Source organism: Amblyomma americanum, chromosome 1, assembly GCF_052857255.1.
Source record: "Amblyomma americanum isolate KBUSLIRL-KWMA chromosome 1, ASM5285725v1, whole genome shotgun sequence".
NCBI lineage: Eukaryota > Metazoa > Arthropoda > Arachnida > Ixodida > Ixodidae > Amblyomma > Amblyomma americanum.
Genome location: NC_135497.1, coordinates 41767964 through 41840052, shown reverse-complemented (window position 1 = coordinate 41840052; position 72089 = coordinate 41767964). Strand labels below are relative to the sequence as shown.

The 72089-nt window shown below is 48.0% G+C and overlaps 1 protein-coding gene across 1 annotated transcript; it reads left to right on the top strand.

Moving 5' to 3' along the window:
* Nucleotides 1-39315: 39315 nt before the first annotated feature.
* LOC144115300 (uncharacterized) lies at nt 39316-64340 on the top strand. The gene is made up of 5 exons (XM_077649636.1): nt 39316-39340; nt 39715-39788; nt 52108-52186; nt 58570-58710; nt 64181-64340. Exons 1-5 carry the CDS (start codon nt 39316-39318, stop codon nt 64321-64323), a joined length of 462 nt encoding a protein of 153 aa, XP_077505762.1. The 3' UTR covers nt 64324-64340.
* The last annotated feature ends 7749 nt before the right edge of the window (nt 64341-72089 follow it).

The window sequence follows — 72089 nt, the reverse complement described above, 5'->3', positions numbered from 1 at the left end:
GATGCGTTCTCGCTTCCCAAAGTTTCTCCGTGTTGAAGCCTTCGGTGCGAGCATCATCCGGTCACACCACCGGCCACCTGCTGTTCGCATTAAACTCACAGAAGGAAGAAAAGGTAACAGATTGCAAGCGTCGAACACGAGCAGAGCGGGGGTGATTTCGAATGGCGCAAAAACAACGCTGGGTGGTTGCGTGGCATACTTCCGCCAATCTCAGGTCCAATTTCGGTTTTCCAGCCACTCTGCAGTTTCTGCGGCCAGGAATATGCCATATGCCTTTCTTTTTTTAGTTTTTCGTTAGCAGTCTTAATCATTCTTGATGGAAGGTCATCCGTGACTAAAAAGCACGAAAAACAAACTTTTTAACATGGGCATTAACTTCCCGTTTGTTTTTTTGCCCGCACTGCGGCCGCGTCTTCAGAAGAGCATTCATAGACACCTTCAACAGCCTACCACCGCCTCATGAAGAATTAATTTTCTTCTTTTTTTCTACTGAGATAACAAGGAAAATTCGTGAGAATATTTTTCATTAAACACTCTAAAACAACACAAACTTAAAAACCGCATATTTTTTCCGAAAATCAAAATTTTAGCCCGGCATCCCACCTTAAGCCTTCATTCACCAAGTGTGCCGACTATTTTATGACTTTCGTTCCCGCTTCTTCGCCGTTTTACCTTCACCTTCAAATCCTAGCTGTGGCTGTTCGTGCGCGCTTCCTTTGTTTGTTTTATTTACAACACGAGCACTACGAGAAGGTGTGCGGCTCCCCGCCTTTCGTGTTCGCCTCGTGTACCTCCTTACGGGAACCTTGGCCTTAAAAACTAGCGCTCTAAACGGGAATCCATAACGGCCTGCAGATGCAGGAAATGTTAGCCGGGAGTACTGTTTGGGGCCCCACCCTCGTCCTCAGTCCATGCATCATGCCCTCCTTCGCCCTCACCACATCATGTCTTCCCTCAATCGCCCTCACTTCGTCTTATCTTCCTCACCCTCACGAATTTCCGTGCGCCGATCCTCCCTCACCTCACAAAGTCAGATCCTCATGAGGTTAGTGTGAGGACGCTATCATAATGGCTCGCCCTCATGAGAATGCCCACCTCTGGCTACAGGGGTATTCGTACATATATGGTAATGCAGTTACATCAAACCGTGGCAGCAGCACTGCTTGAGCTAATGGCCTTGCTCTTCTGGAATATGGTGCCGCTTCTTTAGGCCGTATGCACTTGTCTTGCTCTAAACAATCATCTGAGGAGTTCTAATTCAGTTGTCATGTGTGCATTAATGCTGAAATATTGCCCTTTGAAAGAGTTTGATTCTGCGCAGTACCTTCAGTAATCATGTTACCTTTCTGTTGTTCATGCTTTTTGCAGGGGGAAATCCAGACCATGTCGCAGGATGATTTCGATGAAGTTCTTGCGCTACGAACCATCATCGATGAGATGAGGGAACCCATCTAGCTTGCATCACACCTTGTATATACCCAGATGAATCTATAATAATTTTGTGTTTTCATAATTTTGTGTTTTGGTGAATCTTTAGTAGATATGTACTTATTTATATGTAGGCTATTTTAAGTGAAAGTAGCCTGTTTTTATATTTTCGGCTTGTAAGGGAACAGTGCAAGGGACAAGGCACAAGGAACGAAACATTGAAAGACACACGGGTGCTGACTGTTTGGATTTTTATTTCGAAGTGCAGAGAAGATGTAGCCAAGAGAAAATGTGGCGGTATGTCGATAAGAGGGTTGCTCGGTCACCGGAATTAGAGAAAAGTCACATCTTGAGTAAAAAAATGTTTTTGTGAAAGAAGTGGCGCTGAAAGGCAATGAAGGGGGACGGGAGGGGGGTAGTGTCCTGCCGTGTAAATAACACACTAATAGAAAGTGAAGTGACGGGTGTTAGAGGCTAAAACCTATAAAAACGGAAAGCTGCGAGGTGTAGAGGGCCTTGCAAGTTTTCTTTTTTATAGATTTAGCCGCTTTTGAACACTTCTTACACCTTCCATTAGTGTTTAACCGTTGTTCGCGCGAGGGCCATCCACTCTTCACTCCCTTCCCCATTTATCACCTTTCACCACCACGTCTTTCACAAATACAAGTTTTACTCAGATGTGACTATTCTCTGAATTCCGGTGACTGATCAACTCTCTTATCGACATAGCGCCCCCTTTTTTCCTACGCTATATATTATCTGTACTTCGGAATAAGAATTTGGTTGATAGTGAGCACCCGTGTGTGTCTTTCAATGTTTCATTCCTTGTCTCTTACCAACTAGCCTGCCAATCTTCTCTTAATAAAATCTTTACATTTTTTAACAGAACAGGTGCAATTTGTTTTTAAAGTGATTTTAATTTGCGAAAACAAAAACATTTCAACTGCTTTTGCGTTGTGAATGGAAATTTTATTGCAGGGGTTGCAAAGTGGGAACAGTGTGACAATGGCTGTCGGGGGAGGGTCATTTGCTCTTGAGATCTTTCATGAACTGAACGTACAGGTGAACGTTAAGCTTAGAAAATGTTTGTTGTACTAAATAGTAAAACCTCGTGAATGCGTTTTTTTTACAAAATTGCAGGAAATGTATTATGGAAACTTGTGATCCAAACCGCCTAATTTTGAGAAAAGTAGCTGTTTGAGAGCTACAAAGACCAAGTTTGCTTCATAAAAATGATTAGCATTCCTTGGCACAAGATCTAAACAGATCCTTTTCTAGTGCTGGCAGAATTCAATCCGTGTCTGCACATTCTTAAGCGCGTGAAGTAATTTCATAACTCATCCAGTCGATCGATGACATTGACAAAAGTGACCAAAATCGCTGCCTCGTGGTTTTAAAGTGCTTCGCCCTTCGGCAGGTAAGTACTGAACAGAAGAAACCTCTGAATTTTTTCTGTTCATATCGTGTCCCCGCAAAAACTGCACTCTTGAATGCTAGCTTGCAGTTTTTGTTGTTGTGGATGGCGGCGGTGGTGGTGGTAGAATCACTTGATAATTTATCTTATCCAGTGTCCCTAGGTGGTAGGGGAATGCATCGCATCCTTGCATCTAACCACTGCAGAGAAGCCATCACGGCGGGTCACCGCTGCCACGTTCCAGCTTTTCATGTTGCGTGCTTTCAAGTTCAGCCCACTTGTATGGTTGCACATGAGTGGTTGGTCAATAAATGTGTTATATGACCACAATTTGTTCAAATTTTAAAGGTAGTATCCGGGAAATCATGTTATCCGGAAACATATAAACCGGGAAATATAGAGCGTAACTCTAGGGGACATTTTAATGTCCGCGATTTTGAGCTGACGAATCTGAAAATCTTGTCAACCGAGCATGTATCAACGGGGCTTTGCTGTTATTCAAACCATTTCTGCGCAATATTGTTATATGACGGCAGCCGATGAAGTCGGGAAGACGGCGGATGGTGAATGCATGGTTTAAAAGCGGACGGCCTGGCACAAGCACACTCGCCCGCGCTACTGCCCACTCTGTAGTCTTATATTCACGTACACAACCTGCATGCCGGCCAACTATTCCCAATTTTCCGTAAAATGCACGAATTTTGACCAGTCTTAAGATTTTAAAAATCTTGCATAAAATTTTATGGAAAATATGATTTAAAAAAAGGTCCGTACAGCTATTAACACTATTATGGCACCCTTCGCCGCCACGAGAGGGCGATTTATATTCGTGATATCATCATCAGCAGCGGCAAACGCAACTTCCTTCGTGTTCACATATTTGGACGACTTCGGGCGTTGACCTCTGTTTTTGTGTGACCTGCGGCCGCATCCGACGCAGTGCGACTCTGGTGTTTTAGCAGTAGTTTCGCGGTGCAATGGCGGGCTCAAAGGCGAGGCAGTACTTCCAAGTATTTTTGAAGTCGTACACTTCAGAATATCCAAGCTTCGTGCCGTCTAATAAAGAAGTGCGGGTTTTTCACCATGTGTGCCTGTGATCTTAGCATTTCACATGGAGCCAAGTTTGACATCAAGGTCCTCATAGCTTCGAAAATGCACCAATGATACGTGTGAGCCGCGGAGAGTCAGCCAAGCCTGACAAGTTTTGTACTCAGTGACAGCGACCTCGGCATGATTCGTGCAAAATGCCATTTTACGGCGTTTTTAGTTGAACACAACATGCCGCTAAGTGTCAGTGATCACGATGGACAACTTTTCCGGAAAATGTTCCCCAGTTGCGAAGAAACCAAACGCTACGCTTGTGGTCGAAGGAAGACGCCTGCAATTGTTCGTGAAATCGCCGCGAACGCAGAGACTCCTTTGCTGGATGCCCTAAAAAGCAAGTATTTTTGATTGCTGTGGACGCAAGTAACAATAGGGATACGCAGCTTTGCCCTATTTTTGTGACATACTTCGCTAAAGAGACCAGTAGAGTTCTAAGGCGCCTTCTTTGCCTCGGGGCAATCCAAGGAGAAGCGATGGGTCATAATATTGGAAATGTGATTCTGGACGAAATGAAGTCCCGACGTTTGCCTCTTGAAAACCTGTTGACATTGTCTTTGGAACTCCGCCGATTGCAGCGAGGCAAGCCGCCGCGGGACTCGCCGACTCGTTGGTTGACCCCTCCTCCCTATTAAAAAAAAAGGCGGGAACCGGTACGTTTAATCCGATTTAATTAGAGTAATGGGCAGCACTGGACAACAAATCGAAGTTTGTAAGAATGTCCGGAACGTGTAGATAGAGTTCGCGCAATAAAAAGATGAGTTCAGATTCCTCTTTAGTGCAACTTTAAGTCGTTTTACAACATAACAGAGGCGAATGTGGCAACTTGTCCCTAAAGGTGCTAAGTTACCTCTGCTCTTTATGATGATACTCGTGGATACAGCTTGAGTGTGCCCATCCACTTACTGAGCACAGACAAGAGCTAGAACTTTTGCAAAATATTTTTATTCCCAATGCAGGGCGGATGACTGAACAGGCTTAAGCAATGACAGACTTTGGGAGATTCCCACGCGGGACAAACCATCCTCCACACCGCCGTTATCTTTGTTCAGCGCAGATTCATAACGGTCTCTTCAGGGAACAGCCAGACTTAACTGAACAAACCAACACCACTATATGAAATAAGGGGCAAATATTTTACATAACGAACGTATGTAGAAGACTATGATTCTTGAATGACAAAAATATCGGTGTGCTCATAAAGTGCATAAATTATCGAAAACAAAACAAAAAATGTTTGTTCGGAGCCCATTTAGCTCACGTTCATTTCATTGGCATGCAGCATAAGAGGAAAGCTGTCGCCATAAGTGTATGGGCATTTGTAGTTGCATATGACAGCCATAAGGTAGCCCATCAGTAAAATCTTCATAGCTCACTCTTTAAAAACTCTCTCCAAGGCTGGAAACCTTCCTCACGACCAATTATTTCCCGGTCCCCTAGTCCCAAGCCTGTGTTACCACAACTCGGACTCCTTGTTGGCTGAAGGCACATCGAGCATGCGTGGAGAGTCCGTCAGTCTTGCTACCCGCTCCCCTTCAACCACATCCCCAAAGATCCACGCTGGGTATCCATCCTGCTGCTCAATTTCTTTGCAATATGCTTCGGCATTCTCGTTTGGAAGGCACATCAGCAGCCCACTCGAGAAAGAGAAAATACAACTCACTAATGCCATACATTGAAGAGGCTGCACTTTTTAGCTTTTTTTGGATGAAACAAAAAAAAGTGCAACAAGTAGAGCTTGTTTTTGGAGTTGTTCCAGATTCCCAAGACTTCTCTACAAATCGCCAAGAACCCTGCATCGACTCCAAAGACGGCTGCACACTTTCCCACGGCTGCTGGAGGTGTTGAAAAAAAAAGCACCGACGGCGATGGATCTTCGCTAAAAAGAAAAGGAGTTCATTCTGCACCACAAGAAACATTATAAATTGTCACTGCAACCTATGAAATAAACTTAAAATGAAATAGCCGCTGTTTTACCGCAATTCCTGTATTACCGCTAAATTGCTACAATTCCTGTGTTATGATTATATATATATATATATATATATATGCACTTTTCATGCACTCCATTTCTTATCTAATGCCCGCAAGCGCCTTGAAGGAGGTATTGAAATAAATAAATTCTATGTGCTATTATATTGCCAAGAGAATTTGAGAAAACACCCAAAGTGATGATTTAACACGTTCATTGCATCTTGGGGGACCGGTGGGTGATGCAAGATACTGAATCGCGCGATGAATCTGTCGCTATGCTCTGATTTATCAAAGAGCCTGTGGAAAGGACACATGCCATGTCGCTGTAGCCATTTATTGGCGTTTCCAGGAAGCTGGCATTGGCAAGTAAAAAAATTGCTACAATAGTACTAAGGGCAGCGCTATCTGTGTGATGAGAAGAATTTTTCTCTATGCTAAGGAGCCCCCGACGGCGGCGGCGGCTGCGGCAAGCGCCAAGACGCAGCTGCAAGGAGACTCTCCGGAACTGAACAAAAGAATTCAATAAAGTTTTTCATTCATTCATTCATTCATTCATTCTATGTGAAGCCTCGAGAAGTTCCAAAGAGCTCCCTACTGCACCCTCCACAAGAGCCATGCAGCCATCACCAACCCGCCTGCCTCCACACACCAGAAGCCCATGCAGCAGCAGAGAAAGAAATGCAACAGTAAAATCAAATCTAAAGAGACAGTGGGAAAGTCAGCTGCCCTCCAGAAGCATCCCGAACAGGCCACAGCCTCTCCATGCCCCCTAGCTAGGGGGCTGCCAACCTAGACACCTTCAAGAAAAATTCTGTTGCGTGTACAAAGCCTCGGCTTAAAGTTAAAGCAATAATTAAAGTAAAAACATCAAAGTAATCACTGTAGTGTTCCGGTGATGACGTTCTTCTCCTGCTCGAACGCGAGCAAGAGCGCCTCACGGAAAGACGGGTAGACGACGATCTCCTTGAGGCGCTCCAGCGCCCAGCGGCTCCCGGTGACCATTAGCTGGAGAAACCACTCAAGCATGCGGTCCGTCTTGAGGTCGCACTGGATGTCCTGCACGCCGGACCAGTTCTTCATGATCTCCGTGAAGGTGTCCTCGTAGCGGCGCAGGATTTGGAAGAATTCTTTGTCCTCCCAGTTGATGTAAATCCTGGGGGGATAGCAAACAGGTTGGCGGAATACAACAAACGTATTTCAGGATACTGCGGTGAATACAAATATCGATGCACTGCGAGTAAGCGTGCTTTAGAAAAGCTGTAAACTCGCAGCTTGGATTTGCGAAACATGCAGTATCTGTTTTTTTAACTTCCTCAAAAAATGGCACAGAGACGGCGTATGCTGATTTTGTAGCACTTCTCCAAGCATGCAGATAACGTACACACGTAAGAAACGGCAGTAGAATAACCCACCAATTGTGGTTCATGGCACGCTTCGTTAGCATTTCGTTAGAAAACACCTCAAGGAAAGCCTGAAAGCAAGGCATTGAGGTGGGTAATGTATATGTGACGATTATCGCCGATTCATGCAATATCTGATGACTGTGCGGTGTAATCCCACGCAACTAGGCCTCACCAATTGGCCTACATCTTTGCTCTCCTTAGACTCCTTGTGAACTGCGGAAGTATGCAGCGGTGCGCACGGAAAAATGTTCACAGACTCACGGACGTCTTTCCTGTGTGATTGATGTTCTACGTTAATGTTACGCAGAACATGAGCACAACGTAAGTCCGAAACAAAGGTGACGCGAAGGTTTAATTATCAATTCCGGGTTTGAGTCAATAGGAGAGAGGAGCATTACTGGTACAGAATTCCCAGCGGTACCCTTGCTCAAGACAGGCATCGATGCCTCCTTTGCTGCCTGGAAATCTTTAGAAGCTGTCTGCTGCGTATTTTGAGTGTTTTGCAATTTAAAGGGTAACAGAAAAAATGCTGTGTCAATTTCTTTGCCTTGAAAGAGGTCCACAGGCCTAGTAATCCTGACAACGAGCTCGAGACACCGGTGCGCAGGGTCAATAATTATTTGCAAACGATTTTGTACAGGCAGTTTCGGTCTCCGTCTGAGGCTTAAGTGAACCTCGATGCCAGGATTGCCCAGCCATCCCCGACGTATGCACTCCTGATGATGTCGGCGACGCCGGCAAGCACCAGAAACTGGCTGTCACAGGTTTCACAGGTGAGTTCGGTAACGTCACAGCGTAAGGGGCAAAGGTACCTTGACGTTACCGGATTCATTCAGTTCTTCAAGCGACGTCACTCCAGTTTCGAAGAAAGGTGTGAAATATACCAGATCAGCCTGCGCGGGGCACCCGAGGGGTGCCCCGCGCAGGCATGCCACGTTGCCGGACATGGAAAGCAGGTTGAGCGTGATCAGGGCTAGGTGTCCCAGCCGGTAGCGGCGTCGGCACTCCTTGGAGATGACCTCCCCATCGCTTCCGCCCTGGAAGATCTTGAGGCACCATGCGCACGTAAAGCGCAGGCACAGGATCACCAGCCTGTGTGGCGGCATGTCCCTCGAAAGGGAGCGGGACACCTGCTAAGGAAGGTGAATAGTGAGCCTCCGCCGATAACTGCCCCACGCTGAGGATGGCGAACAATTATTTAAGTGCATTTATCTATGAATAAGTTTTTCTGGGTAGAACGACGACATTCCCTTACTGTGTTACCACATAGAGTCGCCTTCACTTCGCAATGGGAGCGTGCGAAATGTCTTGAAGGACATTCGGCACGCTCAACCTACTTAAGCTCTCGGGACTTTCACAAAATAAACCTCAATCCCGGTTAAGTGCCCGATCGTGTGCATTTCCCCTTTGTTTGATAAAAAGCCGAACATAAGGCAGGAAAAATCGTCAGTGTAGGTTGACTGTTATTATTCTGTTATGACAGCGGAGACGTACTATCCCAGTCGAGATCGTACCAGCCTGTTGTCTAATGCAGGTTCGTCTACTTTACCGCTGGCCAAGCGCAGCTTATCCGGTACATGCGCAGTACGTAGGTGCTATGGTAAAACTTTATATTCATACCAACACAAATTGATGGTTATGCCGAGTTACATGGTGATCATCATCCTGGTAGACCTACGACGCAGCTGTGAGGTCAAAACACGAGACAAAACGCCAGCACTTCGCAATCTTCCGATAAAACAGCGCGTGGCGCCTCCTTTCAAAGCGGCCACATGTAGCTGTATGCTACGTTTCTGTTTAAAAAACAGACTGAGTTTTGTTCGAGCAGCCGAACCACATTGCTGCCTCTATCCCGCTTCTTACGGCCGTTGGATGGTGAACTAAAGCCAGCAACGGCGATGCAGAGAAGAGCCTTATGCACGAAGCACATAAAGGAGCCCAGCCCTCTAGCTTGTAGGTCTACTCCTTGGTCTCGTAGCCCAGGAAATCCACGCAACGTAGCTCTTTTGCTGGAGCCACGCACTTTGACGCAGGCCTCGCGCATAACTCCTATGTGTCCTTGACGAAGAGGAAATCGCGACTGTAATCTATCCAGTCGTACATGAGTCTGAGCAGGTTGGTCAGCACCTGCGTGTCGCCGTGCTGTGCGCCGCCCTGGTCGCCGCCACCAGGGTGCGGCACGCTAAGCAGCAGTGGCCCGAGTCGTTGGCTGGAGCTGTTGTGCGATGCCGGCACGAGGAGGCAAGAAGACGTGTTGACCACGATGCGCATGAGCACATCGGACTCCACCCAGGTGAAGCTCTGGCTGCCACCTTCGGAGGACTGAAGCTCGTACGTCCCCTGCTCCCCAACCCCGCATAATACTTTTTAAAATTTGTCTTCCACAAGGTGTTAGCCTTGAACTTGTCGCCGTAAGGTGTTGAGTGTGCTGTCGCGTCGAAAGAAACACGCCGAAGCGAGACCATGGACCTTTCCAAAACATACATCGCAGTGAAATATCTTCAGAAAACGCAGAAAATTTTGCGGAGACACTAAACCTCCACCTCTAAGGGTGTGGCGTGACAGCCGCTCCTTTTTTAAACGCAGACACGCACACTCAACCGCAAATAAAAGTTAATTTGTAATACAGATCTAGCGCCTCCTATCTTGAATTGTGACGCCGCCCGCAAGCTTAACGCGATTTATCGAGCGTGTCGTTTCGAGTGACATCAGCACAATTAATAACGATAGTGACGGCAGGCCATCCTATGGCCACCCGTTTTCGTCAGCCACCGCAAACACACCATGCAACATGGTCTCGGACGTAACGTCCAACGCTCCGTGGCACTGGGGTCAGTCCTCCAAGTCACGCGCTTCACCATCCGCGTTAAATCTGCGGAAGCTAGTATCCCTCCCAGATATGTTATTTCGGCCATTAAGTTCTACATACGGCTAAATAACAATGCGAAGGACAAAGAAAGTGACACGACTACAACACTTTTACCAAGATAATCAAGCGGCAGCCTTTATCGTTGCGTTCCTGAGCCATATCTGTTTTCTGCTCGTTTGTTCGAACGCCCAGCTTCCCTCAATATGCACTGACGACAGCACAGCTGAATACCAGATTGAAAGCGCTGTACGCCTGCCTTAAGGTTCTCGTGAGCCTCCTCGAGCTGCTCAGAGAATAACTCCTCCAGCTTTCGGCGCACCACATGCTCGACCTGGTTCTCGAGCACAATGACTATGTCCTTAGGGTCGTTCGCCCTCATATATCTGCTGAGCTTGGACACAGCTCCGGAGAGAGCCTCGCTTTCGCTTTCAGAGCGGTACGATTTCAGCAGTGCCCGAATCTTCTTAGCGTACCTGGAGCAACGGAAAAGGTTGAAGTACTACCACTGAACTGTGATTTGTGCGTGGATACGGGGAGGAAGAAGAAGAAGTTTGCTTGGCTGACGTGTTTTGCTTGCAGCTGCTGTTCTCTGGTTCTCCTGGTGGTTCCGGATTGTTCGTTGGTGAGCCCGTACTACGTTGGGGGGTTTTGGCCAAGGCGTAGGTTAAGGCGCAGTTCATGTGAACTTGATGGTGCGTTTTGTTGAGAGACGTCGCTGACCTCCGCAGGTGAAGTGTTGGCAGTTTGGTTTGCCAGCTTGTCAGCCCAAAGTCTGCCGCTTGAGTCCTCCAAAAAAAAATGGCATTGATGCAATTCGCGTTGCTCTCGTCCCAATCGGTGAGGGTGCAAACAAAATGAAAACCCCCAAACTAATTCAACAAGAGCTAAGATCATTGACAGCCCATTATCTGAAGATCTAGGAAACGCGTCCATTTGGCCGTTGAGGAATGGTGTGCAAGTCCTAAGGCATCGCTTGTGTTGCTGACTTGCTTCAGTGCAAAATTTTCAGCTCATTTCCTGTGAAAGCATTCATTCCCGAAGAGCTTGCATGCGTCAAGGGAATCGTACGTGGGGTCGACCCAGCACGATCCCCGCAAGAAATTCTAGAAGAATTTCAGGATTCAGGACTTGGGGTCCTTTCAGCCTATCGCTGTAGTAGAGAGGTAAATGGCTCGCGTGTTGCTGCTGAGTCTCTAATTACAACTTTTGCTGGCTCTTCCTGCCCTGCTAGGCTAAAGATTTGGCCGATTGTTTACCTTGTGGACCCTCTAGAACCCCCACTCTTCAGTGCACCAACTGCTGTCGGTTCGGGCATAGCGGCGAAGCATGCAAGTCGGAGACCCCCTGCCGTTTATGTGGAGAAGATCATTGTGCTGATAACTGCACTTCAGAGACCCCTCATTGTTGCCTCTGCAGCAAAATTCACTCAGCTCATGATGTCGACTGTGCAAAACGTAGCGAAGAGCGTAGCTTGCTGGACATTGTCAAAGAGAAGCGGTGCTCAAGAGCCGATGCTTACGCTGCTCTTAAAAGGAAAAAAGACTCATACGCTACTCATGTGCGCGCTTCTGTTGGAGACATTGAGTCCAACTTGATGCCTAAAATGTGACCACAGTGGAAAAGGTTCTTAATAAAATGATTGAGCGAATGCTGAACACTTTTTGTGAGGCGTTGGCTCAGTGTGTTGCAGTTCAATCTGCGTCAACATCAACATCCGTCCTGCCAGCAACGTCTGCATCTGTTTCAGCTTGTGCAGCTAGTGCTGGCTGCTCATCAAACTCCTGATGCTCCCCAGGTCCCTCCTAACATCTCTGTTCCTAGCAGTGCATGTCGCACTGACATCTGTCCACGAATGTCGAAATACCGTGCCCTACGCACAAGCGCCGTGTTTCCTCGTCACCATCTAATTCTAGTTCTCCACAGATTAAAGCTAAAAAACGACCAGCCAAACTTCTTCCTCATGTTGATATCGTTAAAGAGGCGGTTTCTGCCTCTTCATTTGGTCGGTTTCCATGGCAGGTATCAAAGTGCTACAATGGAATTGGCGATCCGTATTGTCTTCTCTTCCAGATCTAGAAATACTTATTCACAAACATAAACCTGATATTCTGCTTTTACAAGAAACTTGGTTATCACCTTGTAAATCATTTTAATGCGAAACCTTCGAGTTTTCAGGTCAGATCGAAATGTTGGCAGAGGAGGCGGATTGGTAGCCATGCTATCTACACATTTATGTCATCAGACATCTATCTCTAAGAAAATTCCTCTCCCTAACTGTGAGCTTTTAGCGATCAAAATTTCATTTCCACATTGTGCCGATATTGTAATTGCTAACGTCTATTTTCCTTTAGGTGCACACAGGACAGACCCTTTAGACAGCTTGGGGACTGGCATAAGCAGTGCAATCATCGCAGATTTTCTCACCATAGTGACAGGGAAGTCGTACTGATTCCTGTGACAAGCTTCTCTGGTCGTGGCTGTCTGTAAATTCTGTACGCTGCTGCAAATATAGAAAGATGACCTTTAAGCGAGGGGTTGATCGCTCAGTCATTGACTTAACAGTATCAGCAGCTAGGCTAGAAGTGACTGACTGGTCGACAGAAGATTCGGGTACATCTAGTGATGACCTTCCTATAACAATCACTATCCGGTTATCTCCGCTCAAAGCTAGTTGTGTAACCCACAAATTTTTCAGCCACAATATTTATAAAAACCTGATATCCGCCTCATTTGCCTCTATAGTTAGTACAAGCCGGAAAGACAGAGCTCAGTAGACGGTTTCGTTTTTGCAAAATGCAGTAGAACCCTCCATATTCTCTGTACCCGCAGCAGCTTCTAATACACGCCGTCTTCTTAGTGGACAGAAGAATTTGAGAAGGCCTATCGTCGCAGAAAAGCGGCCTGGAAGAGGATATCCTGCAACCAGAGTGCAGCTAACTGGTTAAATTACAAATTCTTTTCGGCATCATTCAAAAGAACAACGCCAAAAGCCAATGAGGAGTATAAACAATATTTAAACACATATCTTAAAAATCCTAGCAATCGAGAGACCCTGTATAGATTCATGGCACATAAGAGTCCTGCAGTCTATCTCCTCACTAGTTCGACAGTGTTATCACCACAAAAGGCTCAGGAAACCCAGGAGCGTATTGCTTAGGGATTGGCGTTACGCTTCCAGGCGCAGAGAAATGTCCCTTTGTGCTCAATCTCACCCTCTTCGAATTAAACCGAGGTTGATGCATCAGAGCTCCTCAGTCCTGGTAATGTTGCATCCTGCAGCTTCAGGACAAGATGGTGTCACTGTTGGTACGATTAAAATTTTAGCCCAATATCTTACAAGCGACCTCTTATATATGGTCAATGCTTCGTTGGAAAATGCATGGATTCCAGTAAAACACGTTCTTGGGCAAGTTGGTTCTTAGCTTGATTAGATGAAGCGCACAAAAACACAGCACACAGGAAAGTAAGACACGAGACAGGCGCTGGATTCCAAGCATTTGGAAGACAGTGAAAATTATTTTATTGATGAAACATGCAGGATAAGGATACGTCTCAGATAATATTTGGCCAATTGAGCTGACTTCAAATTTAGTCAAATTTATAGAAATAACAGTAGACAGACGCTTCACAAAACATGTTCATGACGTCAACGGTCTCAGCTCAGCGCAAATGGGTCTTCGCCGCGGATGCTCTATATGGTCCGCGCATGTGGATCTAGAGAGCAGAATTCGGCTTTCGCTACGCAGAAGGGAAGTTTCAGCTTTGATCACTCTTGATGTAGCAAAGGTCTATGACAGTGTAGAACATACTTTTTAGCTTTACAGACTTGCTCTGTAAAATCCTCCAGCCTACATTTATGCGTGGATATCTGAATTTCTCAAGGACAGATACTTTTATTGCACTCAGGAAACCCTATGTTCTAAAACATATTATCAATGAAGAGGTGCGCCGCAAGGATCGGTGCTATCCCCGCTGCTTTTAATATTTTGCTCAGTGGCATCCCCATTCGTCCTGATATAGCACTTTTTGTGTATGCGGATCACATAGCTTTTTTCGCCTCGTCCAGGGATATCCATTCCCTTTACCACATTCTGCAGGGATATTTGGATGCTTTTGGAGGAAAATCGAAAAAAACGCTAAGGCGCCCGTGTGCTGTGCGATGTCAGTGCACGTTAAAGATCCCCAGGTGGTCGAAATTATTCCGGAGCCCTCCACTACGGCACCTCTTCTTCCTTTCTTCTTTCACTCCCTCCTCTATTCCTTCCCTTACGGCGCGGTTCAGGTGTCCAACAATATATGAGACAGATACGGCGCCATTTCCTTTCCCGAAAAACCAATTATTATTATTATGCTCTTCGAGTATGGTTCCAGGGTAATAATTTATTCGAAATGACCGGCGGAGAAACAGACGGGGATCCGAGAAGAAAAAACACTGACGACAGGACGAGCGCTAACATCTCTTTAATTTCGAGAAAAGCCCAGCATAATATATGCCAAAAATCAAGTGACAATCAGGGGGCCAAAGATTACAACCTAATACACAGTCATCAAGGGGCGGCCAACATATGTATGAACCAGGAGGAAAGAAAACCACCAAAAATTGAAAAAGGGCGTGAAACTTTATGAAGTGAAACGATCAAAAGCACTTGAGCCAGCAAAACCAAAGAAAATACACGTGCAAAACGACATCGTGGCCGAAGGGCGGTGTCAAGAACACGTTAACAGCAACAACGACCGAGCCTAAAAGGGCCCAGCAAGCGAAGCAAAAGCAGAGTCAGAAATCTAAAATCTGATAAAACGTCATGCAACCCTACGGATGCCACAAGAAACTAAAAACAAACGAATACAACCTAAAACTGAGCAAAAAACTTGTCAACACCAAGAAGGTAAGAGGTAAAAACAGTCTACATGTAAAACACAATTTGAACGATTACCGTCCACGATTGAGCCGCACCAAAAGCCTGAGGAGAAGAATGCGCTCCGGCTAACATAAGAAAACTTCATGAGCAAACGGGAAGTGGCAGACGAACATGCAAAATACATGTATCCATGTATCCTCTAATATAGGTTTAAATTTGTGGCGAGGCTGGTTGCAGTGGTATTGCTAGGTTACCTCCAGACCCTCTATCTACGTTGAGGAAGTGCTCCCTGGCCCTGACATTAAAGCATCTTCCCGTTTGGCCCATGTACACACTACCGCACGTTAGGGGTATCTGATAGACAACCCCAGCCCGGCAGTGTGCGTCAGAGAAGATCATGACATCGTCGAGATATACGAGGCACGACTGCCACTTCAGGCCAGACAGCGCGGTGTCCATCATTCGTTAGAATGTGGCATGCGCCGAGCACAAGCCAAAAGGGAGCACCTTAAACTCGTACAAACTGTCAGGAGTAATAAAGGCGGTCTTCTCTCAGTCGCGTTCTTCGACCTCCATTTGCCAATACCCACTGCGGAGGTCAAGGGACGAAAACTAGGTGGCATGGCGCAGGCGGTCTAGGGAGTCATCAATTCGTGGCAGAGGGTGCACATCCTTTTTCGTGACGTTATTGAGGCGTCTGTAATGCACGCAGAACCTGAGAGTGCCATCTTTCTTCGTGACAAGGACAACAGGCGATGCACAGGGACTCGGGAACGGTTGTAAGACGTCGTCCTGGAGCATTTGTGTAACTTGGCGGCGGATAGCGTGACGTTATTTTGAAGACACCCGATAAGGGCGCTGACATAGTTAGTGGTATTTGGTCGTCAGCAACGATAATTCCGTGCTTTGTGAGTGGCGTCTGTCGCACCTTGGAAGTTGATGCAAAACAGTCGCGGAAGGAATAGATGAGGTTTTCTACATAGCGTTTCTGACTGGCCAAGAGGTGCGGGTTTACACAGGTCGGAATGGCTGTAGCCATTGCATCGTCTAGGTCTTACGAGGTGGACAATGAGCACTGCTTGGTACACTCTAAAAGATCGTCAAAATAAGCGACGACCTCTGTCTTCGTTAAATGCTGCGGCACACGGGTGAAGTTGGTGACTAAGATGTCAGTTCAACCGTTGGCAAGTTCTACTAGGCCTCGAGCTACACAAACTTACCGAGCGAGGAGGGGCGACATGTCCGCTTCAGCGATGCCAGGAGTGCCGGTGCTGTCGTTACACTCGACTGTGACGAACTTGCTGGCTCAGGGAGGTATTGCTATGTGGTCGTCACATACGCGTAACGTTACTCTTCTGGGCTCGGTGTTGGTGTCAACGGCTCGCTGGGCGGAAAAAGATACCAAGAGCTCGCGAAGTTCGATGGCTGCACAGTACTCTTCAAGGAAATCCATGCCCAGAATGAGATCTTTTGAACAGTGACGTAATACGGCAAAGGAACCAGTGAAAGTAAGACCGCGGATCTGGTTGGGACAGGTGTAGCTGCCGCACTACAAGGCCACCGGTGGTGCGGATCACGGATCCACACAAAAGCGCCAGAACCTTACGGAGAGTTGTGGCGAGCTGCCTGCTCATCACAGAAAAATCAGCGCCGGTAGCGACGAGTGTGTTCACTTCATGACAGTCGGCAATTAGTCGCCGACCGATTTTTTGGATTGAAGGGACCCGAAAAATGGTCCGAATAATTGAACAGTCCCAAAAATTTGTGAAGTAGAAAAAAATCACTTTACTGAGATAAAATCGGCTTAAAAATGTCACTGATTTTACCTCGCGGCAAGTTTCTCTTGCTGGCGACAATTTGCGCCTGTATTTGCGCCAAACTTGTGCTTTCACTGTACATGCTAGACAGCAAGGTCACCGAATTTAGTTGGAATACTTCCCAGGCTTCTTTGACGGACCTAGCGGGACCATGTTGTCCACAACCCGAGTGTGCACCACACCGCTCATCAAACACACGCAAAGATAAGGCTATTTTCGCTCAAAGCGGCGGAACCGCCGGACGCAATCACAAAACGGTGAACGGATGTAACTTCGTGAAGACTGAGCGCCACTCGGTCGACGCGGTAAGAAAAACCCAAGTGACGAAACGGCGAATGGCGAACGTATGGGACCCGCCGCTGTGGCTCAGTGGTTAGAGCGCTCGGCTACTGATCCGGAGTACCCGGGTTGGACCCCGGCCGCAGTGGCCGCGTATCAAAGTAGGCGGAACACAAAGGCGCCCGTGTGCTGTGCGATGTAAGTGCACGTTAAAGATCCCCAGGTGGTCGAAAATATTCCGGAGCCCTCCATTACGCCACCTCTTTCTTCCTTTCTTCTCTCAGTCCCTCCTTTATTCCTTCTCACCGAGATGTCAGAAAGCATCTGCACAATTTCCTGCCCCCGACAACCAATTCTCAATGGATGCGACAAGCGATAACTGCCCGCGACAACGTCGGTGACAAAAGCAAGTTCACGGCGATGACAATCTAGCTGACCTCGAAGTGTCAGAGATCGCAGGGACCTCTACTGGGAACAATGAGGTGCAGAAAGTATGTCAAGCCAATCCAATGGCGCAGCGTAAATCCACCTCAATCCAAGATGGCGCTTTTTGCGCCGGCGACAAGCCGATAAGATGGCCGATTTTGGCTTGCAGGCGACTGAAATTAGTCCGAAAAATCGAACTTTCGGACTTTGGAAGTCCGAAATATACGTCGCGAATATGTATGTGCTTCAATGTGCCGAATTACACGTCGGCTACTGTACTAAAATTTCAGCAGAAACTAATCGTTCGCAGCACGTCGGTGAGGTCGTCACACCGGGTCGTCGCCGCTCGGGCCGTTGTGTCGAATCGTCGGGTGCAGGCTGTTTACTCTGTGCAGTGGCGGCAGTCCTACCCCCAGAGGACGCCGTTTTCAGTTTTCCTAGTGAGGGGACGTGCCTCTGAACTGACCATAGGATGAGGGCCGACTGGGCGAAGCAAAGCGCCTCGGGGACGGCAATCGCGATTGGCGCCGCTGCGAGGTCGGGGGCAGCACCTGAGTGGCCAGGTATTCAGGTGAGTAGCATGGAGTACATTGCCTGTAGAAGGTGTGCTTGCTGACGGAGTATCCAAGTGGACGTGTCGCAGTTCTTCGCTTACAATGCTCCGCACAAGCTCCCGCAACGCCTCGTCCCCGGGGGCTGGCAAGGACGTGCAGTAGTGAGCGGCCGCTACATTTGCCTGACGTCCGTATTGGGCACTCCGTTCCTGCAGCGAACATTCCATGCTCGTAACTTCCTTGGCGAAGGCAGCGACGGTTCTCGGAGGGTCGTGCATGAGGCCAGCAAACGGCTGGTCCTTTACCCCCACGCATAAGGTACCGCCCCTTTGTAGCTTCGGGCATGGCCGGGCAGGCCCGATTGAAGAGACGAGTCATGTCCTCAATAAACATGGCCACGCTCTTGTTGGACTGCTGTGACCTGCAGCGAAGGGTAATTCCAGCATTTTCCTTTCGCTCGCTCGAGCTGAATGTGGCGAGCAACTCACGGCGAAAAGCGGCCCAGTTGGAAAAAGATGCCTCGTGGTTCTCGAACCACGTTTTCGCCATGTGTAGCAGTGCGAAATACACATTAATCAGCTTCCGCTCGTGATCCGATTGGTTGAATGCAGCAGCACGGTCAAAACAGGCCAACCAATCTTCAAAAACCTCGAACCGGACGCCATGGAAGTATGGTAGCGACCGCGGTGTGAGAATGCCGTACGGCGGGGCACTGCCGGAGTACCGACCTGTCTGGCTGCCAGTGGTGGAGGTCATATCTTGCACAGGCCTTGTCAGTGGCTCAAACTCGGATTGCAGGCCTCGCAGGCGACGGCTCGCTTTGTGCACAGGTGTGGCGTCCGCGCGTCGTGGGGAATTGTGAAGGAAATCGTTGGGGTCAGCGTACATGGGATGGCACCCAGCGCCTCCACCAAATGTCACCAACAAAAGTAGCGGGACGCGGGAAGCACAGCAGTTTACTGGAGCAAGGCTTGCCGAACAACCGTGCTCATTAAAGACAAAGAAGACGTTCTGCCAAGCACTAAGAGACAGGTTCAGCTACCAGGTGGCGCCGGCAGAATGTCAGCAGTGTGGCAATATGCCTATTTTCTTCTTTTTAACGTTGACTGCTAGCCGGAGTTGGTCGCGGTGCCCACAGCGCATGCATTTCGAACGCTATCCTCGCGTGGGTCTTGAAAAGTTGGGTGCGGCCTTTACATGGATATTATTTCTTAAATATTTCCTGCCAGAAAACGGGGTGCAGCCAATACACTGTTGCGGCCTTTACATGCGTTTATGCGGTATATTGCAACGGACGTAGCTGCTAGCGTCGGCACGCACACTGCCACTTTTGGTTCACACTGCTACCGAAGATGGTCAACACATCTGGGATGATGATGATGATGGTGGATTTTTATCGCACAACGGCATCCGTGGCCAAAGAACGCCATGGCACAAGGTTTCTTCTACTCAGGGTGGGGGGGCGGGGGTGTGAAAGACCCGTTTCCAAGCATTTTACCCCAGATAAGCCGAGCGCCAGGCCAGGGGAAGGCTTGTACCCATTATACTATCACTGGTGGCTTCCCAGCGGCACTGGGGATCGAACCCCATACCTCCCGCATGCGAAGCGGAGGGTGTGTGGTTTGATCCCTAGTGCGCCGGTCAACAAATCTGTGCACTTAGCGGCAAATAACTGCTCACTACCCTACCAAACGAGTTTGCAACCACTTGAAAAGAAAATAGCGATGTTAATGCACGACTCTTGAGCCGGTGCTTAAATGCGTGCACTAACACAATGGCACAGAGTGGACTGACTTTCCAACTTAATTTCGATTGCCGATTCTTGCCATCATCAGCACCAAACTTAAGCGAAGCGGAGGACATGGTAGGCGTATGCTGGCGCTGCCTGAAAGTCACCACGTTTGATAAAAGATGAGCAGTGCAAGCAGCGCAGCTGGTAAAGTTTGGCTCTTTGAATTCCACTCTGAGAATCATGACAGCTGCACCGGTATTAAAGTACGCATAGCAAACGCTGCGCCAGCTCGACGAACCCGACTGCATCCAAATGGAAAACAGAAGCTGTGGACGTGTTGTTGACAGACCACCATGTAGTTTCGCATGTTGTCTGTTCGAACCTGAGTGGTATTCTGTACTTTATTTTGGACCTTGTAGAACCTAAATTTCGATTATTCAGAATAAGTAAGCCGCGAGCGATCGCTGCTGCCACGGTCGAGCCAGCTCTTTTCCACCGAAGAATGTGCCATTCCGGATTCTATGTGCCAGTGCAACGGCTTAGGTAAAATGGCAATTTCTGTGCCTCATTGCTGCGACTTGAGGCAGTGGTACACGCAGTGTTTATTTTAATTCCTGTGTATTTCTAGCAGCAGCGCAAGCAATACAGCCTACAAAGATAGTGCTCTGTCGAGCCAACAACGCAACTGTGGGAACATTCATTACAGCTCGGAAGCCACTACCAATATGGAACAAAGAGTGGAGAAATGGGGTGAAGGGTTGTTGTAGCCGTCAGCTTTCTGCTTGTTTACTCCTGTGAACATGGCCAGGCCGCCGTTGCCCTTGGTATGAACTCTGTAGTTTGGACTTATTCGCAGACAACAGTGCAACGGCTTTAGGACAAAGATACACAGAAGGAAGGGCTGAAAGTACTAACACAGCGCTGCGTTCGTCCTTTCCACACTTCCTTCCGTGTATTTCCTTCGACCTAAAGCCATTTTGCTGTTGTCTACGTATATGTCAAATCTACAGTACCGACAAGCCGAAAAAGTAGCACTTCTGAAGTCTGTCCACGACTCGCGGAAGAGTGAGGGGATGCCGAAATCTAGCATTGCAGAGAATGTACAGCCAGGTGGCAAGGGGCGTGCGCTACAGCACAGTAGCACAGAATTCGTTCACGACCTAGTTCGTGGTATGGCCTGTGGGCCGCCCGCGCAAATGGTCTCGGTAGCATGCGGTGTGCGGTCACACCTGCACATTGGGCATAACATAAGCATAACCCCATCTCGAATACAAGGTTCATTTGATTCACTTGCACTACGTGTACTGGCTCTCGAGCCGCTGCACTTTGCCATTCGTTTCAGCGGTGCAGCACGACACTCTCTGCACGACTCCGTTCATTAAAAAAATGCTAATGTCGTGTGGGTCTACTTCAGGAGAAGCTAAAGAAAACTGTGCTCCTCCTCAGTGTTCAGTGCCGAAATCATGCAGATTGTGGAGTGGAAGTATGCTATGGAAAAGCCGGAATTGGGTGCACCCACGCTAGCACCGCATTTCCTAGTGGTGATGCGCCACCCGCGAGGCTCGGGCACTGGCGGAATACGTGCCATAATAGCACGCAGTTTGTTTACCCACCACGGTGGCTGTCGTTCAGGCGGTTGTCTACCAAGCCAGAGTAGCTGGGTTTGAACCCGACCGTGGTGGCCGCATTTTTTGGATGCAAAACACAAAAGGCGCCCGTGTGCTGCGCAATGTGTGTGCACATTAACGATCCCCAGGTGATCGAAATTGTTGTGAAGACCTCCACTACGGCACCTCTTTCTTCCTTTCTTCTTTCATTCCATCTTTGATCCCTTCCTTTACAGCTGTTTGGTACCCGTGTACGAGATATGTAAGACAGTCACTGCATTGTTTCCTTTCCTCAAAACCAATTTTCATTTTTTACGCAGTTTGGTTGGTTTCGCTAGGCCTAGCATGCTTCACTTCGAAACCACAATGAAAGTACTCTGAATCTTGTCAAAGTTTATGATAAAAGACCTAACCTTGTTACCAGTTTGCTGCAATAATCTCGCATCAAAATGAACATATAATTGATTTCCACAAGGCCTTCAACTGTGAAGCGTGCAGAAAAGCAGGCCAGGCGGAGGTCTCCTTAAAGCGATTGCCGCGTGTCGCACGCATGGAGTTCCGCTCGAACCGTTGGCCAGGGCATCATTACTGACATTCAAGCACCGGATCTTTGCGAGGATCATAAGAACTTATATTGACAAGATGCTTCCTAGTAAAGTGATCTAACAACCAGTTTTACTCCGGGCGGTTAATTCGTGCTGGCCGTCAGGCATGCGTCCTGTCATCCATACTTCAGTGCATTGTGTATTTGAAGGATTTGCTGGGGCTGTGCTAATGCGTCAAAAGTGTTTCTCAGCATAAAATGGGTCGCGAATTGGGGGGCCCAACTGTAGTCGGAAAAATTTTATGAAAAAATGCTGGTCCCATGTAAGGGCTACACCCTGTCAAAACAACGAAGAAAACATTGGCCACTATGTAAGTATATACGGTACATTTCGTGATAATGTTGCTATTTTCTGCTTCATGTTGGCCTTACCGTTATGATACTGGATAGCATAACAAAGATGAGAGTTGAATGGCACGTGAGGTACAATGACTTTTTCAAGACTTGTGTTTTGAATGATTCAGGCCTCACTTAAGTAAATTGCTCCAAACTGAAACTTTTGTTTTATTGTGCTCTGAGCATTATTTCTTGATGAGGCTCAGAAAGTCAACTTGGCTGAGCTTGAGATCTGGAAAAATGTTTAGTTGTATTTAAGAGTATGGTACTCCATGAAATATGTATCTACGTACAGTGCCTTGATGCAGTTCGCACGCATAAAACGCATGTCTGCTGTCCACTTTGGGCACAGGATTGTTGGCGCACACGCACCTTTTCCACATGCGGCTGCCTTCAGCAGAAGTTCGGACACTCTCTAAATCAGCAGAGGAATGATACCCCATGAGCGTCAGTAATAAATAAAGGGCAGCGGCAATAAAGGTTGAAGTCAGCTTTCGCCAGCCTCTGTAAGAAAATGCCATGAAGATAAAAATCAACTTTCGCCTGCCTTCGTTACTATCACTTGAAGAAATAGAAACCACGACAGTGCATCAGAGCAAACCATTCGACTCATGAAAGATCGAAATCTGTTCTTTCTCCACTAAGGTAGCATGAGAACTTCTTGTTCACTCCAGTAAGCTTGTATATTCTTTAGGGCATGAAAATTCAATCACAAGGTCGGAACCGTTGCCATATGGCAAAAATGCTGGGGCACAGACATTGGTCACGGTATATGAATGGAAAAACCAACGAAGGGTTAAGGCAGTTCTGATTTTGTTCTATTACCCTAGAAAGGCAATTTATCAGTGCCGAATTAGTTTTTTAAGTATATAGCCCCTGTAACGATCACTGATATGTTGTGCAGCGGTACTCCAGCTGCGCCATTTGTGCCATTCTGATATATCTACATTTTGATGTGCCAGTCTGCTCCAAAAGTGGCAGATTTGTCATTATTGCACCTTAGCTGCGCAAGAAAGAAGACGCAGTGACGGAAAAATTTGAAAATTGAAAATTGGTTGTTGGGGAGAGGAAATGACGCAGTATCTGTCTCACATCTCGGAGGACACATGAGCCGCGCTGTAAGGGAAGGGATAAAGGAGGGACTGAGAGAAGGAAAGAAGAAAGAGGTGCCGTAGTGGAGTGCTCTGGAATAATTTCTGCCACCTGGGGATCTTTAACGTGCACTGGCATCGCACAGCACAGGGGCACCTTTGCGTTTTGCCTCCATCGAAGCGATGGCCGCATTTCGATGGAGGCGAAACGCAAAGATGCCCGTTTGCTGTGCGATGTCAGTGCACGGTAAAGATCCCCAGATGCAGGAAAACAATTATTTTTGGAACCATTCAGGCATTCAGTTGGCAACCTACTAAACGTTTCTGCAGTTGACAACTTAGGGCGCTGGTGGGCTAGCTCGTGGTGGAATATAGCAGCCAGTTTATTTGCGCAGATGGAAGAAGGAAAGCATGCGAGCCAACTCTTCCGATTTTTCCGTAAAATGTATGAATTTTTACCCGCCTTACTAGTTTACGAATCTAGCGTAAAATTTTTCGGAAAATAAATTTTATTTGCAATTTAAAATTCTGCAAAAAAAAAACACCGATGCCGGTTGTAACCTTGCACCGTCAAGAGAGAGGGAGATGTATACTCTGTGAAATTAGGAGCAGCAGCTGGAACGTTTCGCAGTAAACAATCGTTAATTCAACCCAACTAAAAAATGTTTATGGTGGCTCCTCATCCCGGGTCAATTCAGATAACCTTGACTGCCGCCACAGTCCCGCCAAATATCTGTGTAAGACTATGGCGTCGGGAGCTCGTTTATTCGGACGCCCAGGAGCTGGCATCAGTCAATTATAACGGCTCCCAAAGTGGTGCCGTATCAAGCTATGGCATGCTGAACTAACCGATGCCCAGATATTTGTCCCCAAGCCTGAACTGCATGTCACATTGCTATCAGTGCCCCTTCGACATGCACGCGCCGCTGCAGGTGTTTTGAATATCAGCAGGCCTCTTGTGGTAGGCCGATAGTCTGGCCGCATAGTTTCGTTTTCGGAGCTTCGTCGCCAGCCTGAAGCGGCGGCGGCTATCGACTGCGTTTATCAGTCAGTTAGCCAAGCTACCCGCTGTGCAGAACAATGATTGCGTTGTCACGGACATTTTTTGCTTGTTTATTTATCTAAAACGTCTTAATTGTCACTGCGGCAATGCTCTAAAACAAATGCGCGCTGCCCTCGATTCAGTCTGCGTGATATACTTGCGTTCTTTCAGCGCACCAAAATTCCAAGCTCGTCAAGTGCAGTTCGCTGTTTCTGCGTGTCTTCACGTGCGACGCCACATGTGAAAAAGGTTCATCGCTATCGCGTCTTGTACTGGCCGCAACATTAAAAAATTTGTGTGCTGGCTTGGCTGCAACTCCCCCACCTCATGGCGAAGGTTTTACGAATTAAAAGCCTTGAGGTTGGAAGGTATGGGAAAGAACTCAGGAGAGACTGTACATCACATTTTTTTGAAGCGAGATCCCCCTGCTCCCTTCCTACTTGGCCGCCATCTCATTGCGCTTGCAGCAGGCATTATAGCAGACAACAATGCTGCGCCTATAAAAACTATTGGATGCGCCAATAGTTGTTGCAAAAGCGCGTGACTTACAGCACACTTTATGGCGTAAAGCTCTGATAGCGAGGGCCTCTCCGCAGTCTTCCTTCCTCTATGTTCCCGCATCCTGTTGGTTGCATAAAATGGTTGCAGCATGTCTTTCAACCCTGAAGAGGGCTGAAGTATCTTCTGGCTTGAAGGACAAAACCTTGGAGCAGGTCCAACGAGGTCATGCTTTATTGGAAGGTGGGAATTTCCTCGTTGCTGATACACTTCGCCAGCTTGATGAATTTGTAAAAAATTATTTGAACCGTTGGGATACTAAAGTCAACATAAAAAAGTTTCAGTGAACATGTTCTTCGGACTTTTAGTCAAGCACGTTTGGCAGAACTTGTGTGAAAGACAGTGTCGGCATTAATAAAATGATTTGTCACTGTTTTTTATGAACTACTATCTTGTTTCTTTCCTTCCTAGCTACACATGGCTGAACCTTAACTCGTTAGGAACAAACTCTTTTTTTACTCCTTTATTCCGTCGCGCTGCTCCCAGGTTGTTTCAGGTTTGTAGTTCGGATACAAAGGTGCTCCAAAATGGATATTTTTCTGCTCCAGAAATTTTTCAAAAACTTGAAATGGCTGCATCAGCATTCGTTGTGTATTTGTGTGTACATGTGCACATTGCGCACTTATCTACTACAAATACCGTATTTACTCGAATGTAACGCGAATTTTTTACCGAAAGTACAAAAGGAAATGTCATCCCCCGCGTTACAATCGAATACTAGGTTTAAAAACGCTATGAAGAGCACCAAACACACACTTAAAATCATTTCATGTGTCAAACTTGAACGTTGATCGTACTGGTCATTCGAAATCACGCACTCCAACTCGCCGGTCAACCAGTACGCGAATCACAAGTCATAACTTCTAGGACAAAGCGGAAACCTAATCGCAAACGCAAAAAAATGACGCCGGTGAGAACAAGCCAATAAGAGTCGACGCCAGCTTGAGTCACTGGATGAATGGATGGAAGGTAGGAGCGTCCCCTTTCAAACGGGGCAGTGGTTGTTGCCACTATGCTCAGTTTTTTCCTTTATTTTTGTTTACTCTGCTCTATGTTAATACAATTCGCCATTTCCTTTAAAAAACGTCTTCATACACTTTAAAACTTATGTCACCTCTCTGCTTTTGTGCCACCAATCCTCCAATCGCTTTTTGCTAATTTCCACCGCAGATTTATTTACATGGCTATTGTTATCACTAAACCGTAAGGCCTCAGGAAGAGTGACTGTGCCTGCATCGACATCGGGATGGATACCATCGCATTTTAAGATGAGGCGTTTTATTCTTTCTTCAGATTTACCACACACAGCACATGTGTCATCGTCTTTGTTAAATTTTTTTCTGTAGCTGCGCCTTCTAAGACACCCTGACCTAGTTTCAAAGAGGAGGGCACTGCCTCTTGAGTTATCATAAAACGTTTCCTTCCTGATCTGCATTTTCCAGCATCGATATAGTTCGACACTATGCAACTTTTCCATTGAATCTATCCAATTTTTACCTTCGACGTTTTTAACCTCTCGTTTAATGCTCTTTCTTTCTCCTTTCTCATCTCTTGCAAGCTCACTGGCCAGCTTTCCATTTAGTTTCCGCCACTGTGTGTCAAAGCTCTTTCTGTACAGGTATTTATATACCTTAGCTGCTCGCCTGTTATCATCCAATTTCCTCAGGCGTTCTTCGTATAGTACTTTACTCTGAACTTCCCGTGCTTCGAACGTTGCCCAGCCCATATCCCCCTGTACTGCCTCGTTTGTGGTTTTCCCGTGGGCACCTAGTGCTATTCTTCCGATAGTTCTCTGATTTACTTCTAATCGCGACTGAACTGCAGCCCTTAAGCATAGAACCGCATTCCCGAAAGTAAGCCCCGGTACCATTATTCCTTTCCAAATACCTCTGAGGACTTCATACCTGTTGTGCCCCCCCAATGCCCTGTTTCATTATCCCGACATCTCTTCGCCCTTTTGCTATGAGAGACTGTTCGTACTTTTCCGTCTACATATGCCCGTTGTTTACCCATACCACGAGATATTTGTATTCGGACACTCGGGGTATTTCATGCCCTTGTGTTGTAAGCTCCTGATCAGCTGTGCTGTTGAAAACCATCACAAATGAATTTGTTGCGCTAAAACTGAACCCTAGACTGTCTCCTTTGTCTCCACAGCAATTCACCAAAGTTTGCAAATTTTCCTGGCTAACAGTACAATATCGTCCGCATACATCAAACCCGGTAGACGTTGCTCAACAACCTTTCCGCCTAATGTGTATGACAGATCATAACCTAGATTGCATCCTTGTAGCCTTTTTTTCATACTAATCATGTAAAGCATGAACAGCAGCGGTGATAGAGGGCAACCTTGCCTTAATCCTTTGTGTATCGGGACAGTTGTTGTACTCTTAATTCCTTCCCATGTTATTTCAACTTCATTCTCTCGATATATTTCGTGTAGAAAATTAATTACCTCATTAGGGAAATCTTCACCTTTTAATATGTTGCACAGGAGTTCCTTGTTCACGTTGTTGTATGCACCGCTTATGTCCAAGAAGGCTAAATACAGAGGTCTGTTTTCCGCCTTAGCTATTTCTATGCACTGGGTAAGCATGAAAAGGCAATCATCTAAGCGCCTACCACTTCTGAACCCGTTCTGATGTTCTCCGAGTATTCTATTACTTTATACCCATGACTGCATTTTTATTTTCACCGCCTGCATCGCCAGCCTGTATGTAACTGATGTTATCGTAATCGGTCGGAAGGATTTTATGTTCGTCTTATTGCCTTTTCCTTTATAAATCAAATTCATTTTTTCTGTTTCCAGCTGTGCAGAATTTGCTGATTCGTTATGACTGCCTCCAATACTTTTATCAGCGTTTCCTTGCCTCTTGGGCCAGGTTAATTGATTAGCTTGATTGCAATTTTGTCGATCCCTGCTGACGTAAATCTTTGAATATTTGTTTCCGCCTTTTTCCAGTTAAGATGCGTCAGTTCCACGCTGTTTTCTATTGCGCATTCCTGTGTTGCTCCCTCATTTGTGGTGATTACTCTATCGTCTTTCCTAAATGACTCAGCTATGACTGATGAAATGTAGTTCACAGCGTCAGCTCCCTCTAAACATTTTCCTTCGGCATCGTGAATCTGTTTCTGCTTTCTGTGATTCGCTTTGCCCAGCCAGCTTATATGGTTCCAAAATTTTTTTGGCCCCCCTTTAGTTGCATCGCGAACTTCAGCCAGCCAGTGATCAGAGGACTGCTTTATTTTAGCCTGAACGAGGACGTGCACTGCTCTTTCTTTTGTCGATAACATTCCCATTTTCGGCCCATTTCCTCATCAGATAACTGCCCCCTCTTTGCTTCTCTTTGTTCCCGTGATGCCAACCGTCGCTGTTCGGTGGCCTCCCTAATTTCCTTATTCCACCAACTTCGTGGCTTCCTCTTTCCTCTACAGTGGTTTACTCCTTTTACTTGTTTTATTTTTGTACTAATGAGGAGTTCTAATTTATTATAATCCCACGTTTCCATGGGATGTGTCTCTATTGCTTCCTCTATGAACGCCGCTATTTGCGCTATTTATTCGTCATTAAATTTTCCGCGCTCTGTTTGGCTCCCCTTCATTTCTCTTTTGAGCAGGGCTCCAAACTGTAAACTAATATGCTTATGATCACTACCGAGGCTGTACTTCCCTCTTCGTCTATTTCCATCATTGCGAGCTTGCTATACATCCCCTGCGAGGTTAAGCAGTAGTCATTGGTCGTTTGCCTGTTACGGGATTCCCACGTGATTTGTCCCTCACACTTAGTTTCTCTATTTACAATAACTAGGTTGTGTCGCTCACAGAAGTCTAGCATCATCTTCCCGTTATAATCTGTGTATCCATCCAGATCCTTGATGCGGCCATTCATGTCCCCAACAGAATAATATTGGCGCCTTCTCCAAACTCCTTTATATCGTCATTGAGACACTTAACTAGATCCGTGTTCTCTTGCCTGCATTATTCCCCTGTCCCTAAATAAACTACTTCTAGCCATGTCCTTTTACCGGCAATTGCACCCGATACCCAGACATGTTCTTTGCAAGTTGACTTTATTCTTTGCCAATTTGTTCCTTGATGTATCAGCATACCTCCTCCTCCTCCCTTCCTCTCCGTTGTTGTTCTGTTGCTCCCTTCCCAGACGTAGCCATAAATATATGGTGGGTCTTCTAGATTCCTGAGGTGTGTCTCGCATAGCGCGTATACACCTATTTCTTCGTCCTTCAACTGCTGTTCTATCTCTAACCACTTCGCTCTCTTTCTACCGCCTTGCATGTTTATGTACCTGATCGTAGTGTTAAATTTCTTTTTTGTAGTTTTCTTCCTGGACCTACTAGTGGCCATTTTATTGGCGTCAGCCTTCAGTGCTACACTTTCTACTTTGCTTCTACCTACCCCTATGTCTTGAGCCGCAGTGGGCCCCCTAAAAAAGCTACTGCCCGGCCTGCCAAGCGCCACCCGATCTCGGCTCCTAGCCTTCTAATAAAGTGGATGCCATCTCGTGTAAAGCATCCGCCAAAGCCTGCTCTATGCACTTCCCTGTTTATGTCTGCCACTTCAAAGCCTTTCTCCTGGCTTAACTTCCATATCTCCCGATTAACAACCATAACGTACTTGGCAATTTCTCCGTTCCGTCCTTGCACTTCCGGCACTGTGCACACCACGATCTGGACTTGCTGTGCTATCGCCCTTAAATCGTCAACTACCTCCGCTAATCTTTCCGCTACTTTTTCGGCTTCACCATTCACGACATCATTTAGTCCCGCCGCTATCACTACCAAATTGCGCTCTTGAACATTCTTAGAAATTTCATTTTTTGTTTCGCTCAGTACTGCATCCATTTTCCTGTCTGGGAAAGCCCCGACTGCTTTCCTACCCGCTTATCACCCTTTACACGCTCCATTATAGTTCTTTTGCAGCTACTCATAGTTGAGTGATCACCGATAAGTACTTGGGTACTCGCTTCCTCCATCCTAACTTCCGGTTTATTATGCCGCCTCTTATCTGTGGCTGCGACCTCATTCCTGGAAGTTATCTTGTTCCCATTCTCTCCATCTCCAACAGACTTCCTAGCTGCCACGTGTGCGTAGCTGTTCCTGTTTGAACCCGCCTGACCTAACTCCTTATCGCTGTCCATGCCAGCGCGGGCCCCATCCACGTGGCTGGCGCTGGAATGTCCGCCAATGTCACTTCGCTTGGCTGTGTCCGCCATTTTTGCTCTCAACAACTGATTAAGCTGCTCTTGGAGTTTGCGTTTCTCTGCCCTCTCTACCTGCAGCTCTTTTTCTAGGGCATCCATACGTAGCGCTAGGCTGGTGTTTGCTTCGTCAGCCCTGTCCAGGCGTGCACCTAATATGCAGCATTTGCACATAAAATTTGCGCTTTCGGCTTCCTCTACAGATTCGAACTGCGTTTCTTTCAGATTCATCAACGTCTCACACTCTTTGCATTTAACTTTCAGTTGCTTGACCATCTTAGCAGCACTGTATTATTCCTACCAGAAAATTCTAGAGAAGAAAAAAAACCACTTGCAACCACGTGTTCAAATAAAATTCTGCCTACCGCTAAAGCCAATCACCTATGAAGTAATACTAACTACCTGTCTTCTACTAACTAAACGAATACTAACTACCTGGCTCACAAGTGAGCTCTGCAGATCTATAGCTGTCAGCCGGAAAAGACCCGGCCGTTAGGCCACTGACCTGCTCTTTCGCGAGCACTTCACCTAACTAGCCCAGATCTAAAACTAGCCTAAATATAAGCTCTCAAAATATTAAACGAAAAAACTCATCGATTTGTCGTAGTCACGCACTCTCGCAGTCGTCCGTCCGTCAGGTCCCGGCCACCACGCGTAATCCGAAGAGCACCGAGACAAGCGTGCGCACCGCACGGTTGTCAACTGTCACTGTATGGATGGATGGATGGATGGAAGGTAGGAGCGTCCCTTTCGAAACGGGGCAGTGGTTGTTGCCACTATGCTCAGTTCTTTTCCTTTATTTTTGTTTACTCTGCTGTAAGTTGTTAATAAAATTCGCCATTTCCTTTAAAAAACGTCTTCCTACACTTTAAAACTTATTTCACCTCTCTGTTTTGGTGCCACCAATCCTCCAGTCGCTTTTTGCTAATTTCCACCGCAGATTTATTGACATGGCTAATGTTATCTCTAAACGCTAAGGCCTCAGGAAGAGTGACTGTGCCTGCATTGACTTCGGAATGGATACCATCGCATTTTAAGATGAGGTGTTCTATTGTTTCAACAGATTTACCACACACAGCACATGTGTCATCTTCTTCGTTAAATTTTTTGCTGTAGATGCGCGTTCTAAGACACCCTGACCTAGCTTCAAACAGGAGGGCACTGCCTCTTGAGTTATCATAAAACGTTTCCTTCCTGATCTTCCTTTTCCAGCATCGATATAGTTCGACACTATGCAACTTTTCCATTGAATCTATCCAATTTTTACCTTCGACGTTTTTGACCTCTCCTTTAATGCTCTTTCTTTCTCCTTTCTCATCTCTTGCAAACTCACTGGCCAGCTTTCCAGTTTGTTTCCGCCACTGTGTGTCAACGCTTTTTCTGTACAGGTATTTAAATACCTTAGCTGCCCACCTGTTATCATCCAATTTCCTCAGGCGTTCTTCGTATATTACTTTGAGCTTCCCGTGCTTCGAACGTTGTCCAGCCCATATCCCCCTTTACTGATTCGTTTGTGGTTTTCCCGTGGGCACCTAGTGCTAATCTTCCGACAGTTCTCTGATTTACTTCTAATCGCGACTGAACTGCAGCCCTTAAGCATTGAACCGCATTCCCGAAAGTAAGCCCCAGCACCACTGGCGCGATGAGAGGGCGCCACCTCTTGACGAATGCTCGCAACCTGTAGCAAGTTTGTGTGGCCTCCGTGACTGCAAAAGGTAACAGCCATCTCGGAGACAGCGAGCGCTCGCAATCTCCGCCAAGACGCCAGTAAAGGAGCAAGCGATCCCATCGCCATCTGTCTGTTATTCCTTGCAACTGATGCAAAAACGTGGCCACGTGACTAACAGGCAGCAGGGCATGGAGGAGCGCGATTTGTTAGCTCTTTCTCGTGTTTAGTGCCAGTGCGTGTAGTTGTGCGTTCCGTGCTTCGAGTCTTAGGCCTATCCCCATCAAATGGTCGAGTTGTCTTCAAGCGCAATGGCGTGCTCACGCGCTCAGTATACAGTTGGCTTCAAGCGCAACGCTATTATGCTTGCTGAGAAAGTGGGAAATTCAGCGGCTGCAAGTTGTCTGGACGTCAACGAATCGACGATCAGTGGATGGAGGAAACATCGCGAGGAATTGTTTAACTGCAACAGCCTGCGAAAAGGCTTTCGGGGAACGAAGAAAGGCCGCTTCCCGGAGTTGGAGCGTCGCCTAGCAGAGTTCATTAGTGAGCAATGTTCCCGACTACTGGGAGTAAGCATTGAAATGCTTCAGTGCAAAGCACAGGAGCTTGAGCGGGACACGGGTTTAACCCAGAACCAGTTTAAGGCATCACGAGGCTGGGTGCAGTAGTTTATGCGAAGGGCCGGGTTCTCCCTTCGACGCACGACTTCTATTTGCCAGAAGCTGCCCGGAGACTTCGAGAGTTCCAGCACTACGTCATCGATCTTCGTCGCTCTACCAACATGCCACTTCGACATATCGGCAAAGTCGACCAGACCCCCAGGTATCTGGACATGCCTATGTCCAGAACAGTGCACAAGTCTGGTGAGCAGGAAGTTCGCCTTATCGCCTTAGAAGCACAGACAGCGAAAAAATCGGATTACCGTTATGCTGGCATATTTGGCTGACGGCCGCAAGCTCCCTTCATTCATCATTTTTCGCCGGAAGACGATCCCGAAGGAAATTTTCCCGAAAGACTTTATCGTGCGCTTTCACGAAAAAGGTTGGATGGACTAGAACCTTGTCATGGATTGGTTTCAGAACGTGTGGGACCGAAGGCCAGGCGCATTGCTGCATCCGGAAACAATATTGGTTCTGGACTCTTTCCGGATTCACCTGACACCCGGCGTCAAACAAAATCTACAGCGTGACCGAACGCATCTCGTTGTTATACCGGGTGATATGACCTCCATTCTCCAGCCTCTGGACGTTTGCATTAACAAGCCCTTAGAGGATCGCTTGCGACAATTAAACTGGGAGTGTATTGAAAGCGAATCAACAACAACGCCTGCAGGTGTGCTGAAATGCCCAAGCGCGTCTACCGTTGCCCACTGGGTTTCAGCAGCCTGGTACGGGCTGCCTCATGATTTGGGCTACCGCGCATTTAAGAAATGCTCAATTTCAAATGCTCTAGACGGAAGCGAGGATGACCTGCTGTGGGAGGCAGCTAATGAGAGAGAAGAGTCAAGCTGTGATGATGACAGTGACGGCGACAACTGCCGTGAGGATGAGGGTGTATAGGAATGCCTGTTTGGCTTGTATTTCAATAAAGTTGTCTTTGACCCTCAGAACTGTGCGATGTCGGTTCCTCGCATCCCATTCGGGTTTTTTCGGTTCTTCTGTCGCACGCCCGAAGCCTACCCTCGGGTTACAATCGTAATTTTTTTCCCCTTTTCACACTCGAAAAGCCGACCCTCGCGTTACAATCGTGGTCGCGTTAAATTCGAGTAAATACCGTATTATTGCATCGTGGATTTCAACTTCTTGTCTGAACACCAGATGTAAAGTGGCTGGCTTTCATCAATTTGACAGTTTTGTGTAGAGTTCCGAGCATTTTGCAAGCTTAAAAGTTACTTTCTCCTTCAGTCTTGCTCTCCTATTGAGACTCGTGCAGTAAAACCTCGTTAATTCGACTAGATAATTGGGGCCTTTGCTGGGGACTTGAGCAGCCATGCCAGTCCATGGCTTCGGATGCTCGCTTATTCGGGTGGTACTAGGGTCGCACCGTTTAGTTCGGACGGGCTTCCAAAAAGACAGCGTGTGGAGACATGACCCGCTCTAACTGATCATCCAAATATCCACCCTAGGGCCTGGATTACATGTTCCATTACTCCCTGTGCACCTTTGACGTGCATGCAATGGCTGGCGGAACCATGATCGGCAGGCACCGATCACTACTCCGAGGAATGCGGTTTGTTTTTCATAGCTTTGCCACCGACTCACAATGACAGTGGCTATTGGTCACTTACAGGCCACTCTGCGTGCGTGCCAAGCCCAGCTGCACGCCTTTTAGAATGCCGTCTTGCTTGTTACTCTCAAAACGATTTTTTGTTTAGGAAAGCCTCCTCACACGCGATGCCACATGATAATAGCCGCCGCAGTGACCCAGTGGTTATGGCGCTCATCTGCTGACCCGAAAAACAGGATTGATCCTGGCCTCGGCGGTCGAATTTCGATGGAGGCGAAATTGTAGAGGCACGTATACTGTGCCATGAAAGTGTGCACCCCAGGTGTTCTGAATTTCCGGAGCCCTTGACTACAGAGTCTCTCCTAGCCCGAGTCACTTTGGGATGTTAACCTCCCCATAAACCAAACCAAGGCACATGAGAAGAGCCTGTACAGAGACTGCGTTGCACTGTGAAAGAGGCCGCGGAGAGCATTATCATTATGGAGCAGTTCAACCTCCGACACTCCTGTTAGTATGTGCGCATTAAAGCGTTTGATGGAACAGTGAAAAATCGTGATCGCTGTGCACTTTTAGTCTCAAAAGCGGGCGATCTTTGCACAGTTAGTTACTAAATAAATTTGCTCTCATGCAGATGAAGTTTATTAGTTTTTTGGGGGCCATTTGATGATTCGACCTTTGCATATTTAAGATGATTGTTTTGCTGCATTCAAGTCGGTATCAGTGTGGTTCTACTGTAGTTCATGCTGCACAATTTGTGTTTATATATTTGGCATCATTGAATGTTTTGGTACAATTTGTGCGGTGTTCTTTGTCATGTTTGCCTGTTTGTTGTGGTGCGTGATGTTGGGGGACTTCATTTGGCTTCGCAACAATGGCTCGCAGGTCCTTGTCTGGAGCAAGGAGATGCAGGCGCTGCCCGCTTTCAGTTCGACCTGGTAAAACGTGAGTGCAGTTGGGGCACATTACAACTCTCGTCACATCACGGTGATGCCACAAGCCTTTTTGTATGCACATTTGTTAGGCGAGGCTAAACAGCCATCATCTTGTGACGTCACTGTGATGTCATAAGTTCGCATTCATAGGCGGAAAGAAAAAAGCTGCATTTTTAAAACATTTACTGTGGCAGTGATATTCGTAGCCCGAATCCCTGTGATTATTGCCACCACTGGGCACCCCATAAATTTTCTTGGGCACGGCATGGCCAACCAGTGAGGCACTGGTGAAACCAGTTTGAGCTGCCACTGGATAGGAATCGGGACCTGGCATGCGTGCTTTTCGCAGGCTCTTCGAAACTTGCTGAACTATCCCACCATTTTGTTGTGTCATTTGGTACTCGTGGCCACACAGATTGCGTGCACGACGTGATCCACTGGTGATCAATTCCTCAGTGAACATGTTAACTTCTCTCGCCAATAAAATGTGTTTCACTGCTGAACAAATACTGATGTAGCCACAGAAAGGTGCACAGTAAATTTTTAAAAAGAACGAAAATTATGCAGAGCTGTTTTGTGTGCTCTTTGGGGACTGCCTGTGACATTATTCTGTCAGGCACTGTAAATCAGATACAGTCAAATTTATTTAACATCCATACCAAATCAGAGGTTTTTAAAAATAATTTTCATACATGTTTGCAGTTCGAACCCTGTTTTTCTAGTTAACTGAAGCTCCCAGCCGTAAGCATCAGCTAAAGTGACCGGCACTGCACATCACATAACGGAGTAGCGGTGGAGCAGTGACTGGTGTACCTGCACACAGTGCGAATTCGACAGATCATCTCGAGGAAAGACGATAGAATACGTGAGACGCAGAGGCCTTCATTTCATGCTATGAAAGTTTGGCAGACTCCCTCAACGCCCACAGTGTTGCCGCTGTTGCATGCTAATTACACTAATCTTCTTTGGGGACATGGAAAGCTTGGCGTTGCTACTGCACGAGGAAAGGCACTCTCGCTGTTTTTTTGGTATCGGTATCTAACGCATTTAAGTGACATCAAACTCGCATGCTGCAACGCAATTTTCCAATGCTTCCTCGCATGAGAACTTGTTTAAATGTTGCCGAGAACAAAAACCAGCATTCGAGAGACATCACTTGCTGCGCAGTTGAGTGACTAGGAGGAGTTTCTTTTTCGCGACAAGGATGCTTGACATGGTTGACGTGGTGATGGCACGGTGGAACTCTATGCTTATCTTCGTCTCTCTCTTTTCTATGTTGTAATTATTTGCGCGACTCTCTTTAAATGGAAGGGGCATTTGAAAGCCTCCTCTTATACACTTTTGTTTGTAAACCACTATCCACTTTTCATGTACTCTGGCCTTGTTCCTCGCATTAGATTGTTGTTCTTTCAGTTATTTTCCTTTACGCACCCGCAAAGTCAGACCTTATGTTACAATCATGGTCACATTACATTTGGGTAAATATGGTGCAGTAGAACCTCAGTTATAAGACTTTCAGGGGATCGCGCGAAGCCATCGTGTAATCGAACATCTCGCACAAGTGACGCAGTTGCATAATAAACACATCCGCTACTCCGGCTTTCGAAAATTAGTTCTTTTCCCTGTACTTTATAAAAGCGACCATTTTCATTCTGCAAGTATTGATTCTAAGGTCGTGCGCAGCCAGGCTTTTCGGCACTGAAGGGGTGGCTCTAGAAGAGGCGCGCCCGCAAGCTCCCGTCCCTGCACATGAACTCATTAATTTTCATGCACTGAAAACGTCAAATAAAAGTTAGACTTCATTATTAATGGCTCTTTGATTGCAAAAGAAATGACATTCATTAAACAAGAATTAGTTACATTGTACTTGATTTTAGGTTATTTTTATAATATGAGTGCCTAAGGTCCACAAAATCATGTGCTAACACACAGGCGCATGCAGCAATTGAAGTGCAAAATTCAAAACTGCTGTCATCTGTTATTGCAGCAGTACAACCACACAAATTTCACTGTTTTGCGTTAGTGCTAGCTTCTGCACGACTATCTTTTTACAGGCCTCCTGCATCTCTGGCAGCTTGTACTTTGGCCTTGCATGAGATGAGTGTTACTTGAAGTATGCTAGCAATTCATGTATATATGCAGGCAGAAAGTACAATTATTTACAGTTTTGCTCACTGTATCACATAAGCAATACCGGACATTACAGGGTTAAGTAGGCATCACGTGTACTTTGAGAACTACTTGGATGATGCGGCAGAAATATGGCTGCTACAATCCAATGAAGACATTTTGCGGCGCGCTCTATAGCCATACCAGCGACATGTCTTTCTCTAGAGCCGCGGTCACTTGGTGACATCAGGGAGCAGTGTCTGTACTAGGAATTCACATCATAAAGGGAGAGAAAAAAAAAGATGTTCACCTGCAATGTGAATGCGCTGGGGGCCCTTCCTGCAGCAATGCGCGGCCCATACCGGGTGACAACGCACGCCGCTCGCTCCTGGCTTGCTTGATGTCGCTAGACCTAAGGTGTTCTGCATTGAAGTCGCAGTGGAAAAGCGTTTTTGAACTAGTCGCTGATTATCATACAAATTTCTGATTTTCTTACCGCCTCTATGATAACTTCATGCCGATACGAATATGAAGTTGATTTCCCTAACGCCTTTGTCAGCAAAGTGCACGGAAAAACTGGCCAGGAGAGCCGCCTCACACCGATGGCAATAGGTTGCACGTGCGGAGTCCGAGCCACTGGCAGAGCCATCATTACAAGCCGTCGTGTATTATCAATCGCATCATTGCATTCACATCACCGTCTTGATTCCGATCCGGAACCAATATTGGTTAACATCAAGTATGCCAATAAAGTGCTCCACCAGCGTGCCTCATTCCAGACTGTTCTGCTGACCATCGTATGAAGTGGGAGTACATATTTTGCAGTTGTATAATTGAGGCTTTTAATCCATTATCTGTCTGAGAAATTCGCCGGCCTCGTACCAATTAGTCTTAAATGTGGGTCGCTGCATAAATGAGACACATAATCGGGGCTCCACTGTAGTTAGGTTTCAGTCTCCGTACTGTTGCACACATGAGATGATATTGCCCAACTATTGAGGGTCCCTCCAGACTGTCGCTTGCTTCTTTTCTGTCATGACATATTGATTTTTATTCATTTCATGGAGGTATAAAGTCATCATTGAAAGGCACGGATTTACACATTAGTGTTCTTTTGACCAAGACGCTAGGGATATCAGACGCATGCTTTGTAAGAAAAATCGCTCTACAAACACAGGGCACAAAGCCTTTAGTGTAAATGGACTCTTACACCCCGCCTCATATGTGGCCAAATATTGATGGAGGAACAATGCAAGGCATTTGCGCACTTAACTCTGGTTGTATGTGTGAAACCAAGAAGGGTATAATACTAATTCAATGTTTAATTTTACATTAGCTTAATTAGCTTTGTGCTGTTACTGTATTTACTCTCGTAATTTGTACACTTTTTTCTTTAAATTGGGGCTTCAAAAAAGGGGGTGCGCAAATTATGCAGAAATATACTCAACGCGCCCTAAAAAAACTCTACAAAGGCCATAACGCACAATATGTATTGTATAACCGTAGCAGTGGCCTAGTCGCTTGAGCATCTGCCTCGCATGCAGGAGGTGTGGGGTTCGATCCCCAATGCCACCGGGTACACACCGGTGATACAAGAGGCACAAGCTTTCCTCTCCCTGTTGCTCGGCTTCTGTAAGGTGAAATGCATAGGAAAATGGTTTTTAACCCCACCTTGACTAGAAAAAACCTTTTTCCAAGGCGCTGTTTGGCCACAGATGCCCTTGTGCCATAAAAAATTATGATCAATATATATTGTATATTGACGCCTACACGTAGTCCCTCCATCTTGCACCCCTCTCTGGCCAACAAAACGTTTACTCCAAATATAACCGTGCCCCCTTCCATCCCGCGTCACACTATGTTTTGCCCATGGTATGGCATGACGGCACTTATGCAGCTACAGACAGCAATCGCGCAATGATACAATCACGAAGCCAGCAGCGGAGGCAAAGGAAATAACGGGCGATGAACTGGTGCCCTTGCGTGCAGCCCAACTGACTTAGCAAACTGAACAGCAAACGGTTCGGTAGTTTCGGATTCGGGCATGCACGCAACAGTTCATCCGGGAAAATGATTGCCAGCGTTAGTGAGCCGGGTAAATGGCGCACAATTCGTACCCTCGCCACTCTTCTTTTGCTACCACACAGGGCGACACGGCCGCGCCAATCTTCCCAGCTTCCCTTGCGTGCCCCCACGTACGTGCTGGTTATTTGGCGAAACAGAGAGCCCAAATTGTGCGAGTAAAAGTTTTTTTTAATAAATCTGGGTAAAAAGTTGGGGGTGCGCAAATTATGTGCAGGCAGGAACTAGATGAGCAAATGCGATAATTGTTCGTAAGGAAGCTGTGGTAGTGCTGTTTTATCTCGGGAGTTTTACAGTGGTGTTTCTGTTGTCAAACAGCGGTAGCTTCGGAGTCTGCCAAATGGCATCGCTGTTTTAGTATCCACCATAAGTGCTGGCACATTGCAGCCATCCTGCGGCCTTCGCTGAGCCCTGCGGACTACGTAGATTCCAGCGGTTCGCCTGGGTACGTCTTCACGGAGGTAAGTGCACAGTATGCTTTGGAGATTTGCCTGTCTGGATCTTGGCTGGGGTACGGCTGGCGGGTTGCATTTTCTGGTTAGTGCAAAGAATAAAAAAATTGCTGAAATTGCCAACACTTGTTTCTTATAATTTCGACGTGGCAGGAAGACGTCCCATTGTTCAGTCTTGTGCGTTCATAAGAAAATATAATTCACCATTTTTTTTGTTCTCCAACTATATTTTTGAGGGAATATTCTCAATCTATATACTCGGTAGGCAGCTGTTCTGCAGGAGTGTGCCAGAGGTGCCATAATTATAGATTATGCTCTACACTAGTGTGTTGGTCAAATTGAAGTTTGTTTATATTATTTGGTGGGTAACGAGGTATACGTTGTGCGAAATCAAAAAAAATATATATAATTGGTTTTTGTGGAAAGGAAGCGGCGCAGTATCTGTCTCATATATCGTTGGACACGTGAACCGTGCCGTAAGGGAAGGGATACAGGAGGGAGTGAAAGAAGAAAGGAAGAAAGAGGTGCCCTAGTGGAGGGCCCCGAAATAATTTCGACCACCTGGGAATCTCTAACGTGCACTGACATCAAACAACACACGGGCGCTTAGCGTTTCACCTCCATCTAAACGCGGCCGCCGCGGTTGTGTTCGAACCCGGGAACTCCGGATCAGTAGCCGAGCGCCCTAACCACTGAGCCACCGCGGCGGGTATCCCAAAAAATGTAAAAAATGTAAAAAACAGACTTGTGACGACAAATAAACAAACCCATTTTCGATAATTTTAAACTTTGGCTGCATATTCTTCAGTATATCAGCAATTCGGAAGAGTAAAAGATATATTGATTAATGTTGACAGTGTAGTTTTTACAACTCCAGTGGTGTGCCGACCTTTGCGCAAGTCTCGGCACACCATGTAGCTACGAGCAGGATACGACAGGTGTGAAATGCATACACATTTTAAACACGATAGCTTCAAATGTCTCGTTTAGCAGAGAACCCGTCGTCGTAGTTACCATTGATGCGTGAAGACAACCTGGATTAGTCGAAAGGGTCGTGACAGCACACATGATGCAGAGAAATCAAAATGTGATTAAAATGTTAAATTAACTGCAATTATAAGCTTTGGAACATTCCTCAAAAGTGATTGACAGGTAAGAATGTGTAGGGGACACTTAAGCTCCGCCTTAAGATCACGATACGATAGTGTTAATGGGTTAATTCCCATGTACGCAAGAGTGGTCATTCTCGACTTCACATTCATAGATCCCTGGGAGTCCTTATACCGCTCCTGGCGTAATGGTGCAGCGGTTAAGGCGGGGGACACTGGTCTTTGAAAAAATATATTAATGGAGTCACAATTGTGCCATCTTCAGGGAACATGCAATTTTGTGTGCAGATTTTAAATGTCGTCTAATTTGTGTACTTATGCAATATGATATGCAAGTCTTTTGCAACAGGGCACTTGCTGGAATGCATGCCATTGGATTCTATTGACATCAAGGAATGCAGTAAGGGTAAAATTATCATCCTACCTATGATTGGAGTTGAGTTATAATGTTCTGAAGTTGCCATTTCAGAAACGTGAAGAAAAGTTTGTATACCCTGTTTCTGGAGTTGCAATTTAAACACTGTAACTCAAGTTCTATGATAGACAAGATGATACTTTTGCCCTCATTGCATTCCTTCATGTCATTAAAAAGTAATGCCATGTATTTAGGCATGTTTCTTGCAGCAAAGTTTGGTAAAAGCTCTCCCCATAAAATTGCAGAATGGGAGCCTTAAAGTTATCGAGTTGAAAATTGGGGTAACTATATGGGAATCGAAAATGGTTAAAAGTGGGTCTTTTTTGTCATGTTCGACAGACAGTGTACTTGTCTTTGAAGTGAAATGCAAAGACCTCATGCTGCTGGAGGAACCCATTAACGCTATTGCGTCACACAAGCTTGCTCAAGTGTACAGTCATTATTCTGGTTAATTTTGAGCGGATGGCGGCATTTTGGGTGTTTTGTGAGGAGCTGCCGAGCCGCAGTCTGGGAACGCTTGCCTATGGGCTGGTGGGCATGACATCAAGCCTACCCTCAGCAGTGCTGTAGGCAAGCTGCCTTGACAGTGCGCATTTCGGGAATCCCTCTCCTTTCGTTCCTCTGTCGAGATGGCATTACCAGTACAGTGTTCGTGAAATTCGCTGTCGCTGCAGATGATGGAGATTTCCGATTAGTTCTGACAGAGTCAGGCAAGTAGTCACCCAAAGTGTACAACCAAGATCTGCAGGCAGAAAGTCTTGAAGTGTGGACAAGAGGAGGCTCAACAAAATGAACTGTAAACTGAAGGAAAAGCATGCCATATGCGTTCACTTATGTGCGGTCTGTGCTGGCGATAGCCTGCGACTGTTTAGCCTGACGTCACATCTTGTATTGTGAGAGTTTTCACAGGCCGCCACTAGGTGCGGCGGTTCAATAAATATTAATTCAAGTAACTACTTTCTGCTCATTTATGTTTCAAAAATGTTGTTTTGGTTATTACCCGCTGCGCTGGCTCAGTGCTTAGAGCGCTCGGCAACTGATCCTGAGTTCCCGGGTTTGAACCTGAACGCGGCGGCTGCGTTTTTATGGAGGCAAAACACTGAGGCGTCCGTGTACTGTGCGATGTCAGTGCACGTTAAAGATGCCCAGGTGATGAAATTATTCCGGAGCCCTCCACTACGACACCTCTTTCTTCCTTTCTTCTCTCAGTCCCTCCTTTATCCCTTCTCTTACGGCGCAGCGAGGTTCAGGTGTCTGATATATGAGAGATACTGCGCCATTTCCTTTCCCCAAAACCCAATTATTATTATTATCGTTCTGGTTATTCTCGGTTATTCTTCCTGGCAGATTTTTGTTCACTATGTCTTTAAGGTGGAGCTAAAGTGTCTGTCCCCTGAAACATCTAATGTGGTATGATATGGTATGTGGTGTTTAATGTTCCGATGCTTCGCATGGATTATGAGACCCCGTAGTAAAATACCCCGGATCAATATCGACCACCTGGGGATTGTTGTAGTTGCCTGAGATCTCGCTGCACACGGGCACTTTTCGCATTTCGCCTCCACACGAATGTGGCTGGAACTCAATCCCTCAACTTTGATTACAGGTTGAAATCAAAGAAACTAAGTTCTTGCAAATTTGAAGCAAAATGAACAAATTCAAAAATTTGATGAAAAACTGCTTCTTTAACTAATGTCCTTATTGTGGAAGTCTTCATTTCTTCTTTTGAAGAAATATGAGGTTTAAAATTTAATGCCATTGTTAAGAAGACTCATCTACGCGCGAGCCGCATGGCCACCGCTTAGTGCATTCTTCCGGCTGGGCTGGTTGATCTCGCACTGCTCTTGGCCCTGATACCATTGCGACGCTTCTCCAAATAAACCCTACCTTACATGTGGTAGAGATGCTGGGTAACATCCTCTCGCCCTGGAACTCCACAACCACACGCTACCCCTGCCGCAGTGGCCATGAAACTCATGCGTATATCCGACTTCTTTACAATGGCCCCCAGGCATTGCAGGAAAACTAGGCGCAGCAGTTCCTCAGGTGAAAACTGCGAAGTCATCGAAATTTGCAAGGCCTCGTTTGTCTGTCGCTAACTTAATTGAGGTTTTTGTAGAGGACGTATTTGACTGCGCTTATCGACGCCGGTGCTGCTTTCTGTCATGGATGCAGTGCTTTGCCGTTCTTTGCGCAAAGTGAAGACGCCCCTTTCTGGCCTGTCATTACGAACTGCAAGCGCGCACCTCATCCAGCTATTAGCAGCATCCACTGCTCGGGTAGTCGTACAAGGTTTTTGATATTTGATAGAGTTCATCGTTATGCCGTCATGTTCGCATGCGATCATCCTGAGCTGGGACTTCCTATTGCTCCACGACGGGGTCATCTACTGTGCTCGGGCTCAATTTGGGCTGTCTACGCTGCCGAATCCTGTGCCAGAGGCTGAACTTTTCGATGCCTCTTTTTCTGCCAAAGCTCTTGTAGCTGACATTACCGATATTCCTGCGTTCTCTTCCGTGATTGTGTCTCTCTCCTGTTATTCTGTTCGCGATGAAAATATTGTCTTAATTCACACCATTTCATACTTTCCTGCAGAGTAACTGTCTGTCGCTCCCTTATACCCTGCTCACCATATCCGCCGGCCTAACTGCATTGTGGGTCTCCAACCCGTGTTCAGGCCCCTTTGGTTAATGACTTGGCGAATGCGCCAGCACGGTGCACTCTTCGACTCCGTTCTCAACCACGACACCACCGCAGAATCGCCACTTGTCGCCATGGACGCCCTCAGCTCACCTAGGCCTGCACCCGCCCCTTTGTGGGCTGACCTATTCCTTCGATCTGTTGACACCTCTGTTCCTCCAATTCAGCGAACCCAGCTTCCTGAGAAGTTTCGCTCCTCCTTAGATTGCCACTAGCCCGTTTTGGGGCGCACGCCGACTGTCGAGCACCACATTTACACTGGAGTCCATGCCCCGCTGCTGCAGCGCCTATATAGTGTTTTGCACCATAAATGTTGAGTTATTGAAGAAATAAAGAACAGGTGGACACCATGATATGTAGCGGAGTTATACAGCCCTCCAACAAGTCATGGGCATCCCCGGTTTTTCTTCTGAAGAAGAATGGGTCCGTTCGAATTTGTGTCGATTACTGCCGCAATAATAAGATCACGCGCTAAGACGTCTACCCTCTGCATCGCATTGATGAGGGGGGCGCTGCGAGCGGTCCAGCCGATCGGACAAGCTCCGCATGGGCTCCGTCGAAAATCTCTGCCACCCGCGTTGACTTTCGCCCACGACCCAAAATCTGGTCGGATTCGTCAATCGGAACGTTAAGCGACCAAGAGGATACCATACTCTCGGAGGTGGGTTCACTTGCTCGGGTTTTATTGGACTTTGAGGCTCCGACCACGCCGGACCGCTCAGCCTAGCGTTAGGGCTAGCAGGCTCGGCGGCCTTCGGGCCCTAAATAATCGCTGTAGGGCCCCTGGTGGGCTGGTCCGAAGCAGCGGAAATGGACGCGGAAGTCGGGGGAACCTCCGCGGAAGAAGACTACGAGCCATAAGGCTGGTATAAGGTCAAGAAAGGAGGAAAAGCTGTACCAATGCAACGCGAGGAGCGGCAACCGGAAGTCAGTGGCGCCGACACGCAGGAGAGGCCGAACCGTTTCAAACGCGCCGCGGGAAAGAAGCTGGCGGAAAAATCAGTTGGAAAACAGCACGTGCCCATCCCCGATGGCGCCACGTGGATAATTCTGCGACCGCAAGCGGGCCTCGCTCCCCTTACAAGGCTCGGAGCCGCCAGGCTGCTGTACTACGTGTGCAAGGAGACTGGGATCTCCTACGGAGACGCTCGGAGGGACATCCTCTCGCCCAACGAAGCCCAGCAGACCCTTTTAATCGCTACGGAAGACAAGAAAAGGGCGGAAAAATGCAAAAAATACCTTCTATCACCACGGAAGACGGAAGCAAGACGGAAATCAAGGCACATATGACAATCCCGGAGAGCAGGGGAAAAGGAGTGATTCACAACGTCCACCTCAGCGTCTCCGACGCCGAACTGGTAGCAGAACTCGAGTTTAACGCAAGTCTGGGAATAAACCCGAAAGTCATCGCGGTCAGAAGACTTAGCCCCCAGTCGACTACGATCCTCCTCGTCTTCCAAGAGGAGCGGGTCCCAACGACTATAAAGCTCTTCGGCTTCTACGAGAGATGCTTCCTGTACAGGAAACGCTACGAAGTCTGCTATCGATGCGGGGACCTGGAGCACCGGATGGGCGTGTGCCCTAACCCAACCTCGATCAAGAGATGCAGAAACTGCGGTGAAAAAGACCCTCAGAAGGATCACAGCTGCAAGGAGACTCGATGCGACATGTGTGGCAAGGCGCACCCCCTTGGCGACAAGACGTACAAGACCATGTTTCGAACACCGTACCTGGTAAAGAAGAATTTCTGGGAAAGGAAGCTTGCGGAGGAAATGCTAGCAAAAGAAGATTTTAAATTAGTGCCAATTCTCAAGACACCATTCCAGGAGAGGAAGGCCAGGAGCAGGAGCAGATCCCCAAACCACTTCCCACCTCTGTCCCCCTCCCCTTCTCGTTCGACTTACAGGTCCAGATCACGATCCGCGTCCAGGGAAAAGAAGATAGTGGGCCAGTCCAGTTCCACCCAGCCAGACAAGAACAAGAGAACGCCCGCAGACCCCTGGGGCCTCAAGAAGGACTCGGACGGAGAAGAAAAAGGTGAGCTTCGATAGGAGAGACTCCCAGCCTAACCAGTACATAAAAAAGATAGAGAAAGAAAACCACGAGCTCAGAGAAGCAGTAAAAGAACCTAATGATGTCATTATGGCACTCAAACAGGAAGTACGAACACTTAAACAGGAAGTGCACACTCCCAAAAACACCGCGGCCACACTGCTCAAAGAGAAACAGCTGTCACAAACTGCCCAACCTACAATAACACCGCTAACAGAAGGGGCAGGGAGCCGCAACGAGGCACAGTCCCCGCCTAGCATGCGTAAATGTGCGGAAAAAATGGATGACATCTTCGTTACGAAGGTACAATTTGAAGCCGCCATGACAGGAATCAACAACAAGCTAGAAAGTATCGTGGCTGAAATGAGACGGGCCATGGAAGCAATGTATGCAAAAATGCAGTGCACGGCAAGCGAAATCAAGGGACTCCAAGAAAAGCTCGGGTGTGGAGCGGCAGTACGTCTGGAAGGCCCATAATGGCTAGTCACGTAAACAACAATCTCCCACCACGTTTCAGGATAAGCACTCGCACCCCCACAACCATTCTACAATAGAAATGCAGGAGTTACAGACAAAAAGAGCGCTGCTAGAAAACTACATTTCTTTACTTGGCGAGGTTCCTTTAGCCATCGCACTTCAAGAAACAAATATAGAATGGCCAAAACAGAGGCACTTCAAGGCCTATGGAAGCAACAGAGGGGATGACACCAGGGTAGTTACACTAATTCGAAAGGACATCACGGCCATATGGCACGACACCTCCTTCGAAGACATAGAATCGGTACTGGTGGAAATCGTCACTGGTAACAAACACGCCCCCAGCATCTTTATGCTTAACGTATACAGCCCACCAAGGAACTACAGGGACCGCTTCAAGCCGCTCTTTAATAGAGCGATTCAAGCCGCTGGCACGTGCCCACTAATTATTATGGGAGATTTTAACGTCAAGCATCAAGACTGGGGATACGACAAACTAGACGGTAAGGGCAGAAGGCTGTGGGAGGATGCACACGACCTCAATCTCACTCTCCACACAGACCCCAATTCCCCAACCAGGGACGGCAACAGTGTCACTAAGGACACATCGCCGGGCCTCACGTTCACAAGAAACTTAAAAGAGTTTATGTGGGGGAATACCGGATGTAACCTGGGCAGCGATCATTACGTACTCAGTCACACCCTCTCCCTCGCCAAAACACTCGGATCGAACAGGAAATGGTCACAGCGAATCACTGATTGGGATAAATTCAGGAACAAAGGAACCCAGTCACAACCAGAAGACGCGATCCAAGACATCGAGAAATGGACCAAAGAAATACGAACGAGAGTCAAGAATAATACGCGAACGATCGAGGACGAAGATGCCCCTGCCCCGATGGACTCGCGCCTACTACATATGTGGGAAGCCAAGAAGAGCATGGAAAAGAGACTGAAAGGACAGAGATGGAACAGGAACCTTAGGAGGCGACTACACAGACACTACAAGGAAATGGAGAAGCACGCTTTCAAAGTATGCGAACAGAATTGGCTCCAGAGATGTGACGACATGGAGAAACAGATGAGCCTCCCCAAAACGTGGAACATACTTAGGCACTTTCTGTGCCCGGAGCAGACTAAAACGCAGGCAAAAGTAACTCAGCGAAAGATCAAACACATCTTCGAAGGCTCCGAAGAAGAGTTTTTCGAGGAACTAAGAAGGAAATACATTGGCGACAGTGTGGACCAGGACCTCCCACCCTACATTGGAGCTAGCAATCCGGAACTGGACAGGCCTATAACGGAGGCGGTGGTGAGAGCGGAAATTCTCAGCCTAAAACGCAACACGGCTCCAGGACCAGATGGTATAACTAATAGGATTCTCAGAAATCTAGACGACAGTTCGATCACTAAACTCACGGACTACATGCAACTAGTCTGGGAACAAGGAAAACTCCCGTTGCCATGGAGAACAGCGGATGTCATATTCATCCCCATGCCTGGTAAACCGTACAAGCTCGAAAACCTGAGACGCATATCTCTCACCTCCTGCTTTGGAAAGCTCATGGAGAAGGTGATACATACGAGGCTTTATAACTACATGGAGTCCAAAGGACTCTGGCCGCACGAAATGGTCGGCTTCAGGAAACACCTCAGCACGCAAGACGTAATGCTGCGACTGAAGCATGACATCGTCGATAAGTGGCACTCAGGTCACACGAAGGCTATTCTGGGGCTTGACCTCCGGAAAGCCTTCGACAACGTTCACCACGCGGCCATTCTTGAAAACCTCGGAGACATGGACGTTGGAGCTAAAACCTTCGCCTACGTCAGCAGCTTCCTCTCGGAGAGAAGGGTCACCCTGACATTCTTGGAAGCAGAATCATCGAGTATAAAGATAGCTGGGAAGGGCACACCTCAAGGATCCGTCTTGTCCCCCCTGCTCTTCAATATTGCGATGATCAAACTCCCGCAAAGACTTGGCACCATCCCAAACATCAATTTCAGCCTCTACGCCGACGAAATTAATATCTGGACCAACCGAGGATCAGACGGAAAAATTCAAGAGAATCTCCAACTAGTGGCGGCCGCTGTGGTCGATTACGCGGCGAAAATCGGCCTCAGTTGCTCTCGTCAAAAATCTGAGCTATTGATTTACACCAAGAGCAGACAGAAACCCGACATCGAAGTTACAGTGGGAGGCCTAAGGATCCCAGCAGTCAGCCAGATCAGGGTCCTCGGACTCATCATCCAGGCCGACGGGAGGAACACGACCATGATAAACAAACTGCAAGGATCCGTAGCGCAAGTAACAGGGCTCATCAGAAGAATCTCTCTCAAAAACAGAGGTCTGAAGGAAGGGAACTTAGCCAGAATAATGCAGGCTTTCATCACCAGAAGAATCTGCTATGTCATCCCCTACCTGCACCTAAATGCGAAGGAAAAAGAAAAGATCGAAGCATCCGTAATAAGAAGGAGTATCAAGAACGCACACAGTCTCCCTCAATCAACCTCGACTACAAGATTACTGGCCATTAGAATGCTAAACACAGTAGACGAGTTGGAGGAAGCCACACGAACCACACAGATAGAGCGGCTCAGTCTGTGTGACACCGGGCGACAAATACTGAGATGGGTGGGGCTTCAACACGACAGGGGCACCACCCCGAAAGTTAGTCTCGACAACGGGTACAGAGACAACATCTACATCCCGCCGATGCCAAAAAACATGAGCCCAATTCACCACAAGGAAAGAAGGGCAAGCAGAGCCAAGGCCATAGCTAGAGAAATGGACTCGAAACCACCGGAAACAGTGGCATACACGGACGCAGCCACCGGAAAATCTGGGGCCGCGGTCGCCGCGGTGGTAGATGGGGCAGGCATCCTGTTAATTACAGCATCGATCAAAACAAGAAATGCTGACATCGCAGAGGAAGTGGCTATTGCACTCGGGTGTGTCGGGACGCAAGCCAACACCATAATTAGTGACAGCAAGGTGGCCATCTGGAACCTCGCCAAAGGAAGGGTGGCGGCAGAAACGAAGAAAATACTTGAATCCAGGGAGATTTCCCGTAAGGTCAGAATTATTTGGACTCCTGGCCACGAATCTGCACCGGGGAATGAAGCCGCACACGCGCTCACTCGAGACGTCTACTACCGGGCGAGCGCAGAGCGGCTCGACGACCCAGTACAGGAGGAGCGGCTGACCGCCTTCAGAGACATTTGCGACCACTATAAACTGGGTAGAACATCCTACGCCACACCGCACACACAACTGGACAACGAACAAGCCAGGTGTCTCAGAAGACTCCAGGCGGGCAACTATCCGAACCCACACTGGCTATACCTCCTTAACATAGATGCAATAGAACACGACAGATGTAAACAATGCGACCAGAGAGGGACACTAAACCACATAATCTGGCAATGCCACTACTCACCTGGGGCTGCCGTAAACATTCCTAATGAGGAAGCTTGAGAGTCTCTCCTTCGAAGCTCAAAACTCGAAGACCAACTCGAAGCCATCCGCCTGGCGACCGCGGCCTCGAAGAACCAAGAGGTTCACCACACAGGCCTCTATTCGCGGAGCCCCCTACTCCCTCCCGGGTCTGCGTACCTGAGCTGGGAAGGTAGGCGTGTCTCCTATATCGGTTGGAAATAGTTTTTCTGACTGACTGACTGATCGCATTGATGACACTCTGGACTGTCTCCAAAGCTCGGATCTCTTCACTTGATTTGCGCTGTGGCTATTGGCGTGTCCCAATGCCAGCTGCAGAGCCTGCCAAAACCGCGTTTGTGACACCTGACGGTCTCTGAGAGTTTAGTCGTGCCTTACGGCCTATGTAACGCTCCTGCTACTTTCAAGCTAATGATGGATGCAGTTTTGCGTGGCCGCAAGTGGAACACGTGCCTGTGCTACCTGGACGATATAAGTGATCTTTTCGCTCCACTTTTTGACACATCTATGTCACCTCAAGCACGTCTTGACTTGCCTCACAAACGCCAGCATGCAGTTGAACTTAAAAAAATGCACTTTTGCTGCCAGTTAGCTCACAAATCTAGGTCACGTTGTTTTGAAAGACTGCGTACGCCCTCACCACACTAAACCTCGGGCCGTGACTGCGTTTCCCAAACCTTCCACCACTAAGGAACTCTGCAGCTTCATAGGGCTCTGCTCTTATTTTAGGCGTTTCATTCGCAACGATGCATCAATTGCTGCTGCTTTCACTCAGCTGCTCGGGAGCAAATCGATTTTTCGGCTTGGTCATCCGCCTGTGATGACGCCTACAACAACTTTTGTCATCTCCTCTCGGCGCCTCCCATCTTGCGCCACTTAGACCTGGCGGCCCCAAATAAAGTCCACACGGTCTCCTGTGAACTATATTATTGAGCCACTAACGTTGTCTCTCAATCTCCGACGCCGCAGCCATGAGAATGTACATTTACAGCGGATTAAGCCCTACTATGACCCCGTTGTCTTGTCCGCCTCTTAAGTCGCCAGGATGGCAGATCTTCTGCTTGGGGGCCATTGTAAAAAAGAAGACGGATGCGTGCGCGAGCCCCATGGGCATCACCAATACATGCTCCTGGCTGATCTCTGAGTGCTGTTGGCCCTACTACCATTGCGAAGCTTCTCCAAATGAACCCCATTTTACACAATACATGATAATGAAGCCAGTTAAAACACTTTTTAATAATTAGAGCTTTGTTCAGGTGTATTGTCTTATAATACTTCGCGAAATTAAGCTTTTTAGTTGAAATTTGACAAACAATTTGCGGGGCGTCATTTTTATTAAGAAATAAACTTTTGAATGTACAGAATGTTTGGCTGTGCATCTGTACATCTGTACAGTTTTCCTGCTAGAAAATCACTTTAGGCCTTACAGTTGGCCACGCCGTTTGGCGAAACAGGTCGATGAGTCCTTCGCAGTTCAGGTGATGCCAAATCTTGTTGAAGTGATGTGGAAACCTCGCAAATGAGAAACCTATTTTAACGTCAATATCTTTTCGAAACGGAAGCTGAGTCGGCAAAACAGGACCAGATATGAAACAAACTAGGTGCTGTCACCAATGTTCTGAGCTTGTTCCTCGGGTGGGCACTGTGAAGGGGTCTTTGTGTGGGATGGAGTTCTGCTTTGTACCAGATGGGCACTATAAACATGTTCCTATGCCCACAGTCTCCTGTAGAGTGTTATGCTCAACTGGCTGGCATGTGCACTCGGATCAAAAGTGTTGAAAGCTGAACTTGCCAGAATTTATTTGCATTTGTAGCAGGGCTTTTAGCTTAGTTGTCACTAGTTTCAGAGCTCTGTTATTGCAATCCTGTTGCAGATGAGCGTTGAGGCATGTCATTGTTCCAAAACTATGGATTGCAGTGTGAGTGAGTCATTGAACAGGCTGAGAAAGCACACATGGCACAGGGGCTGTGCAAGCCTGATTTGTACAGTGATTGTTTTGTGCACTACTGCTCATTGGCGCTTCTGCTGCCTCAGTGTGCGAGAATGCGGATGCAACTTAGTTCATTTTTCTTAAAGCCAGTGTCCCATTTCTTTTCTCCTCTGTGTGACGCATGCAGGGGCCATGCGATAACAGAAGCCTGATGGACGCCTCCTGGGCATATGCGAAAGGGTATGCTCGGCATCGAAAGAAATTCCGTGAGTGCCTCCAGCGAGTTTGGATGTCTTAATGCCATTGTGTTAGTTGCTGCTTTGCCTTGTATTCTTGTTATCATCATCACAAGCAGCAGCAGCAGCTGGAACCAGTTATACCGCAAGACAAAGGATTCCCTAGTTGACCACAAAAGAGCCCTGTTTTGAGCCATCCTGACCACGTTCTTCATCCCATAAAATCTACTTTGTTACACATGGGGGCATCACTTCTCTCTTCAACTCACTACATGTTCCTTCCAAGTTCATTTCCTGGTTGTGATTTCAGCTAGGGGACCATAAACTTGAGTTTACTCTCAAATGCGTGTGTTCTCTTTCTGTTTTATCAAATATTGCCCATACCTAATGTGCCCTCCACATGTCTCCCGCGATGCCGCGAAAAATCGCAGATTTTAAAATTTTTTTCAGAATTGTATGTTACCCGCCGCTTTCTCTTTTTCGGAGACAAGGCGTTTGTGGACATCAGCAGGAATGAGGGAATGATTTGCAGAATTTTGTGTTAGCAGCCGCATTCTCTTTTTTGGGGACAGTGTGTTTGTGGACATCAGAAGGAATGAGGGAATGATTTGTACCTGCATAAAAAAATCATCCAAATTCTCTCGAAAGGTAGAATCTGGTAATAAGCTGATGCCTCGACATGCTTGCTCCCCTCTCCACTCGAGAAAGTTAGCATCTTGATTTTAGGTTTGCTGTTATCGTCATTCTATTCTTATTACCCGAACACACTGCCTCTGAGGCCTGGTGTGAAGGAATCAGGGAAACGAAGGCAGGCGGTTGACGGCGGTAGCCATCTTAGCGTTGGGCCAAGCTGGCTGACCCTCTTCTTCATGTCAGCAAGTGTAATAATAATAATAATAATAATAATAATAATAATAATAATAATAATAATAATAATAATAATAATAATAATAATAATAATAATACTTAATCGACCATCATGCGATACATGATGACAGGGAGCCCAGAGTAATAGCTGCCCATTGACCATTGACAGCTTGACAGAGCCCTGGTTCCCCAACAATTTGGCAACAGCAATGAAGGTCGACATGAAAACTTATTACAAGGAAGAAAACGCAACGCAAGCAATCCCGAAAGAGCACTTCAAAGTGAAAAACTACACGATCACAAGAAATAAAAAAACACCAACAAAAAATTAACACAGCCAACCATGGACACTTTTTCATATTGCAGAGAGGTGAGCAAGCATGCAAAACCAATAGCACTGTCACAAAATATATGTTCAAGAAGAAAATATATGAAGAAAGCAAGAAAAGTTACGTGTGAGAAAGGAATAGTTCCTCTAAAAGTTTGTGTGAGATATCCCGCAAATTTATGTTCTGTTCTACAAGTTCGTTCAGCATTCATGGCAGCCTATTTTGTAGCGTATGCAGACTGTAGCTAGTGTTATTTTATTTTCAATTGGTTTCTGATTCTTGTTTCATACGTAGTAGTGTGATTGTCTAATTCTGCTAGTGTTTGAAGGAAGCGTGTGTGACTATATAACTCTTGTTTGAAGGCTCGACACAGACGATAAGGAAACATATATAGAATAGGAATTATTTTATGCTGCGGGGAGAGTTCGGCGGTGTAATAAGACCACGACACGTTTTCAAGAAGGCGCAGAAAACTTTTTTGCAGTGCGTGTATCTTTTGCTGGTTTTTCTGAGTTGTAGTACCCCACACCAAGCCGCAGTAATTAAGGCGAGAAATAAAAAGGGAGTGATAAATTAAGAGCGTCGCAGATTTTGGCAGTACGTGACGATTGCGGTAGAGAAAACCAAGAATTTGAGATAATTTTGTGGTTATGTGTAATATATGGGCGGTCCAAGACATGTTTTCATTAATTATAGCACCTAATGTTTCGAACATTGCTACTACTTCTAAAGGACAGGACCTTAAAGATATAGTTTTGCTCAAATGGACTTGTTTGTTTTTAGAGCGGAAGATTACAACTTTCGCCCTTGTGATATTAATTTTTAACGCATCTCTCAGGGCTTATTGATCTAGTTGCTCTAACACGCGGTTTCCTTTATCTTCCAGCTCATCTATATCTACCAAATCCTGTTGTCCCCGATATGAAAACACTAGTGTCGTCCACATAAATAACGAACTTTACGAGCCGCACAACAAAACAATGTCATTAATTTAAGTATTGAAAAGAAAAGGACCAACTATACTTTCTTGGGGAAAGCCAGAGCAGACGGGCTGCTTTCAGATGTGAAACCTTGTAATGTAACTGCATGTTTGCGAAATTCTTGATATGATTTTATTAGACTGCGTGCCCGCAAAAGCCGCATAGTTCTAACTTACCGAGTAACACTTTTTGATTAATAAGATCAAAAATTTTCGTGAAATCGATAAAGATTCCAATTACTATCCTATTTTATTCAAGCTCCTTCAATATGTGTTCTTTCTGGCCTAGTAAAGCACATACTGTGGATAAGGATTTTCTAAAACCATATTGAGAGCTCGTTAATATATGGTTATCAGACTCAAAAGAAATAAATTGCTGATAGATAATTTTTGCAAGTAATTTAGGAAATATAGGAAATGTTGATATTGGCATGTAGTGTTTCATTTCATTTCTATCACCTTCTTCGTTCAGAACAGAGAGACGTGCACGCTGCATACCTCTAGGAAAGACAGCATTTGAAATACATACATTCATAATATGCGTAACACAAGGCAAAATAAGGTCAAAAATGAAACGGATAGGCTTCATTTGCATCCCGTTGACGTCACAAGCCGTAGAGCTGTTTATTGCATGGAAAAGTGTGAATACTTCAGCTTCATCAACAGGTTTAGGAATAGAGAATTTGTAACTCTATTCACATCCCTTTGGTCGTTTTCAACAAGAACAGCGCTAGGGACACTAACAAAGTGTTTCTGGAATGCTTCTGCTAAATCCTGCTCAGAAATCTCAATATCATTTATTTGAACTGAAGAAATGGTATTTTATTAATGTTCCGCGCTAATAAATTATTCATTTTTTTCCACACGAGATCTGAGCGGCCATTAGTTGAAGCAAATGCAGTAGCATAATATTAATTTCTTTCCTTTTTGAGTTCTTTGTTAAGGTGGTTCAGGTATCTCTTAAATGTATTAAAGTTACTGGCTTCTCTTGTTTTATTTAAATTATGATAGAGCCGATTTTTGAAGCGTATCTTCGTATTAAGTTTGGGGGTTAGCCTCAGCTTGCGAAAAAAGCGATTCCGCTTCGCAGTTTTAATAGGGAAACTAGCTTTGTATAATGGCTTTAAAATGTGAAGGAACTCGTCATAAGCTCTGTTTGGGTCGCTCAGTGAAAAGATGGATTTAAAACCGGTGTTTTCAATTTTATGCCTAAACATTGATACGTCATTGTCAGTTATTGCTTGGAAAAGGTATGTTATGTTGTTGCGCTTCACATATTGTTTTCTGAAGCAAAAGAATACAGGCGTGTGGTCACTTACGTTAAGTACAACGACACCGCATTTAGTCATATTATGGCCAAAGTTTCTGAGAAACAGGTCAAGCAATGACGTTGATCTAGGCGTAATACGCGTTGGTAGTTGGATTACATTAGAAAAACCTTTTGAAATCATTAACAATTCTAGATCTGTCTTAGCCGCGTCCATACTTAAAATATTAATATTTAGATCTCCTCCAAACAAGTGTCAGACATTCATCACAAGCAAAAGGAAACAAACATTCCAAGAAATTAAAAAACGTTTCAACCTTTACCTGTTGAGGCCGGACAATACTTCGTGGTCAAGAGCACACTCTGTAAACAGCGGTAGTAGGTAAGGCGGCTATTCTTTCCGGACCAACATGCAAACACCACCACCACGTCCAGTATCATGGTTTAGATGGAATGTCTGATACTCTGGAAGGCGGACAACATCAAATTCGCTCGTACACTATCTTTCTGCGATCATGATGATGTAAAATGACGTAAAATGTTATCGGAGAAGGCATTTAAATTTGCATCCTTATTTCTAACGGATTGGGCATTAAGATATATACAATTAAACGCTTTTCGGAACTCTGCACCAAGATAGCTTACAAATTGGCTTGAACTTATGAACAATCGATGCATTGGTAATGTTAGCTATTAGGAAGCACGGAAAACAAGAGAAGCAAAGCTGCCGTTTGCAAACCTAAGAAAGCTCGTCAAGCCTTGCTGACCGAGACACAACAATCGCCGGTAAGGGTTTTGCCATTAGAATGCCAGACATACTTGTAGCCCTTAGTTTTTGCCCATTCTTCCACTACTGCAAGTAGCGAGCGGCTATGCTTGGTCAGATTTGCGAGCACGGATACTCCACTGTTGGTATCAGAAATATTCTGTCTGTTTCACCACCACCGATCTCTGCTTCGTGAAGCGACAGATAACGCCAGGAATTCTATCTTGGCAGGCTATCAAGCGGTGGATTGCCGTCACGTCAGCATGAGTAAGCAGTGGTAGGCTACTTTTGTCAGCTAAAGTGTTCAGCTTATCCAAAAGATTTTCGTTTTCTTCCTGTGGTACTCCAATTATCTCCAGATTTGGTTGGCAGCTGCGCCACTCAAGGTTGTCAAGTTCAGGCACGATTGGCTCAGTTTTACTCTCGGCGGGTACAAGTTTTTCTGCTTTGGCCCTGAGTTCCTTATTGTGCAGTTCATTTTTCTCGGTCCGGTTCAACAACTCTCTCATTTGATCCGACATGTATTGAACAGACAGCTGAATTCCGTCAACTTTTTCTTTGAGTGGCACCAGAATATCGAGCTTCTCATTCATTGCTAGAAGATCGCCCACACATTTTGAAGGTTAGGCTCATTTTCAGGCTTTTCAAGTTGTTGGGAACGAGATTTCACACCCTTTGCACTTTGAACACTTCCAATTTTTTCCTATATGATTCGCCTTTCGATTTCAGAATTGATTCGTATACGGCAGCACATTTACTTTTATGGTACTCAGATTCACACATACTACAAGAGACACTTACATTGGGATCGGCTATGAGCAGTTCACATTCCCTACACTCAACAGTGGGAGACATGGTAAGGCACTTGGCAGCAGCAGAGGCAACAGTAGCAGCGTGGAATTTACAGCGGGTTAACAAGAAAGAATGTGTCGCCAACGTGTAACGGTGCAGTAGACGCGATCGAGGAGTGTTCCGCCCACGGTCCCTGCTGCCGCCAAAATGTCGTCTTCGGCTTTACGTGGGGGTTTATATCCAGCGAAGGAAGAGCAGCATTCGTCAGAAACGGCGCTGGGTCCTCTTGCGGTGACTATCGGCGACTTGCATCCAAAACGGAGCATGCGTCGACAGCCTCTCGGTGTGAAGGCGTTCTGGTGGTCCCTTGACACTGGGCTATCGGTGAGAGTAGATTTCCTCGATAATACACGTGGCTGTAACGATACTGTCTACGGGATCAATAAGTGTTCCCACGGCCCCTGCTGACGTGGTATCTGGTATCTTTCAATGAACAAGCAATGAAATATAATTAAGCCTGCCCTGTGCCTAGCTTTTCCGCCGTAAGTGAGAGAGTGTGTCATTGCGTGTTTCCACGCGTAGTCAGAGTGGGAAGCAATGTTTTTGGATGTGAAGTGAGAGCCAGGCTTCACAGCTGATGGGCATGCCGATGGCTCCGACCCTTTCAGTCCTTTTATCGAGCTTTGGGAGTCTTTAAATGCGATAATCACGAAGCACTAATTTTGGCCAAGATTTTGGCCAAAACCTGTGCCAGTTATGGGCTAGATAACGAGACCTTCAGGCTGCCCTCACTGGCTGTATTGATGCTCTTGCCAGCTTTGCTCGTACTGCCCCAGATGGTGCGGAAGGTGGGTTGCTCGCCAATTTGATCGTCACATTTCAATTTGCCTACGTGCTCCACAGTCTCTACTGGCCGGCGCCAATTTCACGTTTGCGCTCTGCTGAGCCACTTGAGGCGGCAGACAAATTTTCATCTGGTTAGTTCCAAGTCAGGTACTATATTTTATACCATATTTTTATTGACGCTAAAATACATGGTGTTCTATGAATCTGGAGTTACGAAAACTAGAATACATGCTTGGTTGCATTGAGGTTTAATACATTCCACCTATGCTCTGACTTTTGGCAACGACCTCGTCATTGCAGTATTTTTTATATAATGCTCGTTCAGTGTAACTATTTGATTGATGGTGAAGCCCTCTCAGCAGCGGCATTCACTTGCAAGTTGCCTTCATGCCAAAACTTAAGCCACTCAGAGCGCCCGGGTTTGACAAACTTTTAAAAAACTGCGAGATCTTAAAATGGTAGTCTTTCTTTTTCTTCTGCATTTGTTTGTGCACGCATTTGTAAAGAATCAGAAACACAGGGCCAGAAGTATGGAGGCTTACTTTTCTTTTTTCCCGTCTTCAATAGGGCTCAGTGACTTCATGCCGGTGCTGGCAGACTCTTCCTTGTCCCTGTCGACGGGGCCCTCTTTTCGGAAGTCCCAGATGGCGTCACCATGCGAGGAGGACATTCGGGCAGCAGCAGCTTCAGCAGCAGCTGCAGCAGCAGGTACGTTCCTTGTCACTGTGCCTGTTCAGCATTCATTATCGGTTGCTTTTTAATTTCTGTCCTTTGTAGGACAGTGAGACCCTTGTTGCCCCACCTGCTTCAAGTGCTGGCAAACTGACAAAGGTGCATCATGTGTGCGATACTTTTGCATACTGAATTACCAAACAATCGGACACACCATTCAGAGCATTTTTTCTGTCCAGCGGAAAGGCTTCCTTAGTGTTATTTTTTTCCTGTAAGGCCTTGCTAGTTGGACCACTCTTAATTAGGAAATTCGGTTGAATCTCACTGCGGCCGGATTCTCGCCAAACGCCCATGTAAGCCTATGACGTTACAGGCACGTTAATTTCGATGCCCCGAGGCTGACATCGGTTAATTCAGACGGGCTCCTAAAGTGTATGATCTGCGAGAATCTAATTCTAATTCTGTGGGTTCTAGGAATGACCTGCTGGACAAACTACCGTCAAAATATTCGTTTTCGGCCCTGCGCTGCATAAGACATTGTTACCCATGGCCCTCTGATATGCGCATGATGGTGGGCGTGTTGACGATCTCCATGCCCATCGATAGGCCGAAAGACAGTCCGGTGGTGCAGTTTCAGTTCTGTATCTCTGCTGCCAGCAGGAGGCGAGAATGGCTATCAGTCGCGCATATAAATTAGGCAGTCAAGCTCACCGTTTAGCATGACAGCAGTGTTGGTGATCTTCTTTCTTTTGTTTGTTTTTCGAAGACTTCTTTTCACTCCGGTGCCAGTGGCGCTTCCCTTGCGGCCACTCGTCGCGAGGTGTTTTCGTTCTTCCAGTGGACCGAAACTCTTCGCTTGACACGTGCTGTTTGCAGTTGGTGCAGTGGAGCGCCCTCCCATGTGGTGCCACGTGCAAAGAAGCTCCAGAGCTACCGCGTCGCACCCTGAAGGAAGCCTCGGACAGCCTTCCTATTATGAAGTAGTTCTTGTTCCGGCACTCCCAATAGCATGCATGAAGTAAAGCATTGGACAGAAGGGAGAAGAATTGCAGCAGTCAAGCAGTTGGCTTTAAAGATGACCATTGCCGTGGTTTTCACCAGCTAAATTTTATTTTCATGCGAAAGACATTTGGATGCGATTTGACATTCTGATAATTTGAACGTTATTTTCCACTCCCTTGAAGTCTGAGGCTTTACCGTATATTGCCGATGATATAAGCAGACACTTTTTCGAACAGTGACCCTGCTAAGGTAGGGGCAGACTTATAATTTGAGTCTACCTGTACGCGGACGCATTAAGTTGACACATGTGCGAGGTCAAAAGCAGTGTCGATCGAGCAGTGGATGTCTTGCCCGGTGCTTGCATAATTACATAATAAATTTCAGAGGCGATGCGAAATTGAGTTTCCTCAAAAAACTGGAATTTGAGCAGAAATTCGTAGTTCAAAGCAAAAATTCTGAGGGCACTTAAGTCGCCTTACGTGGAGGAATGCGAAAGCATGTGTTTTGTGGAAAGGAAAGGTTTTTGAGGAAAGGAAAGGGTGCAGTAGCTCTCACATCTCTACATTTCAGTAGACACCTCAAGCGTGGCCTAAAGCATGCAACTGAAGGTGCATATGTCATTGGTCCGAACCCCTGTTGCAAGCTAGCCTCCAAGTTGACTAAAACGCGTAAGCTATAAGCAAAGGGAAATGTTCTGACGCCACCTGGTACGACGAAGAGTTGCTCAAAATTTTGATGAGTATGTAGTCGGCAAAACTGTGACCATATTTATGTCAACCAGTGATGCCATCGCTGGGATTTCACCTACGTTTTCATGTATTAGGGGGTGGGTGGGGGCTTCGTGTGACATTACTTTTACATCGCCACATACGTGACTTGCTATGATGTCACAATCATATGCCATTACTATAATACTAATTAGTTTTGGTGTTACCTAAACACATTAGCATTATTTAGGTGTGTGTAATTAGCATTAATTATGTGATCATCTCCATCATCTCCATCAGTTGACTCGTCGGCTCGTGACGTCACATGGCGCCATTTCTTGTAGCCGCTTTTTTGCTGACGTAACCCTGAAAGTGAGCCATCTAACGCTTTCGCATTAATAAATGTGCAAAGCCAGCAGTCGGAGTCAGATGGAGATAATAGGCAATAAAATGGCACATTCGTGTAGGGCCGGCTTACTAGTGGCAATCAGAACAACCAGTGGTTCGGTAGTTTCGATTGTTGTCATTGGAGGTTTCCTGAAGTGCACGGCGAGGCGGCCGTGTCAGTATTCCCAATCCTGCCTTGCGCACACCTGAATGCATGCTGGTGGTCTGGCGCAGCAGGGAGTGCAAAATGTGCGCGTAAAAGTATTTTTCTAATAAACGCGGGAAATAAATTAGGGTGCGCAAATTACGCGAGTAAATACAGTAAACCATGTGACCAGTCACATGCACGCCCAGGCGTTTTCTTGCGTTTTTATATGCCTTTGTGCTATCTGTACGCGTCTGTACGAGTGGGCTGCGGAGGCTGATTTGTTTGACGAGCGGCAGACGGTTTTCCGTTGGATGCGGTGCACGGCTGATTCTATATCGGACGTTGCTACAGCGCTGGAGCATGCCAAGGCGGCAGGCCAGGTTGCGCTGCTGCTGCTACTGGACGTCTCGGGTGCTTTTCACAACGTTCACCGCGCACCAATTCTCGCGGTGCTTGAGGGGGCCGGTGTGAGCGGGCGCCTTTTGCCATACGTTCACGGCTTCCTGAGCGGGCGCACTATGCGCGTACGAGTACGGGGTAAGCTCTCCATGCCTCGCCCGGTCGACATGGGCGTGCCGCAGGGCTCTGTCCTATAACCATTTCTGTTTAATGTGGCCATGTCGGTGGTGCCGGCCTCCCTCACCACGAGCGGGCGACACCATGTGTATATGTTCATATATGCAGACGACATAGCTCTGTGGTGCCGGGGACCACCAGGCGAGGCGCTCCGCGTGCGGGGGTGCCTTCAGGGAGCTCTGACCGCAATCGATGCCAGCTTGCGCTGCCTTGGTCTGTCGCTGAGCGCGGACAAATCAGTGGCCAAGGCCTGCGATTCGCGCTCGCGCGCGCACCTTGCGCCACTGTCACTGGACGGGACTCCGACTCCTTGGCGTTAATCAGGGCGGTACCTCAGCCTGGACATCGACTGGCGCGTTTCCTTCCGCCCCGTGGCGACCAAGGCCTGTCTGCAGATGAATAAGATCACCGCCGCCGTGCACAAGCTTACCGCTCGAGGCCAGGGCATCTCCCAGCAAGCCACGCTGCGGCTATACAAAGCCGAAGCTTTGGGGAAGGGTTGAAATGCGGCAAGTTGGTTCATATAGCTTTGGGGGCGGTTGTCTATGCGCTGCTCTTCGTCAGGGTGCGCAAGCCGTGCTAGAAGAAGCTCGAGATCCAGCACCGCAAGTCCCTGCGCGTGTGCCTAGGCCTGCCCAAACACTCGCAATGCGCCGCAACGTTGGCCGAGGCAGGAACGTGGCCACTTGAGCTCCAGGCAGCGCGCAGGGCACTGAACCGCATCGACCGGCTTCACCACGCACCGGACGGCGGCTCGCTGCTGTAGAGTATGCGCTCGCACCCGCGCTCACGAATGGGCGCGGCGCTGCTCGAGTATGAGCAATTGACCCAAGGCCCACCCCCCCTACGGCTCCTTCGCGCCCTGGCCTGCTGCCTCGGAGGTACAGCGACAGATCGTCGGCATTGCAGGAAAGCGGAGCACACCCCTCTGTGCTGTGCAGCAGCTTGCCAGAGCCGTCATACACGAGGAACTCAAGGACCATCTCCTCGCGTACACCGACGGCTCAGTGGCCCGCGACAGCTGCTTCCTTGCAGCGGCGGCTATCATCCCCGTCCTGCGACTGCACAGCCAGAAACACGCAACCTTGCTGGGCTCCTCCACCACGGCGGAGGTGATGGGGTTCTGGCTTCGGCTGGACCTGACGCTCACCCTCGGCCCTCTGCCGCCCAGGAGTGCTCTGCTGTGCGACTCCCGCGCCGCCCTCAGCCGCCTACAAGCTAACGGCCGCGGTACCCCACTAGTGCGGGAAATTCGCTCGCGTATCGAGCGCCTCGCACAGAGAGGATGTGCCGTGCGTGCACAGTGGGTGCGCGGTCACTGCGGCATCGCCGGCAACGAAGAAGCTGACGACCTCACGACCGCTGCGCCTCAACTACCTGCCAGCGATCTGCCCCTTGCGCTGGAAGACGTGCGTAAGGCCATCCACGACCATCTCCGAAAGCAGCACCCCGACCCACACATCGCAGGAGGTGAGCACATCGACAGTGTCACCGGCTGTCGCGCGCTTACGCGGTCGCAACGTGTAATGATCCTCCGCGCGCGCATTGGCTGCATGTGGCCCGGGGAACGACGGGAGCGTCACGGAATCGCGACGAGTGATGGGAGTGGCGGTTGCGGCGCAGTGGAAACACTAGAACACCTGCTTCACTGTGCCGCGTTCGCCGATGCTCGTCGCAATATGCTTGCGGCCTCTAGGGCGCTGGGAATACTACCAGACTTCCTCAAGACGCTATTGTGGCCGCGGGGCAGTGCGCGCACTCGTGAGCGAACCTTGGTGAGCCTCTGTGCATTCCTCGAACATACTGGCTTGACGTCCCGTCTGTTCTCCCTCAGGTAGTTACATGCAGTGACCGAACGCTCCGGAGTTCTACTTTGAACGATTAATAACTGGACCCCCCACTCCAGTTGTAGCCAACACAGTGCTGTGCGCATTTTAATTCATCCAACATGAACTAATCACGCGCACAACCTGGACACATTTATTATTCTGCAAATAGTTTGTATATATTACTTATCCCCATATTCTCTCTTCCTGTCCCCTCACCTCTTTCACTTCATTGGTCCATTCTGCCGGCTACCCTTTATTTCCGCTGCCCCAGCTCAGGTGCTTCAGTATTGATGGCAGATGCCGGGGCTATCAAAAATGTTTTCCTTCCTTTTTGCTATTATTTTAATACCAACCACTACCACCACCATCTGCAATTATTCCAGCATGTACAACGACTTCGATGACAGAGACAAGCAGTGAAAGAAAGCTACAACGAAGTATAGAGAAGCCTATTTCCTCATTATCCTTTGCGCATTCTATGAAAGCGTGCCTCGCACATTTAGTCACTTGAAATTTGGCTACTCACAAATTAAGACAGCAAAAGAAGCGGGCCAAAGATAAAAAGACGGAGCCAAATAAAAGTAAACATAACCTCAAAGTTCATCATATGGGTGTCACAACGGTAAGAGTTTGCGTGCTATGTTGGACATGCATGGTGCCAGGAAGTGACCGCATTAACGATTTGAAGGGAAACGGTAGTCGTTACCATGCTGCGACATACGCCTTAATGTACTGTATTTTTTACAGTGCTTTTAAGTTTGGTTTTTGTTTCGCATCTATGTATACCTATGGATTGCAAAACAGCGGCTCTGGCAGTCTGCAGTGTGTGTACTGAATATTAACTTAATTTTTTGCAGGATCGAACAGCGCACACAGGACGAGGACACTAGGAGAGCAACCGCAAGACACGACCGCCGTCGCTGTCTTCACATTCGCTCTCGTCCTAAAGAACAATGGCGCTCGCACTTTCCTGGTGGTATCAGTGTATGATGAACAATGAATGCAGCGTTGTCCTATCAAGAGCGCGATTCGTTATAACGAACTGTTTATAATTTGAGTTTTGATGAAAATAAAGCGTTCGTAGCAGCTTTGTCAGCATATCAAAATCAAAATATGCACAATTGGTCTTTGTGCGCCACTCCTGGAGCACCACTTGCCTTGGGACAAACATCGACTTAGTCTAGAGACTGCGGTCAGTGTAGCCACAAATCCGCTTGGACCTTTCTTTAAGTTTATATATATATATATATATATATATATATATATATATATATATATATATATATATATATATATATATATATATATATATATATATATATATATATATATATATATATATATATATATATATATATATATATATATATATTGCTACGGTTGTGCTTGTGCTTGGAACGCTTGCGCTTGGTGCGCTCGCGCTTGGAACGCGAAGAGGACGAAGTGCGTTTCTGCTGCTGGGCTTCGCGTGCCCGGTTGTTCGGCTGCGTGGCTGTAAGCTGTTTCCCTGTAAATATATTTTTCCCTTTTGGTGTGCACATCTTCACGTTACATTATTGGTGGAGGTGCGGGGTAAACGTGGGCGAAAAAACCACAACATCGTCGAGGTAACATAGACATGTGGACCATTTAAAGCCGCGAAGCAAGGAGTCCATCATTCTTTCGAAGGTAGCTGGCGCATTACAGAGACCGAATGGCATAACTTTAAACTGATATAAGCCGTCCGGTGTGACGAATGCCGTCTTTTCGCGGTCATTGTCATCAACAGAGATTTGCCAATACCCGGACCGAAGGTCAATTGAAGAGAAAAATTTGGCTCCGTGAAGGCAGTCCAAAGCATCGTCTATTCTTGGGAGTGGATAGACGTCTTTTTTGTTATGTTGTTTAGGTGCCGGTAATCAACGCAAAAGCGCCAGCTGCCGTCCTTCTTTTTAACCAGCACAACTGGTGAGGCCCAAGGGCTCGACGAGGGCTCTATGATGTCTTTACTGAGCAGAGAGAGAGAAACAACTTTATTGCCATAGATTGGCGGGATTTAGGGCAGGTGGGCTTGGTGTGGCCCCCAGGTGGGGGCGACTTCCTGGGCCCACGAAATGAGTGCCAGTTGGATGCTCTTGTCTGGCCTTTTGAGGAGTTCGTTCCATCCATCTTCGGAGGGAGCTGGCAGTAAGGTTCGAGGGGGCGGATTTCCCGCGCAACCCCAGAGGATGTGAGCCTGGGTGGCGATTTCTCCCTGGTAACAATTTTGGCAGACGGGGTCGTATTCCCCGTCTGTGATGAGTGAAAGTCTAGAATGGCTAAGGATAGAGTGTGTCTGCAACCTGCGGAGCAAGGTGGCTTGCGCTCGGTTCAAGTCGGGGTGTGGAGGCGGGAACTGGCGTCTCATCTCTCTGTAGAGGTTGGTAATTTCGGCAAAGGTCTGGGGAGCCTCGGCAAGAGCGTCTGGGTCCGTGGGGCCGGCCGCCCGGTTGGTTAGTCCTCGGGCTAGTCGGTCGACCCCTTCGTTTCCAGAGTTTGCCGCGTGGGCGGGTACCCAGACCAAGTTGATCTTATGGTCGGGAGTGCAGCCGCGAAGGATGCGTGCAGCGGGGTGGCAGATAAAACCTGCCGAGTAATTTTGTATTGCTCTTTTGGAGTCGCTGAGGACTGTGCGCGTACGTGGGTCAGCGATGGCCAGCGCGATGGCGGTTTCTTCTGCCGCTGTCGGAGAGTGAGCTACTACTGTGGCGGCGGTGACGAGAGTAGACTGTGGCGTGGCTGCACAAGCCACGTATGTGTTTGCACTTTGCCGTGCAGCATCTACGTATATTGCGTGTTCGTCGGCAAGGTATGTGGCATCTAGTGCTTGGGCTTTCAGCTGACGGCGCGTATCATGGCGGCCAGGTAGCATGTTTTTGGAGATTGGTTTTATAACTAGGCGGCTATAGACCCCTATCGGAATGGGCGTCGTGGGGTGGACGTCGCCTATGGGGTTGATGTTGAGACGGTCAAGTATGAGCCGCCCGTGTTTAGTGCGGGAGAGGCGGTGGATTTGGGCGGTCTTGTGTGCCTCTATGAGTTCTGTGAGCGTGTTGTAGATGCCGAGTTGGAGGAGGTGCTGTGTGCTGGCGTACTGAGGTAGCCCCAGTGCCGCTTTGTAAGCTGAACGTATAATGCTGTTCACAGCTTCCTCGTCCTTCCGGCGGAGGTGATAGTAGGGGTAGGAGTAGACTATCCTGCTAATGAGGAAAGCTTGCGTGAGCCGACAGAGGTCATCCTCCTTCATACCTCTGCGGCGGGTGCTGATGCGGCGGATAAGGCCGTTGATCTGGTTGGCTGTGGTGCGGAGGCGCTGAATGGCCTCCGAGTTTTGCGTGTTGTTCTGTATTAACATACCCAGAACGCGAATAGTGCGGACCGGAGGTATGGGATGTGTGTCGACTTGAAGCACAATAGGTTCTTGCGGGTCGGGGACAGGCAGGCGAGCTCGTCTGTCCCTGATGACTAGTAATTCGGACTTCGTGGAGGAGCATGTGAGCCCGTTCGCCTGTACAAAGGAGTGTACTTTATCGATTGCTGTTTGGAGGGAGTTTTGGATTTCCCCGTCAGAGCCAGAGTTGGTCCACAGGGTAATGTCGTCGGCATATATTGAGTGTTTAATGTGAGGTATCTTTTCCAGGAGCAGAGGGAGGCCTCTCATTGTAGTGTTGAAAAGGAACGGAGATAGGACTGCTCCTTGTGGTGTTCCTCGGGTGCCTAGTGTGATCTTCTCACTGTGGAGGTCTGCAATATGAAGTTCTGCTGTACGGTTATGAAGAAAGTCGGCGATGTAGTTGTAAGTGCGAGTGCCTACATTCATTTGTGAGAGGTTTGCCAGGATGGAAGCATGTGACACGTTGTCGAAAGCCTTGCTGACATCTAGGCTTAGGATGGTTCGTGTAGCTCGGATGGGTCTCGGATCGAGGATGTCGTGTTGGATTTGCCACATAATGTCTCGAGTGGAGAGGCCGGTTCTGAAGCCGATCATAGTGGGGGGGAAAAGGTCCTCTTGGTCTACGTGAGTGTGGAGTCTATTGAGTATGACGTGTTCCATGACCTTTCCCAGGCAGGACGTGAGCGAGATGGGCCGAAGGTTGCCCAGCTCGAGTCGTTTGCCTGGCTTAGGTGTGAAAATCACTTTGGCATGCTTCCAAGTGTCTGGAAGGCGACCCTCATGCCAATGTTGGTTGAAGAGGTCCGTGAGTGCTTCGACGGACTGATCTTCGAGGTTACGAAGCATCTTGTTGGTTATGTGGTCGTCGCCAGCGGCCGCGGTGGTTTTAATCTGGTTGAGGGCGGCGCGGACTTCTCCTGCCGTGATGTCGGCGTCCATGTTGGTGTTCTGAGCACCCGTGTATCCTGAAGGGATGGGAATTTCAGTGGAAGTATTGATGTATTTGTCTTTCAGGGTAGCGAGGAGTTCCTCATTTGTTCCCTGAAAAGCGTGTATGACACGGGTGAGGTTCTTGTGAGATGTGGATTTGGTGTGAGTTGGGTCCAGTAAATGTCTGAGCAAGAACCACGAGTTTTTGCATCCTAACTGGCCGTTAAGACGGTCGCAGGTTTGATGCCATTGCTCCTGACTCAGTTTGACGGAGTAAGCTTCGATCTCTCGCTCGAGGCGAACGAGACGGAGCTTGAGGGGTCGATTGTGCTTTTGGCGGAGCCAGCGAGCCCTAAGACTGCGCTGGGCCTCCCACATGTGTATTAGTTTAGCGTCGGGAGAGGGGCCATCCTCGTTCTGGGTAGTCGTGGAGGTGGCATTGGCGGTGTCTTCGAGAAGTGCGTTTGCCCATGCGTCCAGGTCGTCTATGGGGGCCGAAGTGCGTTTGGCGCGCACGTATCAGAAGGCGTCCCAGTTAGTGTGCCTGATTGTTCGGTTGGGGGCTTTGCTGTGTGTAGCCGTGAAGGTTGTGCTGAGAACATAATGGTCGCTACCTATCTTCATGCCGAGGTTTTCCCAGCGTGCGTCTGGGATGTTGCGGGCGAAAGTGAGATCAGGGCAGCTGTCCTGTGTGACACTGTTTCCAATGCGAGTAGGCCTGTCGGGGTCTAGGAGTAGTGTCAGGCCCAGTGTTTGGGCTGTCTCCCACACTTTGGCTCCCTTACGACCGCATGCTTTGCGGGGGTAGCCCCACTCGGTATGCGGCGCGTTGAAGTCACCTAAGATGAGTAGCATCCCTGTTTGTGCAGTCGCGCAGGCCTTACGAACGAGGGTTGCCACTCGTGTGCTTTTGTCGCTAGGGGGGCTGTAGACGTTAAGGATGTGGAGCGGGGCTTGTGAGCGACTGTTCGGTAGGACCTGTACGAAAGTGTGCGGAACCTCGGGGTAACTAAGGTCTATATGATTAGCTGCTAAATTTCGGTGGACCAGGATGGCGGTGTAGGGCCGTTGGTCTGGTGTCGTTTGTTGGTTATATGCGGCGTAGCTGGTAAGTTTCGTGTCCATGTATGTTTCCTGAAGTGCGATGATGTGGGGGGTGTGCGGCTGGGCCTGCAGGGTGTGCTCCAAGGCTCGCCGCTTCGCCTTGAAGCCCCTGCAGTTCCATTGCCAAACTGTGAAGGGGGAGCTAGCCATCGCGTTTCCCGTAGGGTTCGGGGCGCTGTGATAGCGCGACGGGTGATTTAAGAATGCCGCCTGCACGTGAGCGCGCGGTTGCACTCTCCGATGTGGCGACAATAATGGGTGCTGGGTAGTTAGGAGGGGTTGGCGACTGCAAGGGGGTTGCTGATGTCGGGGGATTCGTGAGGGTATCGAGCCTGGCATGAAGGGTTTGGATGTTGGCTGCCATTGTGGCGCAGCTTTCTACTAGACGGTCAATGGTGGGGGCGAGTCGAAGGAGGGCGCCCTCGAATTGGGCCATTCGCGCATCAGCTGCCTCGAATTTGGCATCTATGTCTGCTTGTGAGGAGGGGAGAGGTGCTTTACGCTTCGTGCGCTTAGGCTGCTCAGTGTCCATGCGTGGATCACCTACAGGGTCGGATGTGGGAGCGTGAGCCACCTGCTGTGGTTGCAATTTGGGGTTTGCCTGTGCTGATTCTAGGCTATGAATTTTAGCGTTTGCTTTGGCCAATTGTAGCTGTAGTTCCTTGACCATATCTGCCAGCTCCCTTACCTGTGAATCTGGTGGAGAAGCGGTGACTTGTGCAGGAGTCTTCCATCCAACTTGTTTGGCTGCTTTGGTCCCCGGCCGGGCTTGAGAGCTGGCCCGAGAGCTGGGTGAGGCGGATGTGGAACGGCTGCGAGTGCGGCTGGAAGGGCTGTCGCTGCCGTCGCTGCCAAGCGGGGGGAAGGAGCCGTCCCGCAGTAGGTTGTCGTCGCCGCGTTTGCGGTCTCGGGACCGGGACTGGCGTCCGGGGTTTGCCAAGTTGGAGCCGGTATCGGTGTCAGTGACCGACGGGGAAGACTTGGGCCGAGTGGAGGACGTGAACCGGTATTTGCAGCTTCTGCTGCCTGTAGGGTGGGCACCTTTGCAGACGATGCATGAGGCTTGGCACGTGGGCGGTTGGCCAGCTGGAGGAGGGTCATGGGCTGCGCCACAGCGTCGGCAGGTCGGTTGTCGCGGGTGGGGGCACACATCCGCCCTGTGGCCTAGCTTCCGGCAGTTGAAGCATGCCTCCGGACGGCGTTTGTAGGGGTACACCTCAAAAGTGAAGCCGAGATACCTCACGTAGCGGGGTAGCTTGGCATTGGCGATAGTCACCACGAAATGTCGTGTGCGGCCCATGCGGCGTGCGGCGACTACGGGGAGATCAGGGTTTCGAGCTTGGAGCTCAGCGAGGATCTCAGAGTCGGTCTCGTGACTGTAGGCTCTGTATATGATTCCTCGAACGGAGTCATCGGGGGCTGGGGCGTACGTGGCTACCCGGATGGCATTGGAGTCAATGGTTAACGTTTGTATTTTAGCATACAGGAACGCCCGTTCTTTTTCCGGTGTGCTGATGGTAACAGTGTTGTTTGTGGGGTGGATGCGGACTTGGTCGGCGGTGATTGCAAGGCGGCCGTCGATCTTGGCGGCGTTGTAGATGGCCATCGCCAATTTGGCCGGGCCGACTGCGTTGAGGTCGACGGTACCTTGCGGTCGGAAGACGATTTTGTAGTCCTCTGTAGGCAGGCGAGGAAGTGGTCGTTTTTTAGTCGGCGGTGGTGGACGGCCGCGGGGTCGTTGGTCTGACAAGACAGTGGTGGCTGCAGGCGTTTGGGTGTTGGCCGGCGGCGTTGCCGGTGGTGGCGGGCGTCTGTAGCGGCGTTGCATTTCGAGCGCCGTCCAAGTGCCATCGGCCAGCTCCGCGGCGGTAACATCCGTGCCGGTGACTGTGTACTGCATCTTTAAATGCAGGGAAGCGCCGTCGAGGCGAAGCGGGCGTCGCCGCCGCAGGTGGGAGCAGAGCACGCACTAGGCGTGCTGAGCCGTTAGGCCTAGCTCCCGCGGGCGGGCGTTGCCGCAAATCGGCCGTAAAGTTGAAGACACTCGCCTGAAAGTAGTTAAAAGTCCCACAGGTGACGCCGGATGGGTGGCGGGCCGTCCTGTGAAAAATTGGTGGCTGTAAATAGCCGGAAACTGGTGAAATCGCCGGAAAATCGCAGACCGCATATAAGATGCGTCCGCTCGCTCCGAGCGCAGTCGGCGTTCCTCTACTGAGCATCTTGTCCACCTCTTGCTGTATGATGGTGCGTTCTGTACTGGACACTCTGTAGGGTCGTCTGTGAATAGGAGCTGCGTCACCAGTGTTGATGCGATGCGTGACCACAGATGTTCGAGCCAAAGGGCGGTCATCGAAGTCAAAGATGTCGCGAAAAGACGACAGAAGATACCGAAGGTCGTGAGCTTGCCCTGGTAAGAGGTCAGCAGCAATCATTTTTGCATATTCATCAGGTGGTGGGACGTCAGAGTCGCGGCAGTTCGACGAGGGTGGGACGCTTCTCACCGCCGATACGACACACTCGGCAGCAGGGCACAGCGTGGCGAGCGACATACCTTGTGGGAGCGGCTGAACGTAAGAGGCAAAGTTGAGAACCGGAAGGGACGCTTGATTTGCCGACATGGTGACAACTGTATGCGCAAGGGCAACACTGCGTGTAAAGGGCACATCAGGAACCGGAGTAATGATGTAGTCACCATCGGGAACTGGCGGGACCGAGGAGAAACGGACATAAGTGGCGGCATCGGGGTCCAGGCGGACAAAGTCGGCGGTGCACAGTCGGTGAACAATTGGATCCGGTGGCTCTGAAGGAACAGGTAGAGCGAGTTGAACGATGCTTGTGGCGCAATCTATAAGGGCGGAATGGTCGGTGAGAAAGTCAAGGCCGAGAATGATGTCATGAGGGCAGTGTTCGAGGACAGTGAAGAGCACAGAAGTATGGCGGCCGGCTATTGAAACACGAGCAGTACACATTCCGACGACAATAGACATACCGCCATCTGCCACACGGACCACAGTTGAGGGGGCAGGAGTGAGCACTTTCCTTAGGCGACGGCGAAGACGAGCATTCATGACTGAGACGTGCGCTCCAGTGTCGATCAGAGCGGTAACAGGGACCCCGTCCACGTCGACGTTAAGGATGTTCCGATGAGCATGAAGAGTTAAAGGAGGGTTTTCTGGTCGGGTCGTCAGAGCAGCATCACCCCCAGACGCTGCAGCCATCAGTTTTCCGACCGGGAGCGGGCATATGGGGCCGGCGACGAAGGGCGGCGAGGTCGGGGCGATGGAGATCGACGGCGCTGAGGTGACGACGAACGGTTGGTA

Coding starts and splice junctions, on each gene's coding strand:
- LOC144115300 (XM_077649636.1), top strand. CDS start 39,316: ATGATTGCCAGCGTTAGTGAGCCGG. Junction 39,341..39,714: donor TGCCAGCGTTAGTGAGCCGG/GTAAATGGCGCA, acceptor GGCACATTGCAG/CCATCCTGCGGCCTTCGCTG. Junction 52,187..58,569: donor TCGGCATCGAAAGAAATTCC/GTGAGTGCCTCC, acceptor CGTCTTCAATAG/GGCTCAGTGACTTCATGCCG.